The sequence below is a fragment of the Rhinolophus ferrumequinum genome, chromosome 9 (genome assembly GCF_004115265.2).
Source record: "Rhinolophus ferrumequinum isolate MPI-CBG mRhiFer1 chromosome 9, mRhiFer1_v1.p, whole genome shotgun sequence".
NCBI lineage: Eukaryota > Metazoa > Chordata > Mammalia > Chiroptera > Rhinolophidae > Rhinolophus > Rhinolophus ferrumequinum.
Genome location: NC_046292.1, coordinates 90,800,240 through 90,872,027, shown reverse-complemented (window position 1 = coordinate 90,872,027; position 71,788 = coordinate 90,800,240). Strand labels below are relative to the sequence as shown.

General features: G+C 42.0%; 2 protein-coding genes and 2 pseudogenes across 3 annotated transcripts; 2 read left to right on the top strand and 2 right to left on the bottom strand.

The window, feature by feature from the left end:
- Nucleotides 1-13,091: 13,091 nt before the first annotated feature.
- LOC117026646 (serpin B9) lies at nt 13,092-21,272 on the bottom strand. The gene is made up of 7 exons (XM_033113541.1): nt 21,117-21,272; nt 19,837-20,014; nt 18,651-18,788; nt 18,181-18,298; nt 16,509-16,651; nt 15,053-15,208; nt 13,092-13,900 (listed from the first exon to the last, which is right to left on the bottom strand). The coding sequence occupies exons 2-7, from the start codon at nt 20,002-20,004 to the stop codon at nt 13,499-13,501; spliced, it is 1,125 nt and encodes a 374-aa protein (XP_032969432.1). The 5' UTR covers nt 20,005-20,014; nt 21,117-21,272; the 3' UTR covers nt 13,092-13,498.
- A 10,748-nt stretch (nt 21,273-32,020) lies between these two features.
- On the top strand, nt 32,021-51,260 carry NQO2 (N-ribosyldihydronicotinamide:quinone reductase 2). Of its 2 annotated transcripts, none has more exons than XM_033115785.1 (7): nt 32,021-32,409; nt 35,738-35,875; nt 37,419-37,587; nt 45,478-45,608; nt 48,208-48,321; nt 49,217-49,318; nt 50,954-51,260. In XM_033115785.1, the coding sequence occupies exons 3-7, from the start codon at nt 37,548-37,550 to the stop codon at nt 51,128-51,130; spliced, it is 564 nt and encodes a 187-aa protein (XP_032971676.1). In that variant the 5' UTR covers nt 32,021-32,409; nt 35,738-35,875; nt 37,419-37,547; the 3' UTR covers nt 51,131-51,260. The 2 variants fall into 2 exon arrangements, with proteins under 2 accessions (XP_032971676.1, XP_032971675.1); XM_033115784.1 differs by having other exon boundaries at nt 32,035-32,409; nt 37,423-37,587; nt 50,954-51,250.
- A 202-nt stretch (nt 51,261-51,462) lies between these two features.
- LOC117027135 (HIV Tat-specific factor 1-like) lies at nt 51,463-65,249 on the bottom strand (annotated as a pseudogene).
- Nucleotides 65,250-66,565: 1,316 nt separating this feature from the next.
- Nucleotides 66,566-71,180, top strand: LOC117027134 (protein FAM162A-like; annotated as a pseudogene).
- The last annotated feature ends 608 nt before the right edge of the window (nt 71,181-71,788 follow it).

Here is a 71,788-nt window from a genome sequence, read left to right as displayed (position 1 = left end):
CTAGTGTCTGGGCCAAGGTCAGCATTCATATGTGTTTGTTAAACTCAGATGAACTGGAGGAAACCGCCTCAAATACCAGGAGATCCTTTGGCTTCTCAGAACATATTCCCGAGCTGTGAGGCATATTACTGATCCATTGACAAGTGCAGAGATAACGAAAGGAAAATTCATTTGCTGATGACCATTATTGCAAAGCTTTATTTAAATCTCTCAGAATTAAGAATAGAGCACTTTTCCTTATGTAATAATCTTACCAATTTATATGTATCAGAAATATTCATGAGAATCCTATTGACAACAAAAAAATTAAAGCTCTCATGTAAATGCCACCCAGGCATTCATGTGTTGCATCAACATGTCTGCAGCCTCCACAAAGGACAGCCCTTCTGGCTTGGCCTGATAAAATTTCTCGCCAGATTCTTTAAAGTCCAGGGGGAAAGCCCAGTATTAAAACAATCCTTCTGATTCCTAAACAGTCAATAACTTTTCTGAGAAATAAACATTCTAAAAATAGTGCTGACGTGACAGTTAGCTTTCTACCAATAACCGCAGGTTGTCTTGCATACAGGACTATATTATAAAGAGGGTGGAGATTGACAGGAGTCACTGACTATGCACATGCAAATGGAGAAAAAAGCAGCCTGTTGTGTTTGGGAGGATCACACATTTGAGGGAAGATCACATGATAAAATTAAAAACAGACCAAGCAGTAGTGTTATTATTTTTTTTTTTAAAGATTTTATTGGGGAAGGGGAACAGGACTTTATTGGGGAACAATGTGTACTTCCAGGCCTTTTTTCCAAATCAAGTTGTTGTCCTTTCAATCTTAGTTGTGGAGGGCGCAGCTCAGCTCCAGGTCCAGTTGCCGTTGCTAGTTGCAGGAGGCACAGCCCACCATCCCTTGCGGGAGTCGAGGAATCGAACTGGCAACCTTGTGGTTGAGAGGACACATTCCAACCAACTGAGCCATCAGGGAGCTCAGCAGCAGCTCAGCTCAAGGTGCTGTGTTCAATTTTAGTTGCAGGGGGCACTACCCACCATCCATCCGTGGCAGGACTTGAGGCGTTGAACCAGCAACCTTGTGGTTGAGAGCCTGTGCTCCAACCAACTGAGCCATCTGGGAGGCAGCTCAGCTCAAGGTGTCGTGTTCAATCTTAGTTGCAGGGGGCAGAGCCCACCATCCCTTGCGGGACTTGAGGAGTTGAACCAGCAACCTTGTGGTTGGGAGTTCACTGGCCCATGTGGGAATCGAACCGGCAGCCTTTGGAGTTATGAGCATGAAGCTCTAACCGCCTGAGCCACCGGTCGGCCTCAGAGTGTTAATTTTTGATAGACTAAAACTTACTCTGTTCATAAGTTATCAACAGTAGAGCAAAACCTCAATTAGCACATCTGATCTAAATGCGTACAGAAGTGCCACTAGCACAGTTAAAGCTGTTATGTTCACAAATTTGTGTTGATCATTTGTAGTTAGTTAATAAAAGGACATTTGGAACTCTTCGTGCTCTCCCTGCTCTAGTCATGCAAGTTGACTTGTTCCTCAAAACAGAGCTACATATGCAGAGTTTTGGTGGAAAACCTACCATGTCTGTCTAATAAAACTGAATTAACTAAATTGTCTCTATTTTTAATAAACACAAAAAACTTATTACCTTAAAGACTTGGTTTTTCATATGTCAGTCTGAAATAAATTCCAAAATAGATTAACAGAAAAAAAGAATTCTAGAAACTTTAAAGAAAAATATAGGTAAGTATTTATATAACCTTAATGCCAAGAGGACTTTGTATATATAACTCAAAAGCAAAATGACATAAAAAAGATGATAAAGTTGACTATTAAAATAAAAAGATGACATAGCTACTATGGAAGGTAGTGTGGAGCTTCCTCAAAAGATTAAGAATAGAATTACCATATGACCCAGCAATCCCTCTCCTGGGTATCTACCCAAAAAATCTGAAAACATTTATTCATAAAGACATATGTGCTGCAATGTTCATTGTAGTGTTATTTACGGTGGCCAAGACATGGAAACAACCAAAGTGTCCTTCGATAGATGAATGGATAAAGATGTTGTGGTATATATACACAATGGAATACTATTCTGCCATAAGAAAAGATGAAATAGTACCATTTGCGACAACATGGATGGATCTTGAGATTATTATGCTGAGCGAAATAAATCAGAGAGAAAAAGTTGAGAACCATATGATTTCACTGATATATGGTATGTAAAACTGAAAACAACAAAAGAACAAGACAAACAAATGAAGAAACAAAAACTCATAGGCACAGACAATAGTTTAGTGGTTACCAGGAGGGGCGGGGGGAGGGAGGTGGGAGATGAGGGTAAGGGGGATCCAATATATGGCGATGGAAAGAGAACTGACTCTGGGTGGTGAACACACAGTAGGATTTATAGATGATGTAATACAGAATTGTACACCTGAAATCTATGTAACTTTACTAAAAAATGTCACCCCAATAAACTTTAATTAAAAAAATAAATAAAAAGGTGGCATAGAAATGTAATTATGGATATTGACAATGTCCATGTGATGTTTTGTGAAGTGAATAATTTATAGGTAGAACATTTTTAGCTTATTTAGTAGCTAAAATAATAAAGATTCAGAAATAGTTGATTTTGTGCATCTTTTCTTCTCCTAACCCAGTTTTAGCTGAAATCAACTAAAATGAGTACCAATAGCAGTCTTGCTTAATGGACATTGTACAACAATGATCTCTTCTGTGTCAGTGTCTCAGAAAATGAAGAGAACTGCATGCTCAGAAACACTGTCCTGGTAAAAGAGTTTTAATAGACATGACAATGAAATACGATGCATAAACTTTGAATGGATTCTCACTTGAAGAAAGAAGCTATAAACAGTATTTACAAGACTACAGGAAAATTTGAATATGGATTGAGTATGAGGAAATAAATGTTTTTTTACTTGGTAAGTGTGAAGATGGTATTTTGTTTATGTGGGAAAATGTTCTTTTTAAAAATAAGAAATAGAAAACAATGGTAGAAGAGACTCAAGATGGTGGAGTAGATAAACAATGTACTTGTGTCCTTCCGTGAACACATTAAAATTACAACTAAATTATAGAAAAGTCAACCTGGAGAACCATCTGAAGTCTAGCTGGACAGAAGTTTTATAACTAAGGATATAAAGAAGAAACCACATTGAGATTTATAGGCGAGGCAGATGAGCAAAACCTCCGTGTGGTGGTTTAGAATCAGGAAGGATATTTCAGCCATAGAAGTTCTCCCAGGAGGAGTGAGGGACCCCAGCTCCACACCAGAGTCCCCAGCCCAGAGTACTGACGCCAGGAAGAGGAGCTCCTATAACATCTGTCTGTGAAAAAGAGTGGAGATTCTGACCACGTGGATGGAATGGAAGTCTGTGTGAAACCCAGACATCCTATTAAAGGGCTCACAGGCTCCCTTACTTGCAGGCAATGCACCTGCGTTCCAGCTTAGGGACAGTGACTCAAGGGGCATCAGAGGCATACAGGGGGCAGACTGAGATGTTTGGCTTGAGGCAAGGGCTGGAAGACAGTCACCATTTTTCCTTGTGTGCTGTCCTTCTCCTAGGCAGCTGAGATGTGGACATCATCTTTCCTGTGTTGAGCCCTCCTTATGACCAAATCCTTTTTTTTTCAAATTGGGGAATATTAGGGAACAGTGTGTTTTTCCAGGACCCATCAGTTGTTGTTTTAAATCTAATTGTGGGGGGCACAGCTCAGCTCTAAGTCAAGTCGTTGTTTTTTCAATCTAGGTGTGGAGGGCGCAGCTCGGCTCCAGGTCAAGGCATTGTTTTCAATCTAGTTCTGGAGGGCACAGCTCACTGACCCATGTGGGAATCAAACTGGTGACCTTGGTGTGTTATGAGCACTGCACTCTAACCACTGAGCCAACCGGCTGCCCACCTGCAGCTCAGCTCCAAACTCAAGCCATTGTTTCTCACTGGCCCATGTGTGAATTGAACAGGTGACCTTAGTGTTATGAGCACTGCACTCTAACCACTGAGCCAACCGGCTACCCACCTGCAGCTCAGCTCCAAACTCAAGCCATTGTTTCTCACTGGCCCATGTGTGAATTGAACAGGTGACCTTAGTGTTATGAGCACTGCACTCTAACCACTGAGCCAACCGGCTACCCACCTGCAGCTCAGCTCCAAACTCAAGCCATTGTTTCTCATTGGCCCATGTGTGAATTGAACAGGTGACCTTAGTGTTATGAGCACTGTGCTCTAACCACTGAGCTAACCAGCCGCCCATCCCTATGACCAAATCTTAATCTGAATTGGTCTGTTGAGCTCCCCTAGGACACCACCCCACCAAACTTGCCCAACGCTGGAGGCCCTTTTTCCGCAAGCATCCAGCCCCATCCACATTGCACACTTTCTTGGAAAACTATCAGAGTCTGAGGGCCCAGGTAGGTGGTAACTGGCCTCAGTGTACTCTGAGACTTTTGCTGAGTAGCTTTAGGCTCAGCACTGGCATCAAACTAAAATCTACATTAACCCAGTGACCACAACTCTTCCCACTCCAGTGACTCCCTGAGATCCTTCCTCACCCAACTTGCACACTACACAAGGCTTTATCAGTAGCTGAATCTTAAGGGAACTGGCAGGTGACAGCAGGCCTCAGGGTGTCCTGGATTTTTGCAGAGCTACCCCAGACCCAGTACTGGTGGAAGCAGTCCTCAGTTCGAAATGTGACCTCTCTCACATGCCTCCTGGTTTAGGACAGGCAGCAAACAACTGCAAATCACTTTGTAGCTCCTACCACGTAGTCCCTGGATGGTCACATGCAGCGAGTGACCTGGACTTGCACTGAAGCCACTTCCAAGAGTACCCAGAACCAAATACTTGGAGACTGGCTTCACACCATAGCAAAGCACCATCCAATTAGCTTCACAACGGGCACACACAAAGGACAGTCTCAACAGGCACCAGAACCCACTGGGATGAATCCTACTCAGTGGGGTAAGCCACCCACACAGCAGCCCATAAGCTGTGGATGTGACCAAACCCCACAACAAATCACCGTAAAGGCCAATCCCACCCACTGATGTGCCAATAGCAATTAAGGCTCAACTATAACAAGATGGGACACACACAACTCACTTAAGGCACACTCCTGGAGCAGCAGGAGCAGGTGGCCACAGAGACAGTGCCAGGGCCCCACAAGGCACCTACTATATAAGACCACCCGGCCAAGACTGGGTGACATAGCAAATCTGCCTAACACATGAAAACAAACACAGAGAGGAAGCTTAAATCAGGAAATGAAGAAATACATCCTAAATGAAAGAACAGGAGAAAACTCCAGAAAAAGAACTAAATGAAATGGAGACAAGCAACCTATCATACACAGAGTTCAAAACAATGGTTATGAGAATGCTCAAGGAACTTAGTGGGAACTTCAGTAAAAAGATAACAAGCATAAAAAGGGACATAGAATCTATAAAAAAGAATCAGTCAGAAGTGAAGAATATAATAAGTGAAATTAAGAATGCACTAGAAGGAATCACCAGCAGATCAGATGAAGCAAAGGATCGAATCAGCTATTGGAAGACAAAGTAGCAGAAAACACCAAATCAGAACAGCAAAAAGAAAAAGGAATCCAAAAAAATGAGGATAGTTTAAGTGACCTCTGGGACAACATCACGCATACCAACATTCATACCTTAGCGGTGCCAGAAAGGGAAGTGAGAAATCAAAGGACTGAGAACCTATTTGAAGAGATAATGATCAAAACTTTCCTAACCTGGTGAAGGAAATAGACACACAAGTCCAGGAAGCACAGAGAGTCACAAACAAGATAAACCAACACAGGCCCACACCAAGACACATCATCATTAAAATGGCAAAGATTAAAGATAAAGAGATAATCCTAAAAGCAACAAGAGAAAGACTCAAGAAGTTACTTACAAGGGAGCTCCCATAAGAAAATTAGCTGATTTTTCAACAGAAACTTTGCAGGCCAGAGGGATTGGCACAAAATAGTCAATGTGATGATAAACATGGATCTACAACCAAGAGTACTCTACCCAGCAAGGCTATCATTTAGAATCAAAGGACAGACAAAAAGCTTCCCAGACAAGAAAACGCTAAAGGAGTTCATCACCACTAAACAAGGAATCTTAGAGGGACTTCTTTACAATGGAAAAAAAAATCAAAATTATTAATAACAAAATGGCAATAGCTACATATCTATCAACAATTACTCTAAATGTAAATGGATTAAATGCTCCAATCAATAGATAGGTTGGCTCAATGGATAACAAAATAAAACCTTTTCTTATGCTGTCTATAGGAGACTCAGTTCACATCAAAAGACACAACACAAACTGAAAGTAAAGGGATGGGAAAAAATATTTCATGAAAATGGAAAGAAACAAACAAAAATCTGGTGTAACAATACTTATACCAGAAAAAATAGACTTTAAAACAAAGACTATAACATGAGACAAAGACGGACTGACTAATCCAACTTCTGGGTATTTATCTGAAGAAACCCAAAATGCTATTTTGAGGGGACATGTGCATCCATGTGTTCATTGCAGCATTGTTTACCACAGCCAAGATGTGTAGGCAACCTGGGTGTCCACTGCTGGATGAATGGATAAAAAGGGGGTGGTACATATATCCAATGGAATATTGCTCAGCCATGGAAGGGAAGGCTTTCTTGACATTTCCAACAGCATGGATGGACGTGGATTGTATGGTGCTGAGTAGAGTATGTCAGACCGAGAAAGACAGATGCAATGTGTTTTTGCTTATATGTGGAATCCAAAGACCAAAATAAACAGACAAAACAGAAACAAATTAATAGATACAGGGAACATTTTGATGGTTGCCAGACGGGAGGGGATTTGGGAGCGGGTGAAAAAGGAGAAGTACAAATTGGTTGTTACAAAGTCGTCATGGGGATGTAGGGTACAGCATAAGGAATATAGTCAATAACATTGTAATAACTACGTATGGTGTCAAATTGGTACTAGATTTCTTGGGGTGACAGATGGGAGAGTGTTTGGGGGCATGGTGAAAAAGGGGAAGGATTAAGAAGTACAAATTGGCAGTTACAAAATAGTCATGGGGATGTAAAGTAAAGCATAGAGAATACAGTCAATAATATTGTAATAACTATGTATAGTACCAGGTGGGTACTAGACTAGTCACGGGGATCACTTCTTAAATTATATAAATATCTAACCACTATGCTGTACACCTGAAATTAATATAAAATAATATTGAATGTCAACGGTAATTGAAAATTTTTAAAGGGGCAGGAGGTGAAGTGGAATTAAAGGTTCAAATTTCCAGATATGAAACAAAAAAGTCATGGGGATGTAATGTACTACATGGGGAATATAGTCAATAATATTGTGATAGCGTGGTACAGAATCAGATGGTTGCTGGACTTATCATGGTGAACACTTCTTTTTTTTCTTTTTTCTTTTAAAACATATCATTTTCCCCCCCTCACTCCGGTTCAAGCCATTTTTCTCAGTCTAGTTGTGCAGGACACAGCTCCCTGGCCCATGCTGGTGCTATGGTATTATGAGCCTTGCGCTCCCCCCTCCCCCAGGCAGTCGGTCGCCAGTCAATGGTCGGCTGCTCACAGCAGCTCACGGCAGCTCTCGCCAGCTGCCGGCCGCTCACACTGGCCACCGGCTGCTCATGGTGGCATATGGTAGCCCGCAGCAGCCCACGGCATCTCATGGCAGCCCTTGGCAGCTGTAGAGGGTGCAGCTCACTAGCCCATGTGGAAATGGAACCGGCGCTCCAACCACCTGAGTCATCGGGCCAGCCCAAATAACTCTTTATGTATATAACTGTTGAATAAATATAGTGTAAACCTGAAAATGACATAATGTTGTATGTTAAAATATTTTTATATTTTAATAAAAATATTTTTAATTGGGTAATTTCTTTAATATATAAAACTTACCCACACAACCATAGGGAAAATATGGGCAAAGTATATGAAGTCAGTTCACAGAAGAGGAAATAAAAATGGAACATTAAACATAAGGAAAGATGGAAATAAACCAAAATCATGAAGACAAAAAGGTAAATCTTCAAAGTCATTCTCATTAAAAACGTTTACAATATACAATGTCAGAGGGACAATAGATTGGGGGAGGGGAGTTATCACTTTGTGAGGGGTGAAATGTCCAACTATTGCATTGTTATGTTCACCTGAAATTAATAAAAAAAAAAAGGCTTACAAAAATCGATAATTAAAACTCTTTATGTGGATTTTATCATCATTTTGACCATGTCCCTCAGATTGCACACATGGCTGTGTCCTAGAGTCTTTCTTTCATTAAATTATGTGCAGAGTACAGGATTAGATTTTCCTACTTAAAATTGTAAATAATGGGGAAACATAGAGAGAAAAATATGGTAGTTCTCCTCCTGAACCCCCTTACTCAAACCTATCCCAGGGATAACCTTGTTAGCAGTGAAGGTACATCATTTTAAACCTTTTCCCACGGATTCACATACATATGTTTACATATACACATGGAGAGTTTTGTTTACATGAGTGACATCATATTATCGCAATGTATTGCAAATTACCTTCTTCAATTAATTTGTTTTCATGATCTTTTTCAGGAAGTTTATATGTAGACCCACAATTTAAATTATTTTCTACGCAGTATTCGATCATACAAATGAATTTAATTCTTGTCCAAATTGAGGGAAAAATTAAAATTAGATTGCTTCCACTTCATTCATTACCTTTGTGTCCTCTCTTTTTCTCTCGTCCTCCTTCCCCCTTCTTCTCTTTTTTTTATTCTTTCTTTCTCTTTCCTTTTTTGCTATAAAAAAATAATACTAACTGCATACTTAACAATTAAGATGATATATTTTATGTTATGTGTGCTGTTTACCACAATTATAAATAATAATTAAAACCCCTGTATATCTGAATTATTATTATTTTTAAAATAATGCCGAAAAGAAAAACCTGGAACATACCTGAGCATGTATACAAATATTTCTGTTGAACAGGCACCTAAAGTGAATATGCAGGACGAAAGACAATATTTATTTAAAATTAAAAGATTTTGTTAAATTCCCTGCAAAAACCCTTAACTCGCACACACAATGTGTAGGAGTGCTCGTTTTCTCATATTCTCACCAATACTGGGCATCATAACAAAGATCAGCACAGAGATTGTCTTGACAATTGGGTAATGCAAAAAAGACAAAGACAGAAAAAAAATTAAAAAACAAAAACGGGATGTAACAGTTAAAAAGATGTGCTCCCTCTTAAGATAATATGCCTATTGTATAATCATATAGCAGAAAATCCAAGAGAATGTATTGAAAACTCTTAAATTACTAAGAGTTCACCAAATGGGCCATATACATGATAAATGCAGTGACATGAGGAGTATGTCTACATTTGGTCTCTGCCCCACTTCCTGACTCTGCCCCATTACCAGCTCTGAAAACTCTGGTAATTTCCTGAATGGTAGCAGAGGTAGGAGCATGTTTTGTCCTAATATTTGGTCTTTGACCCGGGTTCCCTAACACAGGGCTCCCAAATTCCTTGGTATTTCCTGAGTGATTTGCAAGAGCGTCTTTTGTCCTAATGAGGCCACTGTTGGTGGGCTTCTAGATAGTTTCAGGATGGGGGCTGGTCACCAGAAAGGCCCAACCATGATTAGGAGCTTGGACCTTTCAGTCCCAGCCCATCCTCCAGGAAGGGGAGAGGAGCTAGTGATTGAGGTAATAATCAATCGTGCCTACGTGATGAAGCCTCCATAAAAACTCCTCCGTGATGGAGTTCGGACAGCTTCCAGATTGGGGCCACAGCGAGGTGTTGGGAGCATGGTTCACCTGGAGGGAGTGAAGCTCTGTACAACCTTCCCCTTTGCTCTGTGTGTCTTTCATCTGGCTGTTTCTGAGTTTATCCTTTATGGTAAACCAATAATAGAAAGTACTTTTCTGAGTTCTGTGAGTCATTCTAGCAAATTATTGAACCTTCAGAGGGGGTGTGGGAATCCCATTTACAGCTGGTCAGTCAGGAGCACATGTGACAACCTGGAACTTGCAATTGGCCTCTGAAGAGTGGGCAGTGTCATGGGACTGAATCCCTAACTTGTGGGGTCTGAGCTAACTCCAGGAAATTAAACGTTGTAAACAGATTAAATGATCCAAATAATTTATATGCTTCATGTTAAATTAATTCCTCCTCCCCAAATCCCAAACTTAAAAAAATTATTTTACAGGGGCAACCGGTTAGCTCAGTTGGTTAGAACACGGTGCTCTGAACAACAAGGTTGCAGGTTCCATACCCACATGGGCCACTGTGAGCTGCACCCGCCACAACTAGATTGAAACAACTACTTGACTTGCAGCTGATGGGTCCTGGAAAAGCACACTTAAATAAATAAAAGTTTTTAAAAAATTATTTTACATGTTGAAAAATTATTCTAAAGTTCACCTGCAAGAACAAAAATGAGAAAATTGGTATGAACACTAGGGAAACACAGATTATTCTACAAATAATGAGGAGAAATTGGCTATTTGTAAGTAAATCAAATTATAATTTCTCCTGAATGTCAACAAAACAAAAAAAAAATTCCAGTTGAATTAAACAGTTAAGTTGATTAAAAAATAAAATCTTAGAAGAAAAAAACTAGGTGACTAATGGATTTCTCAATAGAAAACGACTTTTAAAAATAAAAGCAGTGTTAGAAATCATTAAGAAAATAACTAGATTTGAGTCTAGGGGGAAAAACCCTCATTAATAAAATATCACAAAACTTCATGGAAAAGTTCTCACTGATAATAAAGGAAATGCATTAGATATGTATCCTTGTATACTATATAATGTTGCAGTTGATTTTAATGTACATAAAAGATATTGGACTATATTCCTCTTTCTATCTCTTTTGTTGTTGGTGGTGGTGTCTCATAATATTTTTTTCCAGTATGGTCATGGTATTCTGCATGGAATGGATTTTATATAAGCAGATTAATTTTTCACCTCATCACTTGTTTAGATATTATCTTTCCTTGTTGTCTACTATCAACACATTTTTCAATTCAAAAACAGCACAGATGCTGGGACAACTGCATATCTCAAATATAAAATAATTAATTTGGACACCCTACTTCATATTGCACACATGGAAATGTATTAACATTCTAAATATAAGAGCTATAGCCATGAAAGTCTAATTAAAAAACCAGCTGTAAATCTTCATAACTTTGGATTTGGCAATGGATTCTTAGATATGACACCAAAAATATGAGCAACAACAAAAATTAGATAAACTGGGCTTCGTTGACATGAAAAATATTTTTAGGTCAAAGGCATCACCAAGAAAGTGAAAAGGCAACTTAAAGAATGAGAGAGAATACCTGCAAACCATATCTCTGATGAGAGTCTAGTATCCAGAATATATAAAGAACTCTTACAACTTGACACCAAAAAAAAAAGAACCCAATGAAAAAATGGACAAATGACTTGAAAGACTTTTCTCCAAAGAAGCTATACAAATGGCCAATACGCACATGAAAAGATGTTCAACATTATTAGTCATTAGGGAAATGCAAATAAAAGGCATAGTGAGATATCACTTCCCATCCACTAGGAAGGCCATAGAGCAAAAAAAGAAAACAAAACAAAACAAAACAAAACAAAAAAAAGTTAAACAAGTACTGGCAATGTTGTGGAGATATTGGAACCCTCATATGTTGCCACAGGGATGTAAAATGGGTCAGCCGCTGTGGAAATAAGTTTGGTTGTTCCTCAAAAAGTTAAATCTAGAATTACTGTATGGCACAGCAATTCTCTCCTAGGTTTACACCGAAAAAATGGAAAACAGGTATTTAAAAAAATACATGTACATATACCTGTTCATAGCAGGATTACTAACAAGTAGACAAAAGGTAAGAACGAACTAAATGTCCATCAATGGATGAGTGGATGAACAAATTGTGCTGTATCTACAGAGTGGAATATTATTCAGTCATAAAAAGGAAGGAGTACTGACACACGCTATAACACAAATGAATCTTCAACACATTATGCTAAGCAAAAGAAGCCAGACACGAAAGGTCACATATGATTCAATTTATATGACATATCCAGAATACTTAAATCCATAGAAACAGAAATTAATTTGGAAAGCAGTAGAGGGAAGAGGGAAAGGAGAGTAACTGCTTAGTGAGTACAGGGTTTCCTTTGGGGTGATGAAAATTTTTTTGGAACTAGAAAAAGGTGGTAGTTGCACAATATGAATATACTAAGGGCCAGTGAATCGTTCTTTAAAATGGTTAGTTTTAAAACGGTTAGCTAAGGGGTGACCCATTAGCTCCGTTGGTTAGAGCGTGGTGCTAATAACACCAAGGTTGCCGGTTCAATCCCCGTATGGGCCACTGTGAGCTGCACCTTCCTTACAATGAGAAAAAATTAAAAAAATAAATTAAATGGTTAGTTTTATGTTCTCTGAATTTCACCTCAAAACAAAATTTTTAAAAAAAATTTAAATAAGGTCACTGATACCTAACCATTTAAAAATTTACAGAGCTCATCTATGATCAGATTACTTATCACTACACTATAAGTAGTACATAGATATGTAAAATATAGTCCCAACCCTGATGAACTTCAGGTCTAGTTAGAGAACAGATAATTAATAAATAGAGCAACTACCATAAGAGAAATGTCCTTTCTCAGTGTCAATGAGAGTTCCAAAATGCATATGTGGTGATGCTGAAAAGGAAGAATTTCTCAGCGATGACATTGGAAATGAGCCTTAAGGCTTGAATGGAATTTTTACTGTTAGAGGTGGCAGTGGACAAATACAATAATGTAAAGAAAGGTGTTCACATACAAAGGCATCACGTGATAAGTTACACAACATGGTTGATGTAAAAGTGACATCATTCAAGCACGGGTATTAAAGACCAGGTGTCAAAAGATCCCCAGAGCCTGATACAGTGTTTAGCATATACTTGGTGATGAGTGAATGTTGCAAAAATGATAAAATAAAAATGTGCACTAAAGAAACTTCCTAGGAACTCCAAGCACCAGAAAAACGATAAACCAGTCCAATAGCTAGCAGCTTTTATTACAATCGAAACAGTCCAGGCTAAGGGAAGTATGTGACAAGACTTGAGGTACAAGGCAGAGCACAGTGTAACTAGAATGAATTGCATGAGGAATACATGGGAAATACCTAGGGCCACATAGGAAAACTCGGCATGCCCTCCTACGGGATTTGGACTGTATCTTAGATACCACAGGGACTCATTGAGGTATTTGTCCCATGGTCTTGGTTAAGTGGTGTAAATGAGTGGTCAGTATGGGGGCAGCTGAGTGAGGAGAACACGGCAAATCATTCATCCAGATGAGGAATCTGTCCTCACCTTTGTACTGGGCTGGGATCCAGCTGCAGAGTGACAGTTGGGGACACAGAAAGAGGGAACGGCTCACAGGCACAGTAAGTGCACCCCCTTATGGAGAGCAAATTCTGCCACAGAACAGAATGCAGTCGGCTTTGTTGTGCCTAATGAAGAAGAGGAAGGGGTGGTCTGCACAGAACCATGGCTCAACTACACAGGTAATTCCCACCAAAAGGGCTGAAGCAGCCGCGGCCTCCGTGCCCTCCTCGTTCACCTCCACAAAAGCCTTGTGCAAAAACTTGGACAGACACAGGTCTCTCTTGGCTGACATTGCTGAAAAATCAGCCCTGCGCTCTTGAAAGGCATCAATTAGTCCCAAAGGTTGAAGCACAGATTCCATGTCATAATCCTCTTCCAGTTTAAATCTTGGGAGGAGAACTTTAACTTTAGTACACTTCATACAGTCTGGCTTGGTCCACGCTATGAATTTCTCAAAAGTGAGATTTTTTTCCACCTGAAAGACCAGAGTTAGACTTCAGGATTCATCCTTTACCCGTATAAATATGCACACAGACATACTCAAGTATGCTTTCCTCTGCTATAGATGATGGGTATTGATGGTCACACAGGACCAGCGGCAACTGTGAGACCTTGCACTTGTGCTGTTACACACACGGCTTCCTAGCCAAGAGGGGTGACCTCAGACCGCCTAGAGGCACAAAGGCCTTGGCGGCTCCTCTCCTGACCCAGCAACTTCTGAGAGAAGTTTACCCTGACAATAGTCAATGCCCAGCTGTGTGTGCTTTTTTCCTTTTAACTATTTTTCTCTTGAAGACAACAAGACATGGCTGCTAAGAAAAAAGACTGGAAAAGATATGGTGCCCGTATAGCCCCCCGTGAAGGGAACGCTGCCCAAGGGGGCATCCAGCATGCTTTCTGGACAAGAGATGTCACTGGGAGATGGACTGAGGGAGAGCAAACACTGTAGCTTCCCTCACATAGGCCCCTTGGGACATGGGAGCACTGCCTGCACCCAACGCTAGTGTGGGGCCTAGAACCTCCTGGGCAATGGTTGATCCCCTCACCCCAAGAACCCATGCGGAAAGAAAACTGGGGGGGTGGGGGTGGCGAGTGCCATTTTGGGTTGTTCCTGGCTCTGTGCCCGGAGTGCTGCCCGCACCCTCATCCACTCCCCCCTTGCTAAGTCAATGTGTAAGATTTTCTCATTCCCTGTTTCGGGTTCTGGATAGACACAGCGGTTCTCAGTTTTTAAAATAGAATGCTAATAGCAATGATTATGAAAAGAATAGTGGATCCCATTTACACAGGGCTTATATGTACCAGACAATGTGCTAAGCTTGTTCCCTGAATCCCTTCCATTTTGTCTTCCTTACAACCCTACCAGAGAGATAGCATCATTATCCCCAGTTTAGAGATGAGAAAACAGAGGCCGAGGTGCGGTAAAGAGCTTGGTGAGGTCACATAGGTAACAATGGGAGAAGTGGGTCCTGAGTGACAGTTTGAGCCAGCGCCCACCTTCTGAGCACTGCACTCCACAGCCCGGCCGCCCGCATCCCTAACTGGAAAGGCAACCACAACAGGTGAAAGCAGTGCTGCAGTCTACCAGCTAAGGAAGGATACGAAGGGGTCACCCGGCCCATCTCACCGAGCTCAGGTCCACGCCGACGTCCGGGAGCACAATGAGCATGCTCAGCTCCTTGCCCGCGTAGGGCAGCTCCAGGACCTGGGCCTGCACCTCTTGGATGTAGGCGAGGTTGAACTCTGCTTCCTGAATCATCATCTGCACCGGCCTTTGCTCTTTCTGACAGGAAAAGACACATGCGCATCGACGTCAAAACAGACTGTGGAAAGGGCAGTGAGCATTTCCAAAAGAGCGCAGTTGACTCCAGGAGCGTTTTTAGCACCCGCGATGGAAACAATATTTGGACTCTAGCTGACACCCACTCCTCCATCATCATTACAAGGTATCGATTGTGAGTGGACCTGGTGCTTGCCATGGCACCTTAAGAAGATGATTTATTCAGCTGAGTGAATGTGCTACTCTGAATTTTCCAGAGGGGCAACACAGACTCTCCTCATTTAAAACATGCCCCACAAATAAATTTAGGAAATAATATAATCAAATGATTTCTATTTAATTAGAAAAAGGTTTTATGGTAAAGTGGGATGAAACTTATAGTTTCACAGCTATGTGATTGGCGTGTGGATGGATATGCCTTCTTAGAAAGCAGTGTGGCAGCAAGTATACAGAACCACACATACCTTCATGCATTTACATTGTCCGAATTGTGATACTCTAATCCAGGAAATAGTATGCAAATTATTAAAAGGTATATGCATGCAGAAGTTACTTGAAGTAGTGTACTTATTACATTAACTTTTAAAAGTTGATACGCACTACCGACTATAACATTTAAAATAGTTTCTAAAATTAATGCTGGAACAGTTCTCCCCCTCCCCACTTTGCAACAAGAGAGCAGATTATATAAACTACACCTTATACCAAACAAAAGGGAGTCAGGTGCTACCTGTGTAAGTTTCCTAATTTTATTAAAATGGTGTATTTTAGGGCCTGGGGGATTTGGCTATTTTAATGACTGCCTGAATTGAAGTTATACTTCAACGTCAAGACTGAGGTCTTAGTTTTCATGTTACAAATTTATAAATAATTTATGAATGATGATACATTAATTAACAGAAATTCAGCCTAGATTTATTTTAATTTTTAGAATACCTGATTAAAAATTATGTTTTCACATTCTCTGTCTCTATCTCCCTAAGACACACATATGTCACACTTCCTTAACACCTAATTATTTTTTGTTTTCCATCTGAACAACTTGGGCTTAAAGTTGGCAGAACTAGGTGTCAGCAATGACTGTATGAGAAATTATTGGAGGCAACAAGAGCAGTGATAAAATGCAAACAATTACAGGCAACAACTACTTTTAATTCCTTTAGTTCTTTTCTAGACTTTAAAATTTCATTCAGAAACGTGTTGTTTCAATTACTTTTAAACAATCATTTATGCTTCTACAAAGTTAAATTTTTCCATTCAATTCTTTCATCAAACTAGCTGGACTTTTGAAAGCTTCCCCCACCTGGTTTATTTGAAAAGGCATTTCCCTTGTACGTGTTTTGTCAAACTCTTCAGCCCATCTTCCTTTGAAGTAGATGGCGTTGACAAGAACCAACCTGGTCTGTTCGTTGATCGAGTTAACTGGCAACAAGTCCTGAATTTTACCTTTTGGGAAAAGGAGAGAAGATATTCAGTTGATTGTTATAAAAGCATGATTAGTAAACCATGGTAAGGTTTATTGGCAGCTCCTTGATCATTAGTCAAGAACCGAACATACGTTTTTCAAATTTGCTAAGTCTGGTTTGCGACATACAGAGGTCGAAAACAACACATACAAGTGGCATTCGTGATCACCAATACTTCAGGAACATCTACAAAGTTAATGGTGTTGAAACACTTCTAGATCACTTAGGGAAAACACTACACCAGGTTGGAGAACAAAAGAAGCAGGAAATGAGAGACGGGCTGGAGGGGCCATGGCTATTTCATGTGGTTACGTGGAGGGTTGTATCTAATGCTCCAAAGTTACGTGCAATGATAACATTCCACAGCCACGTGTGTAAACGCCTCAGGAAGCCAGAATGAATGGCTCAAAGGAGAAATAGCTGGCAATGACAGCAGGTGCGTTGAGGAGCTTCTGGAAGCCTCTAGAAGAGATTTCACTATTTGATCCTCCAAACACAACACAAGACATTCCTGGAAAGGTAAGGTGGAAAAGAGAAGGATAATCCCTCTTCCCCTGGATATCAAGGTGTACCTTTTCAATGTAGTAAGAACATCCCTGCTAATTCACTGCCTCCAGATGGCATAAGCGGTAAATATTTCAAGTAGTAACAGGGGAAATAACTGCTGAGTCTTTAAGGCAAGACAACCTCTTGTTCATTACTGACTTGTTTATTAACAGCAATAGGAACGTTCCCAGTGGTACTAAGTATGCTTGGTACAGAGGGGCCTGAATGGTTAAAACATCACACTGCCATGGAGCGAGGGGTCCGAGATCCGAACATGCCTCTCTGAAATGAAAACGTATAAGGCTCAACCCTACACAAAGGGTGATTTCAGTCTGAAGAACCGAACAGTCCTCACCCAGGGTTTGCGCTGGGCCTGTCACGCCACGGTCTATCTATCAAGTCTAACTCAGGGAGTGCAAGTGCAAGACATGAAAGAAGCAGTAGAATAAGTAAGCTTAACGTGTAGAGTGAAGACGGTGGTGATGGAGGGCCACAGAGAATCTGGAAAGAGGAGGCCCTAGTGTATGACTCAGGGAAGATTTGACCACGAGTCTCCTTCCTACAGAGATGATGGATTCACCCAGCATGTGAGCCTTACAGCCCAAGTAAAAGCATGTTCCACTTGCAGTTACTAAACTGGAAATTTGGCCTATGAGTTTCTTTCGACATCTGTATCAGTCTCTCTGGTCCTGGGAGAATGGACAAAAGTAAGTCTCAGTTGTTGACCTGCTGAGCATCTGTGAGTAGATTAAGGGTCAGCTGTTCCATGACGTCCAGACTATCACCTTACTCTGACCCTCTGAAACACTAGTGAAACCAGAGAAGCAGCAAGAGGAGGGGCAGAGAAGGGAGAGGAGCAGGGAGCAGAGCAGGAGTGGGAAGATGAGAGAGAGAAGGCAGGGGAGAGAGAGGGAGAGGAGCAGGGAGAGGGGGTGACGAAGGGGGATAACATGCGATTCTGACCTTCAGTCTTTTTTGAGACCCAAGTGTTGATATGTTCCCTGGACGGCTCTGCAGCTTTGGCAAAGGAAAGCTGCTCCAGCTCAGCATGATAGAACCGAAGACAGGATTCCTTAAAGGTCTTTGGAGACAAAAGTGTTCAATGAGGCTACGTTCCGAAATAAAGTATCAGCAAGTTGCCAGAAATCCTGAAAATTACATGGTTTTTATAAAAAGGAGCATACATCTCTTCAAAGTGACCAGATCTTAGTCAACTAGATCTTAAACTATAATAAATAAGCAAGTACTAAGCCATGAATACCAGAAAGGGATAAATGAATATTCGAAGTAGTCACATTTTAAATATTCAAGTTATGGGTATAGAAGTATGATTTTTTAAAACAATGTTTATCATAAGCTTCAGATCTCTAGTGTCTTTCGCTTTGACTCTATATTTTAAATACAACTTTTATTGTTCTGTTGATTCAACTTACTGAAAGGAATTCATACGTCTTTTCTCCAAAGAGCCTGCTGGCCACTCTGAGCAAGTACTTAGTGCCAGGTTTGTTCACTTCAGCCAGAAGTGACTGGAAACCCCCATGAATGTCCTTCTCCGTGTTTAAAAAAAGCACCTGTGGAGAAAAATAATTTAAAATTGTCAACATTGTTCTTGGGTCTCAAAAAAAAAATTCTATGCAAATTTTTTTCTTAAATGCACCTCCCAATTTTCCTTTAAAAGGACATTGTTTTTTATTTAAAGTGGGTATATAGTATGTACTAGAGAACAGCACCTTGAGGGGGGTGGAGGGAAGATGCAGAGGGAAAATAACAGGGAAAGAGGGAAGGAGGGAGGAAGGGAGGGAAGGAGGCAGGAAGAGAAAGAAGGAAGGAGAATAAGGAATAAAGAGGAGCAAAAGAGTTGCTTTCTGCCTAAATAGATCTTTTTCATATAAAGAAGAGTAACAGGGAAAAATGAAAAGGACAAGAGGGCATCAGAAAAGAAGTTATTTAAAAATCTTGCATCCCAATGAAAGCTTGAGTATGTACTAACTAGAGGAAAGTTACCCCAAAAAATGTAGTTAAATGCTTTAAAAATTCAAACAAAATGGACAGAAATACAGAAATAGAGGGAAACACATCACTGTGAATCTCTGACAACTTAGAAACCAAGAGCTAGTTCTGGAGTGCCCGTTATTGTCTAGTCTAACAATGGGGTATAAGGAACTCTCAATGTCACACCTCCTAAAGTCACCAGACAATTTGGGGGCACTCAGAAATCACTCCTTTAAGGGTTCACAAGCTGGCTGGCCTAAAACAGAGAAAACTTCATCAAGTATGAAGAACCGTCACACACACACACACACACACACACAGGACCAGTGAATATTTATAGTTACAAAGTCTTTTATTCCAAGAATCAGATAGATCTTAGCTACTTAGATTTAAACTAATTTCAGTATTATTTTCTAAACAAAGATGAAGTGCTAGGATAAAGTTTTGATAGTTTTATCCAGGTTAGTCATTGGAGAAACGTTTCCCAAAAAAATTCGGGGAAGGAGTCCCCGAGCCCTGTCCTCTGCATCTTCTTTATGAGGTCTGAGGTATGAAGCTGGGAGACAGAACAGAATAACCAAAAAGGCAGTCCCCTCTTTCTCCCAGGGGACACAGAGGCAGGTTTACCTGGGCAATCTCGGCAGCGGTATTTCCTTTTGCCCCCAGGAAGACCATGGCCAGGGCAGAGGAGATGCTCACAGGAGAATAAAACACGTTGTGAGAAGGATCGTCTTGACATAGTACCTTTAGAAGGTGGAGGGCAAAGGTGCCATTTGCTTCAGAAAGAGCATCCATGATGCAGGAGCTGGAACCAGAATAAAGAGAATAAGAGAGAGGCTGCTCGAGTAATATCTCTGGCTGTTACTGACCTAATACATGGTAAGTTTGAAACTACTGTTTTTTAATCTTAAAACTCATAAATATTTTAAGCGAGGAACATCCATTTACTGTTGCTCTCTGTGTAAAACATCGTTCAAGTCCAAATTTTCAGGTAATTAGCTAAGTGTGGTAGTGGCAGTAGATCAAACTGACAAGCTCAAAGCTCCCTTGATTTAACTGGCACATCCTCCTCCACCTGGCACCCCTTCCTGATTCAGCTTCCACCTCTAGCCACCCAGAAAACTCTCCCATCCCCAGAGCCACCTCTAAGCCTTTGAAAACACTTTAGCTGACTCCCATCCCTTTCAGCAGGGTAATGGCCCAAACATCACATCCTCAGGAGGCTTCAGATTCATCCTCTAGACAAAGTTTCCATGTACTCCTCCCAGCCTCTCTCTCCCCAGCATCAAGCCCCAGTCTTTATTGTAATTCCTTCTTCAGTTGGTGCTGGTCCCACTAGATGGAAGCTCTGAAGGCCAAGGGCTGTCTGGCAGGTCTGAGCGCTCAGGAAAAAGGAAGGGCTCAATACATTTTACTGAATTAATGAAAGAATTAGGATGGATCAGAAGTGTTTGGGTTTGCAACTGGGGACTGGTGATTTCAGCAGGACAGAGAAGAGGGAGGGCAGATGTCCTGTGAATCCGAAACAGAGAGGAGCGGTGAGAAATTAGGGCGGGCAGGTGGGAATGGGGCTGCAGGGTGAGGATCCCGCAGAGGGGAAGGGGGCGACGCTCTAGCTCCGGAAGAGGCATCAGAGAGCAGAGAGGAGACACTGAGGGGGGCCCGTATCGGAGGCTTCCTTGAAACCACCAGGCACAGGCCCTGGGACCAGACACAGCCAAACCCCAACTGTGCTGCTCACAAGCTGCGATCCACAGAGCTCGGATTTCTGTAAACAAGAAGGCTCCGCCCTCTGGGCTTCGCTTTCAACAGAGACAGCCCTGGCGTCCTCGCGCCGGGTCTCTAAATGCCAGCCTGGGAGTTCTTCTCCTCCCTCCGACCCCCGACCTGCCCCGAGATGCCCCCACCTTCAGCACCTCCGCACTCCTGCTGTCGCGGCCCTCGGAGCCTAGACCCTCACCACGGGAACCGCAGACCTGGCCCCCTGCAGTCCTGCTCCTCCGGTTCCCCCTGGCGCTCTGCCTCCCACCGATCTGAAGCCCAGGCCAGCTGGCCCTGGGGGGAGTTGCACACGTACTTCCCTGGGCGCGAGGGCGGGGTACCGGGGCGGAGCCCTTGGTGGTTAGTGGCAGGGTCACCACAGTCCCGTCACCACAGTCCCCTCCCCACAGGCCTGGGTTGGAGAAACGCCCTCAAACATCAGGGGTGAGAGTAGAGTTTAAAATGAAAGTAAGTTTGTTTCGCAGAGTGTAAGCAAGAAAAGGCTCCTCCACAGATGGAGTGCTGGTCTCTAATCCCTAGTGGAAGAGAGACCCCTCTGCCCATTTGTGTAGGGTTTATAGGTGTTTCTTGTTCCCATGGAAAAGTTCTCCTTGTGAGGGAAAGGAGGAAAGAAGCAAGATACAAACAGAATAGGGGCAGGCTTATCCTTAGTGTTTGTAAGGTACAGCCTGTGGCTAGTTTGTAGTAGGTGTAATTACCGGAATGGCCGTTAGAATGGAATGTCTTTGCTCCACAGGCTTCAGATGGTCTGTTCTGTGTGATTGATTACTGTGTGCCTGAGATCTGTGTCTGGTAGCAGGCAGGTAGCAGGCTTGGAATCCAACCTCCTACTTCCTTCTTCTGTCAAAATAGTCCACATGCCCCTTCCCTCTATTATTTCCCCCCTCAGCGATTTTATTCCCTTAATCTTAAACGGCTGTTGAAGGATGAAAAATCTGTCTTCTGTTACTTCTTCTAGGCTGAGACAGGGTGGTAGTCCTCTCTGTTGGGAATAAAAATCTTTGGAAGCATCTTCTAGGGACCCCAAGGATTGAGAACATGAGTTCTGGTTTGTGACTGGAACCGACTGGAAGTCCTGTGAGACCATCATATTCACATGAAATTGTTGTAGCCTGGAAGATATGAATTTGATAAGAAGAATAAAAATACAAGGTCCAAAGATTAACAGTAAAACTAAGGATACTAGTGGTCCTAAAAAATGCGATAGCCAGGTAAAACCAGGAAACTATCCCTTAAGTGTTTTGTAAATCTTTATTTTCTGTGTTATACTGATGCAAGCATTAAGCTTGATTATATATATTTTTTGGCGTTGGTTTCTACAGTTCCAGAACTGTTTATGTAAGTGATACAGGCCACTGAGTAGCCCATCCCCACTGAAAAACTTTTAAGTTTTCTTTCATATAGAAATTTTAAGTTTCCCTCTCAAGTTTCCTTTTCCCAAGTTTTTTAGCTCCTACTCCTGCTTTAGATAATGACCCTAAAACTTGTGATTCATACTTGATTGTAATCATTGAAGCCTAATGTTCTCTCCTACCCATTCCCGGCCTAACTCCTGGACAATTAACAACACCTGAATGACTTGTTGAATGGCCACAGGCTCTATAGAGCGAACAGATTTATTAATTAAAATCCATTTCTCCTCATTCAGGGGCCTTGGGGATACAGAGGATACCCCAGCAAAATTGCCAGGAGCAACCAAAGAAGCCAACACGGTCTTCCAGGTGAATCTCAAGACCCCTTCCTCTCGTCTAAGATCGGATAGGGAGAGAGTTCCATGAATCCCCTAATAGGTAGGGACAGCTCTGTGCCCCCGTCATGCGGGGTCTCTGGTCCTGCTACCCACACAAGAATGCAGGATATGGTGAGCCCAGAAAGGAACACCAATGGAGCCATGGATAGGGGGTTCACACCACTATATCCTCGCTGGCGGCTGGGTTGGAGACACAGGAAGCAGGGGTCACACGATCCGCAATCTGACATTTGCTTCTCTGCCAACCCACCAACCCCCTAGCATAGCCACGGCAGTTATATTAGTGGCTAATGGCTAACTGGTTACAACTGATGACCAACTAGTCACAGCTGATGGCCATCTACTACCCAAGCCAGCACCTTTCCACATGTGGCCGAGAGCATGGAAACTGCTCTCCTGGCTCTGTCCCCACAGCCGCTGTCCCCCAGGAGGCAGATATGGAAGAAAAGACCTTCTGTCCCTCAACTTCCCATAGAAATTTTATGGGGATCATGTCTCTCAAGGGGAAAACAAGGCGGGCAGTTAGAACTAGGTATCGGGTCTCTGCATTCCTGCACAACCCATAGAATGTGACTACCCAAAAGACCTTCCTTGTCAGCCCAAAACTTCCCATTTTCATTGTAATTATCTATCCCTATGAGGAACAAATGGGTACAAAATACCCAACTAGATTAAACCAGCCACTCACACCTTCGCAGTAAAGACCATAACAACCTTCATTTCACCTGGGCCTCATTATACCATCATTAGAGTATCATACATATGCCTGGAAGTTCATTATAACAGACTGAATTCTGGGAAAGAACATAGGCAGTCTGAAAAGATGAGGTAATAGCCTTTTGTCAATCGCAGGTGTCAATCAAGTGGTCCCATGACCGGAAAGGAACAGCCCATTCTAGAGAAGAAAGGATAAAAACTCCAAGTCCTCACCAATCTGAGCTCTTTGAGTCTCTTGAGCCTTGCCTTTGCTCAGGGCCCGCTGCAAACACTTTGGAGTGTTCTTTTTCTTTTAATAATGAACCCTTGAGCCATTCTCTGCTGCTTGGGTCCACTCCTATTTTTTTGGAGTGTACTATCTCTTCTAATTGTGGGGACAGAGGCTCAGAGGCAGTTTCCAGGCTCTCAGCCTCACGTGGAAAGGTGCTGGCTTGGTGATTAGATGGCCATCAGCTGTAATCAGATGGCCATCCGCTGTGGCTGGGTGGTCATCAACTGTTACTGGTTAGCCATTAGCCACTAATATAACTACTGTGGCTACGCTAGGGGCTTGGTTGGTTGACAGAGAAGTGGACAGTGGATTGTGGATCGTGTGAAGCCTGCTTCCTGTGTCTCCAACCCAGCCGCCAGAAAGACTATAGTGGTATGAACCCCCATCCATGGCTTCGTTGGTGTTCCTTTTTGACCTCACCATATCCTGCGTTCTTGTGTGGGGAGCAGGACCAGAGACCCCGCATGACACTAATAAAGTATTCTTTCACCACTTTATTTCTGTGTCTCGTTCAGTTCTTTGCTTGAGGTGCCAAGAACCTGGACACCGTGCCGAGAAGAGCCTACTCTTCAGTAACATAAGTGCAACAGGTTTTATTGATAACAGCATCTACACCCCCTTGTTTGGCTAGTCGGTTATCATCGACTACATTTGCTCATCAATTTAGAGAGGTTTGTTGTAGGGACGGAGTCCCAGAGAGCAGTTTCCAGGATCTTGACCTCACGTGGAAAGGTGCTGGCTCAGGTAGTAGATGGCCCTCAGCTGTGACTAGTTGGCCATCAGCTGTAACCAGTTAGCCACTAGCCACTAATAAAACTGCCGTGGCTACAATAGCAAGCGCGGATTGCAGCTAGCAAGTGTGGTTAGCAAGTGGATTATGGATTGCAGATCATGTTGATCCCACTTGCTGTGTCTCATCCGGCCACCAGTGAGATTGGGGTGCAGAAAGACCCCTTGTTGGGGTACTTGCAGATGTTTGCTTTTGTGTCTCAACCAGCTGCCATCGAGAATATAGTGGTATGACTCCCCTATCAATGGCTCCGTTGTTGTTCCTTTTTGGCCTCACCTTATTCTGTGTCCCCCAGCTGAGAGCGGGACCAGAGACCCTGCATCACATGCCCTAATGTGTGGGCAGTGTCCGTAAAGCCCTCTTCGTGTAGTTATTTTTCTAAGGGTGATTTCATGATAGGTAAATCCCCCATGGGACCAAGGCCCAAGGCCCAAAAGGCTCCAATAGCCTCTGTAAGAATTAAGCTGTGTGTCTTTGTTATATTAAGAATGGTAATGCCGACCACATCAAAATTACAACTAATCTACCAAACAACCATTATGAGAATGGCCTAAAATCAACCTGAACTGAAGCCTTTCAACTAAGGATGCGCAGAAGAAGCCAAATTGTAGGGAGGGCAGAGATGTGGGTGGAGCTGGTCCCATACCCCTGTGTGACCACTAAAGATCGGGAGGGATATTTCAGCTGTGGAGATCCCCCCCCCGAGAGGACTGAGAGGTCCCAGCCCCACTCCTGCCCAGTGCCAGGGAGAGAAGTCCCCATAATTTCTGGTTGTGAAAACCAGCGGAGATTGTGACTGAATGTGACTGAGTACAGCTGCACTCACAGGCACTCCTCTTAAAGGGACTGCACACAGACTTACCCATCAACAGACTCACTTGCTCTGAGCTCCAGCACTGGGGCAGCAGCTAGAAAGGCGGCAGGGACATATGGTGGGGAACGGGGTTGTCCAGCTTGGATGGGGGCTGGAGAGGTGGCTTTCTCCTGGACGGGGGTTGCTGGTGGAGGCCATTGTTTCTTTGCTGAGCTCTTCCCTTCTCCACTTACAGATGCAGGCAGCCGCCATATCTGAGTCTCCGCCATTAGTTTGCCATATCCTGGTGATTTGAGACCTGGCCCCACCCAACATTTGGGCACAACCCAGGCTGCTTGCAGTCGTTTTTCTTTTTTTTGGTGCAGATCGCCAAGCTTGGCTCAAGCTGCAGACTTTCTTAGGGTTGCTCAAATGTTCGCAGAACCCAGACAAGCAGCATCTGGCTTGAATGTGTCCTGTAACTCTGGCTGAGCAGCCCTAAACCATCACTAGTGGCAGCCAGCTTTGGTTTGCCACTTGGACTCTCAAGGTGCTTCCAAGCACAGCACAGACAGCAGCCACCTACGGATTTCTTTCTGGCTCCCACTGGGTGGCCCTGGGTGGGGCACGGGCTGTGGCTGAACTTGACCTACAGCGGGTCCCCTCCAAGGTGGTCCCCCAGTGGCCAGCTTCAAAATGAACTGGAGCATCACCCAGCTGCCTCCAAGTACAACACACCCAAGGGGCAGATTGGGCAGGCACCAGAACCCTGCTGAGGCAGATCCTGCTCTGTAGGATCAGCCCCTGCACAACAACTCTTCCACTGTAGTCAAGGCCAGTCCTCATAACCAGTGAGCCCAAGGGTCAGTCCTTCCCAGTGATGTGCAATTATCAACCAAGCCTCAACTACAACAGGACGGCACACACAACCCACACAATGACACACCTGGAGTGCGTGACTCAGGGGGCCAGAAAAACTGTTCTACTGAACCCCATAGCACACCTACTACATAAGGCCACTATACTAAAACTGAAGACATAGCAGCTAATACATAGAAACAAACACAGGGAGGCAGCCAAATGGGGAGACAAAGAAACATGTCCCAAATAAAAGAACAGAACAACGCTCCAGACAAAGAACTAAGCGAAATGGAAATAAGCAATCTATCAGATGCTAAGTTCCAAACACTGGTTATGAGAATGCTCAATGATCTCAGGGAGAACTTCAACAGAGAGGTAGAAAGCATAAAAATGGAGATTAAAACCATGACAAAGAACAAGTCAGAAATAAAGAGTACAATAATGGAAATGAAGAATATATTACAGGGAATCAACAGTAGATTAGATGAAGTAGAGGATCCAACCAGTGATGTAGAAGATAAGGTAGCAGAAAACACCCAACCAGAACAGCAAAAAGAAAAAGGAGTACAAAAAATGGAGGAGAGTTTAAGAGGCCTCTGAGACAATATCAAACTTACCAACATTCGCATTATAGGGATACCAGAAGAAGACAGAGAGAGAGCAAGGAATTGAAAACCTATTTGAAGAAATAATGACAGAACACTTCCCTAACCTGGTGAAGGAAATAGACATACAAGCCCAGAAAGCACAGAGAGTGCCAAACAAGATGAACTCAAAGAGACCAACACCAACCATAATTAAAATGTCAAAGGTTAAAGAAAAAGAGAGAATCATAAAAGCAGCAAGAGGGGGGTGGCCTGATGGCTCAGTTGGTTAGAACACGAGCTGTTAACAACAAGTTTGCCAGTTCAACTCCCACATGGGATGGTGGGCTGCACCCCCTGCAACTAAAGTCTGAAAACGGCAACTGGACTTGGAGCTGAGCTGCGCCCTCCACAACTAGATTGAAGGACAACAACTTGACTTGGAGCTGATGGTCCCTGGAAAAACACACTGTTCTCCAACATTCCCCAATAAAAAATTAAAAAAAAAAAAAAAGTAAGAGAAAAACAGTTAGTTACCTACAAGGGAGCCCCCGTAAGATTGGCAGCTGATTTTTCAACAGAAACTCTGCAGGCAAGACGGGAGTGGCAGGAAATATTCCAACTGATGAAAAGCAACAACATACAACCAAGTTTGCTCCACCCAGCAAGGCTGTCATTTAGAGTTGAAGGACAGATAAGGAGCTTCCCAGAGAAGAAAAAGCTGAAGGAGTTCATCACCACCAAACCACTATTACAAGGAATCTTAGAGGGACTTCTTGAAGATGGGAGTGGGGTTAAGTATGGGTGAAAGGGGAAGGGATTAAGAAGTACAAATTTGTTGTTACATAGTAGTCATGGAGATGTAGGGTGTAGCATAAGGTCAATAATATTGTGATAACTAGGTACGGTGCCAGATAGGTACTAGATCTATCAGGGTGATAGAAGAGAATGGGGTTAGGGCCAAGGTGAAAAAGGTGAAGGTATTAAGAAATACAAATTGATAGTTAATACAGTATGGGGAATATAACCAACAATGTTGTAAAGATCATGTGAGGTGCCAGATGGACACTGAACTTCTCAGGGAGATTACTTCAGAGACTGTGCAATGTGCTGTACACCTGAAGCTGAAGTAGAATCATATTGAATGCCAACTATAACTAAATATATAGATATGTATAGGCATGGGATGTGGAGTTCAATATAGGGAAGATAGTCAATGGTATTATAGCAGTTATATAAGTTGTCAGAAGGGTAGTAGCTTGGGGGGTGGGTTATCACTTTATGAGGGGTTTAAATGTCTAACTATTATGTTGCTTTGTACACCTGAAACTTAAAAAAAAGAATGATAATACCTCCTGGCGCTATGGTTCGTAGAGTGCAATCCCACCTATGTTCAGAATTGTCTAATTGAGAGTGGCTCATGCCTCAAGGGGCTCTCTAGGTCCCTTAAGAAAATTGTTAGGGGTGCTGCAAAGCCAGTAAAGTCCCAAAGGAGCAGGGAAGGAAGTTTGATTTATTTGATTAAATCAGTATGGGAATGTCCTGGGCAGAGTTAGGCAATTGCATAAAGGCCCGAGAGAGGACTGGATACGAGGAGCCTTTTTTGCCAGAAGCCTATTAATGGAAGGTAATATTCCTTGAAGAATGGAATCTAATTTCCGTGAGGCACAACCAACCCCGCTAGACCCAGGAGCATGATTTAAATCAGTACACGGATGGGGATTCAATCCAATTTAAAATTGTGCTGTGTTACAATGTTGGACCAATTTAGAGGTTTAAATATAGGTCCCTCTAGGGGGAGGGTTACCCCTGACTTACATTAGTTATAACTTTGTAGATGTCTATGTCACTAGTATGAGTATCATTGTAAGGGTATGTACCCTATATTAATTTTACAATTTAAGGAGATGGTAGTATAATTAAATTTGTGAGTAAAGAAGTTGATTATGTGAAAACAAAGAGAGGGGAGAAGAAGCCCATTATAAGATTGGTTTTTGGCCTTGTAATATTTAAAGTGGTATTTAGAGTCTGGAATATTGTGCCATTAGTTATGAGACATGCTCTTAAGTTAGTTTGGGCATTTCCCAGACTCTCAGGCCTCAAATGGCAGACTTCCCAGACCCAACAGTTAGATATATTTTCTCCCTTAGTGATAATCCAAGAAGAATTGACAGTAAAGTTATTTTACTATGGTAGGCGTAGGCAGTCCATTAATATAGAGTAAAAGGATATAATGCTAAGTAAAACTTTCATGATGAGCAGAGATGGACTCCTGGGGAAGGCCCCTCGACAAGTCTAACTTATGTTTTCCTTTTGGAACAGAAGCTTGAAGTCTTCTATGGATTTACAAGAATTGGTCGCACTTTTTGTCTGGCTTTCTGGAGGGACCTGCAGAGACTCATAAGAAACAGGTTCAGTTCGAGACAGATGTACCCAATTGTTGATTCTTTGTAATTTGAAAGCATTTGGGGGTACCTAACAGAACTTGGTAGGGCCCCTTCCATTTGGTTTGAAGTTGACTCTCTGGTAACCCTTCCTTCCAAGTTTTTAATAAGACATGGTCTCCTGGTTGTAGTAGAGGGTCTAATTGAGTCTTAGGGGACTAGGCAGAATGCTATTGCCGTACTTTTGGAGTACCTTTTGTACTTGGCTTAATGATATGAGAAAGTATCTGTTGAATTTCTTTATTAAAATACAAATCTGAAGTTAAGAAGGACTTCTATAAGTCATTTCAAAAGGGCTTCAATTCAAGGTGTATGTGGGGGCTACCTGGACTAACAGTGTGACAGGTAAAAGAGTTACCCATGTTTCAGAAGTTTCTTGGCAGAATTTAGCTAGGGTTTCCTTAAGGATATGGTTAGCTTTCTCTACCTTCCCTGAAGAGTGGGGCCTCTAGGAAGGGTAAAGATGATACTTAATTCCTAAAGCAAAGGCTACTTGTTGGGTTACTTTAGCAGTGAAAGAGGGCCCGTTGTCACTCTGTAAGCTTCTTGGCAATCCAAATCTAGACAGAGTTTCCTTAAGTAAAAACGTAGAAACTTCTAAGGCCTTTTCAGTCCGGGTGGGGAAGGCTTCTATCCACCCAGTAAAAGTATCAATAAATACTAATAAGTACTTAAATTATTTGCATGATGGCATTTGGGTGGAATCCACTTGCCGATCTTCCCCAGGAAATGATCCCTTGTGTTGTACTGGCTTTAACAAAGGATGTGGGATTGGGTGGCTCCCTTGGTCATTGGAACACAAAGTTCACATGCTCTGGTTACTTCTTTAGTGGTTTGAGATAATCCCTTCCTTACGAAAATATGGGAGATCAACTTGTATAAGGAATCTTCACCTAACTGGGAAGTCATATAAATATTTAATAACCTTCCATTGTTCAGACTTTGGAACAATCATTCCTTATCTGTGAACCATCCTGGGGGTGGGGGTGTGTGTGTGTGGGAGGGGAGGTGGAGTGAGGTCTGTTTTGCTCTTGTAATCTAAGGTGAAATTGTGTGTAATTGGGAAGCTGGGCATCTGGTATGAGGGCTGCCTGGATAAGGGGTTGGCTTTTGTGCAATTTTGGCTGCTATGTCTGCTTGATTGTTTCCTTTGATTATATCTGAATCTCCCTGGCAATGAATGAGCGCCATCTCTTGAGGTTCATTTACAGCTTCTAAGAGCTGTAAAATTTCAATCTTATGTAGGATTGGGAGGCTGTTTGCAATAAAGAGATCTGTTTCTTTCCAGATGGCAGCATGTGCATGGAGCACCATAAGTCCGTATTTTGAATCAGTGTAAATATTTAGCCTGAGTCCTTTGCCCAATTGTAGTGCTCTAATGAGGGCAATAAGTTCTGCTTTTTGAGCAGAAGTATTAGCTGGTAAAGCATTAGCCTCAGTGGTATCTGATAAGCTCACAGTAGCATATCTAGCCTTCCTGAGTCCCTTATCCATAAAATTGCTTGCAAAACCATTCAGCATCAGGATTAGGTAAGGGCTCATCCTTTAGGTCAACCCTACTTGAATAAACTTGTTCTATAGACTCAACACAATAGTGGATGGGAGTTTCTAGATGAGGTATAAGCAAGGTATTAAAGTGGCAGGATTTAATGTTTGACAGACCTTGAGAATAATTTTAGCAGCCCCTGGCAAGAGGGCCTGACACTTTCATAAATGTCCTCCTGTTAATCACTGATGTCCCTTTTTTCTAAAACACTTTGTACTTGGTGGGGGCATCAGTACCTCAAGATGCTGTCCTAAAGTGAGTTTGGAAACTTCTACCAAGAGGGTGGTGGCTGCTATGACTCATAAGCAGCTGAGCCAACTGAAAGTTGGTCCATAGTTAGGGGGGTCCTGAGGCCCCCTCCCTTCTCCACCTCTCAGCCCACTTGGTTATTTCCCCCCTATGCTGAGACTGCTGCTCCCTACACCCCAAAGCCCTCCTGTCTCTCCCCTTCCCAGCTCCCCCTGGGGTTCACCTGGCCCTGAAGGGAGACCCGGGGTACCAGCTGGAGTCCCCCCCAGAGGAGACCCCAGCCCCCTGAGGGGGAGAAAATGGAGCCAGAGAGAGAAAATTTTATTTTTCAATTACAGTTGACATGTATCATATTAGTTTCAGGTGTACATCATAGTGCTTAGACATTTTATATATCTTACAAAGTGATCACCACAGGAAGTCCAGTACCTACCTGGCACCATACATCATTATTACAATATTATTGACTATATTCCCTATGCTGTACTTTACGGCCCTGTGACTACTTTTATAACTGCTATCTTGTAGTTTTTAATACAGTTGAACATTAAAATGACAAACAATTGCATTGAAAAATGGCCAGAGGACCTGAACAGCCATTTCTCCAAAGAGGACATACAGATGGCCAACATGAAAGATGCTCAGCATCACTAATCATCAAGGAAATGCAAATCAAAAGCACAATATCCTCACACCTGTCAGAAGGAATGACTTATCAAAAAGTCAACAAACAAGTGTTGGCAAGGACATGGAATAAAGGAACCCTCATGCACTGTTGGTGGGAGTACAGATTGGTGGAACCACTGTGAAAAGCAACATGAAAGTTCTCAAAAAAATTAAAAATAGAACTACCATATGACCCATTCTTCTGGGTATTTATCAGAAGAAATCAAAAACACTATTCAAAAATATATAGGTACCCATATGTTCATTGCAGCATGATTTACAATAGCCAAGATGTGGACCTTCATCTGTTGACCTGGATACCCGACCTGCCGGGAGGGTTCCCGCTCTTCTACACATGGTGGTCCCGCCAGTCGCCGCAATGCAGTCAACCCAGGCCCGGCTTCACCGCAGGGAGGCGGGGCGGGCGCGGGGCGGGGGCCAGGGCCGGGCCGGTGGGCGCGTTCGAGGAGGGGCAGAGTTGCCGTGCAGCAGGCCGTGGCTGACGCGGGGCTCCTGGGAGGAGCTCCGAGCGGAGCGCTTCCGCCCTCCGGGACCAGGCCGCTGGCCTCTCAAACCCCGGGCAGCCCTGCGGCGCACACAGACTGCGACGCTCCTGCTACTGCCTGGCGTCTGCGCGTGCGCGTCTCCGCGCGGTCGGAACCTGCGCAGGCGTCGTCCAAAGCTTCCGATCCCGAGGCGCTGGGCCGAGTCCTGCCGCTGCGAACCGCGGGCGTGCGCTGGCGGAGGGTGAGTGCCTCCACGCGCCAGGTAGCCGGGGGTTTGGGAAGCACAGTTCCTGGAGTGCTGCTCTCTGTCTTTCTCTCGGCAGGGACTGCAGGGCGGGAGAAGTCTCTGCTGATTTTCACGTCCCAACCAGAATAGAGACACGTGGTCCCTGTTATTCTTCCTGTGGTGGACCACTGACCATTTCGAAACTAGGATTGTATTTATTAATACTTCTTCCTAAACCCTACTGCATGCTAGGCCCGGTTATAAGTGTTTAACAGAATCGTCCCATTTAATCTGCCCTGAACCGTATTATAAATGAGGAGACAAATCAGGAAATTTACAAATAAGGAAACAGGGCAGCCCAAGATCAGTTTGTATAGGGAGTGATAAAGGGAGCACACCACACTATTGGTCTTTGTCAGGTACGTTGTGGCAGTCTGTAACAGAACCTTAAAAAATCAGCTTCTTTAACCTTTAACCTCTCTGAAAATACCAGCCAAAAAATACATTAAAAGGAACGTGTATTAAATAATACATGCTTCTAACAGTCCTGTTTATAGTTCTGGAAAAAAATGGAAATAACCTAGTTGCCCAGGAATGGAGAAATGGTCACAAATGGGCACACAGACAGTGGTGTAGCTACATCGTGAAATGTTCTCTAGTTAGAATGACAGGCACAGAGCCTGTCATAAGTATGGAAAAGAGGCAAAGTGAAAACATAGCTTCTGGATGCTGATTAAAATGAAATAATGTACACCAAAAATATCAGAGCCCATTTGATACGTAGTTTAATAACCACCTGGTTCTTTTCTACTACTGACCAGGGTAAGTGCATAATTTCTAACAAAGGAGACAAGATTACTGCTGTGGAATGGGGTGCTAAGGAAGATGAATGAGGGGAAAGTGAAGAGCACTGAATAGCAAGTCAAGAGCCTGGTTTGAATATTTCCTCTTATTTTGGACAAGTAGCGTACTTCTTAAGCCTCAGTTTCTTATTCTGTACAACGGGGAGAATTGTATGAGATGGGGAGTCACAAACTCAAATGCTGCAAGTGCCGGGCCTGTGTTAACTGGGCCAAACAAAACCATAGGGAATGGTGAGGCCTGGGGATACAGAAGGATGCATGCCCTATTATAGGCATTAAAATTAAAGCATCTCCTCCAAACCAAAATGTCTTTGGGCCCTCACCCTAAGAATCTCAAGATAAGGTGTTATGTGAGTCTACAGTGACACTGATAACCTTTTAAAACATTTCACATTCCTAAAATCTTGTCTCTCTCCTACAGACACCACCCACCTCTGACTGTATCACCCTCCACCCAACTCTTTTTTTTCAACCATAGGCCAGTCAACAGGTTTTCTTGAACAATCCAGGCCAGTTCCCACATCATGCCTTACACTTGCTATTCCCCTAGATATTTGCATGACTAGGTACATATCATCATTCATCCCTGTTCAGAGGTCCCTTCTCGGACCATTCTATCCTAAAACAGCAAACACACTCCCGCCATTTTATCTGTTAAAGCACTTATTTTCTTATCACTATCACTATTAGCATTGCTATTAGTATTTGTCACTAGAATTCTATGGTTGCTTTGTTTGCCTGCTCGTTTTATCTGCCTCACCTCCCAGTATAAAGTTCCATTCTCACCTGTCTTGTTCACACTGTAGCCTCAACACCTGGTGCAGTGCCTGGCCAGAGGGGGAGTCCTCCTACAAGCCACAGACTGAACTGAATGAATGTGTAGATGGTTTAAGAATTGTGTCCCACTCACTGCTGATATTAGACAACGCCAACTCAACTTTAACAGCTTAAACACAATTTAGAGTTTGAGCTCTCATGTAAATAAGTTTGGAGGTTGGCAATCCAGAACCATCTCACAGTTCCAAGCATCAGGAATCCAGGTTCCTTTTATATTTCTGTCCTACCACCCTTAGTTTGTAGCCTCCAACCTCAGGATAACAAGATAACTCACTGAGCCCTAGCCATCATTCCTCAGTCCAGCTCGGAAAAAGGCCAGTGGCCAGGGTCCAAATGGTACCTCCCTTCCTTACTGGCTTCCCCCATCCCTCCGACGCATGAGTCAGTTCCTTTAAGGATATTTCTTAGGAGCCCCACCCAATGTCATCTGCTTACACCTCATTGGCCACCCCTAAGTATAAGGGAGGCTGTGAAATGTAGTCTTTAGTTGGGCACATTGACACCTGAATAAATTCAGGGACTGTTAAAGAGAGGGGATATTGGGTAGCCAAAGAGGCAGGTTCCTAACTGTTCGATCAATAGTCAATTTAAGGGAATGGGAAAGGACTTTAAATCACCTTTGGGATATGAGGGCATTTGAAGTTCCTATCCTCTGACAGATAAGAACTGTTTGCTCCCTCTCCAATTCAAGTGTCCTGCCTTCCCCAAACTCAGCTGCAGCCATAATTATTTAAGCCTCTTTTCCTTTCTCTCCCCAGGACACCCAGCCTGGGGTAGAACCCATTCCCCTGCACCCCACCTTCACTTCTTGGCAGTATTCTTCATACCTCAGTCCTTTACCTCTTGGACAGCTGGAGTTATGGAGCACCCTGGATGTCGGGCTCTGCTCCAGATTCCAGTGGTGGCCGTGGATAAGCCTGATTTCTGTCTCTCTGTTCTATTCGTTGTCCTGTAAAGATGCACTCATACATTAAAATTGTCATTTGGGCAGCAACTCCACACTGGCCCTGAGTCACAGGCTCTGAGCTGTTTTTTTCTGACAGAGGGAACAGGTTTGTTGGAGTCATTTGTCTCTCCCAGAATGAGGCCAGTTAGTGAGGATTCAGGCCTCCCTCATGTCTGTGAGGCTGTCTAGGGAGAGCTAACATTTTTCCAGAGCCTTATTATGTGCCAGCCACTATGTGTATGTACTATCTCTCTTGCTCTTCTCAGTCATTCTGGTACTTTGTAGACGACAGTAGACATGGTAGCTATGAATTTCTTACCAGTATCCTGGCCCTCTGTCTGTTCCTCTACATTGATTGCGTGGAGAGAAAACTTGGGAGGGGGAGGAAAGACAGGCACGACTCCTGCTTCTTATCAGATGTCTCATTTCCCAGGATCTTTTCTGTATGGCTGCCCTCACAGAAGGTTCTGAGTCCTCTCAAAAAAAACAAAACAAAAAAAATACTGGTTTTGACATCCTGTGTGATTTGTCCTCTAATGCCTAAATCTCCAGAGGACTTCTTGCCTCTTTTGAAAAGCCTTTTTCGTCTGATAAGTTTGCATGCCCTTCACGAAGTGGTGGTGAGGCCTAGAGGCCATACATCGACCTCACCACCTTGTCTCCTCACCTCCCTCAAGTGTTTGTTTTTCTCTTATAGTTGGGGCGACTGAGGAAAGTGACTACATCTGAAAGCCTGGGGCTTGCTACACCAAATACTTCTTTGCCCAGGATTAACAGCAGACCTTCCTCTTGACAGGATTCAGAAAAAAAAAATCACCTTCCAAAAACATGGCAGGTAACTATTAACTATGGGGAAGTTAATTTTTTTTAAATTAAAATTTGTTATGAAAAAAATCCAAATAACACTGAAGTGTATAAAATTTGTTTAGTTTATAATGTGGATTACTACCTGGAATTACCTTGTTTTTTTTTTTTTTTTTTTTTACTTCTTTGATTGTCTATTTCAACTCTACCGAAATATAAGTTCCTCGAAAGTAAGGGTCATGCTTATACAGTCTCTGGAATGACCCCCAGGACATAGTAGGTGCTCAATAAATAGTTGTTGAGTGATTGAGACCCAGGAGTAACCATGGTTAAAAATTCAGTATGACTCCATCTTTACTTGTATGTCTGCTCATGACACACATCCAATTCTGCAACATCTTTTTCTCTCTCAACAATATAACGTGAAAATTCATTTCAGAACATAAAAACCCACCTTATTTTACACATTGTATTGTATATTAGGGTTTCTCTGCCTTAGCACTACTGACATTTTGGGGGCTGTCCTGTGCTTTGTAGGCTGTTTAGCAGCATCCTTAAGGCTCTGTCTACCAGATGCCAGAAGTGCCCCTATCCCCGTTGTGACAACCAAAAATGTCTCCAGATATTGTGAAATATCTCCTGGTAGGCAAGACTGCCCCTAGTTGAGAACTATTGGTGTGGATATTTTATTTGTATCTATTTTCCTATTAAGCTCCCAAGTGGAGTTCATTTATAATAAATCAATCTGAGAAGTTAAAGTTAAAAATGTTAATCATTAATTTAACTTATGGAATCCAACCTTTATACTCAGTTAAATGCTCCCAAATTGTTTGCTTCATATAAGCTTTGTATTTTCTCTGTAAGGGCCTAAACTGAAAATTTTAAATCAAGAGTTTAAACATTTTGGTCTTAGACATTACCTGGGAAGATTTAACCAGATAACCATAGCTGCCTCCCAGAAGAAATCAGTACATAATCTCACAGAATCTTCTGAACAAGGAAAATACTACTTCAGAACCTATTGGTAAAATAACACAGCCAGGACCCATAAGACCTGACTTTTCTTAGGATTCTTGTCATCCTCACCACCAAAAGCAGGGTGCCTTGTGGCCTTGCCTCCCCGGAGGGACTAGGGGTCTGATTTTTCACATCTTGTTTAAGTTTGAAATTTTGATGGGGCTGGAGGAGAGAAAGCAGAACTGTAGGTAAGTAGCTGACGCCTGCCAATGTAGGCTTAGCACAAAAGATTAATTACAGTACTTTTTCATTTTGATTTTCGGGAACAGGGCTACAACTTCTCATAGAGGATAACCAAAATAGATTGGGCTTTTAAAGAACTTGGATGTGTTATTTTTGAGGAATCATAATTTGATCCATTGTATATTTGTGTATTAGTAAACTCAAGTAATAATGATCTGTGATATAACTGGATTAAAAACTGTCACCCACTAAAAAGGTTGGTATTTCTTAGCTTCAACTGCTATGATGCGCCTACACATTTCATTTTCGTCTTAGTCCTCATTGAATTTTGACGGAGGAATTGATCTTTAAGAGAAATCATTTCTTCTCTGGAGTTAGGTAAGAAAGTGCTGATTGTCTATGCGCACCAAGAACCCAGGTCTTTCAATGGATCCTTGAAGAAAGTGGCTGTGGATGAACTGAGCAAGCAGGGCTGCACTGTCATCGTTTCTGATCTATACGCCATGGACTTTGAACCGAGAGCCACAAGGAAAGACATCACTGGTGAGTCATGGGACGTGAGCTCTGGGTTTTTAAAAACTTCCTTCGTTGTATGTGTGCATTTTTTAAATTGAGGTATAACTGACATACTAGTTTCAGATTTACAATGTACTCATTCAATATTTGTATTGAATATTGCAAAATGGTGCCTACAATAAGTCCAGTTCATACTTAACCACCTCACATAGTTACACATTTTTTTTTCCTAATAACTTTCAAGATCTACTCTTCTAGCTACTTTCAAATATGCAATACAGGGTTATTTACTATAGTTATCATACTGTACATTACATCCCCATGATTAACTCATTTTATAATTAGAAATTTGTACCTTTTGACCATGTTCACCTGTATTGCTCCCCCCCGCCCCGCCTTAGACAACCACCAATCTGTTCTCTATATTCATGAATTCAGTTATTTTTTATTTTGTTTTGGGGTTTTGTTTGTTCTTGTTTTTTAGATTACACATATAAGTAAGAGCATACAGTATTTATTCTTTTCTGTTTGACTTATTTTACTTAGCATAATGCCCTTAATGTCCATCCATGTTGTTGCCTATAACATGCCTATGCCTCTCTTTTTATGGTTGGATAATCCTGTGTGTGTGTGTGTGTGTGTGTGTGTGTGTGTGTGATATTTTCTTTATCCATTCATCCACTGATGGATATTTAGGTTGTTTCCATGTCTTTATCTTTTCAAATTCATGTTTTCATATTCAGAGAAATACCCAGAAGTAGAATTGCTATATCATATGGTAGTTCTATTTTTAAGTTTTTGAGGAACCTCCATACTGTTTTCCATAATGGTTCTACCAATTTATATTCCCAGCAACAGTGCACAAGGATTCCCTTTTCTCCACATCCTTGCTAACACTTGTTATTTCTTGTCTTTTTGATAATAGCCATTCTAACAGGTGTGAGGTGGTATCTCATTGTGGTTTTGATCTGCATTTCACTGATAATTAGTGATGTTGAACATCTTTTCATGTAACTGTTGGCCATTTGTATGTCTTCTTTGGATAAACGTCTATTCAGGTCCTCTGCCCATTTTTAAATCAGATAGTTCGTTTCCTTGCTTTGTTTGTGTTTTTTTAATTAAAAAAAGTTTTGAGAAAAAAAGCTAATCATTGCACATAATGTACAATTCTCAATCGAGTCGAAATTGCCACAGTGCAAGTTTGTTTCCCATCCCCCAGACACCCTGTTCTCTGCCCCTGAAGTAACCAGTGTTACCTGTTTTCCTATATCCTTCCAGAGATAATCTGTGCTATATACATAAAGCATTTACAGGTATATTCTCCATTCTCCCTCCACTTTTTAAAAAAAGGTAGCATATTATACACATTGTTTTGCACATTGCTTTCTTTTTTACTGCTGCAAATGATTCCATTGTATAGAGATCATAGTTTAAGTAGCCCCCTAAAGGCATTTTAGGTCTTTCTCATCTTTTGCTATTATAAACAGTGCTGCAGTGAATAATCATGGTCATACGTGTTTTCCTACATATACTAGTATATCTAGAAGTGGAATCGCTGGTGTGCGGGAACATGCAGTCTTAATTTTCATAGATAATATCAAAATGCTTTCCATAAATGTCGTACCAGTTTACATTCCTACCAGCAATGTCTGCAAGTGCTCATTTCCTCACTGTTACTAACAGTGTTACCAATTTTTTGATAATTACCAATCTGTCAGGTGAAAAAATGGTCTCCTGGTATAGTTCTAATTTGCACTTCTCTTATTATAAGTGAGCTTTATTATTGTAGGGGAGGAAGAAACTCCTCTAGGTTCTTCCAGCTGATCTAATAATCAAATAGACATGAGACAGATCAACAAGAGAAAATAACCAAATTTAATTACATACGTATATATATACAGGAGCCCCACATACATGAGAAGTTAAGAGAAAGGTTAAATGAGGGGTATATGGCACCTGAGTAAGGATGAGGTGAGGTGCCTTGGGGCTTCAGAGGGGAAGAAGGTCCTTTACAGGAAGGTAAGAAGAGCAGATGTTCAGTAATTAGAAGTTTGCCTGCCCTATCGATGGGTCATAAAAGGTTATTTCTGCTGATAACACTTATTATGGGCAAGGCTCTTAATGTAAATTCTTTACAGGAGAGGTAAAAGTTTCCCCGTGAGGCCGCAGGGTCTCAATAGCCTTCAGCTCAAAATAATTCACGTGCCAAAGTGGCACATCTTAGGGAGACCTGTTCTGAACCCCTTCAAGTTTGCTTTTGAAACTTCCCGAGAAGGTTCATATTCCAGAAGTTAGGTTGATAGATTGTTCCAGGTCTCATTAAACCAGTCTCAAGAGTTGAGAAAAGTTCAGTTCAGTTAACCAGTTGTCTCATTTCTGTACTCAGTGATGCATACGGGATCCCAAAGTTAGGGCTATGATCCAGGCAATCAGCGATAACGTAACTTACTGACTAATAAAGCCAAATGGAATAAAAAGTATTATGTTTAATGCTAATAATTCTAAAGACATGTCTGTTTAACCAAACCAAACTCAAACCAGCTTTAATATTGATGTAGGTGATGTTGGATCTGCCTACGGTTTCTGGGTGCGGGCCGGGATCGTGTCTCGTGTAGCCGAAGGATGTAAACACGGACCAGGGAGAGGCAAACAGTTTTAAAAAGAGGATAGTTTATTAGAGGCAGGAGAAGAGGTTGCAGCTCCCGAGTGGGAGGGGTCCCGAATGGGGGGTGCCCCATGACTGAGGCAAAAGCTCCTACTTTTATACTTTCCCTTTGCCTGTCTGGGGAAGGGGAGCTGTGTGAAGAAGGGAACTTGTTTGAAGAAGGGAACTGGCGCCTTCTAATGAAATTCGCCTACCAGGTTTGTTCTGCTTGCCCATCCTAAAGGAATTAGCAAAGTAATCCACTCTTATCTATCAGATCTGCTCAGTTTGTCAGGCCAAAAGGAATTTTATGATTAACCTCAAGGCTTTGTTACATTATGTGCTGGAGCGAAGGAGTGATTTCAAAACCTGGAGTTTTAGAATATGGCTGTCTTGTCTTTATTCCACTGGGGACCTACCTATCTACCAAGCAATTATACTAACTAAGCTGTATCATTACCGCCTGAGCCCAGTGAGAGAGGGAAATAAAATTTCACATTGTACTCTCCTTCCCAAATCTGGACCAATCGGTTGTTGATCCTTCTTCTCCCTAGAAGTCCCCCTCCTGCATACATCAGTGCTATTAGCCTCAGGAGTATCCATCAGCTGAGCCCACCACAGCTTAATAGAAGGTAACTGCAACCATATACTTCGAGCCTTATTTATTACCATTTTCCTCGGACTGTACTTCACCCTGCTACAAGCTTCAGAGTACCACGAAACCTCCTTTACAATCGCAGACAGAGTGTACGGCTCAACATTCTTCATAGCCACCAGATTTCACGGCGTACACGTCATTATTGGTTCAACTTTCCTTATCGTATGCTTTCTACGTCAACTAAAATTTCACTTCACATGTAAACACTACTTCGGATTTGTGTCCTAAGGGCAAGGTTTGTGAGTTCAGTGTTTGTGAGTTCAGTTGATTCCCCGGGGCTTTTCCAATATACAGTTAAATCATTTGCACATAATGATAATTTCACTTCTACTTTTCCAATATTTAATACCTTTAATTTCCTTCTGTTCATAATTGTGTTAACGAGATCCCCAGATTTAATATTTAGTACTGATGGTAATAGCTGACATCCTTGTCTCTTCTTGTCTTTCTTCACTTTTAATAAATCAGTTATTTTCACTTAATGAAAACAGAGCAAGGACTGGGAAAATAGAGAATATTATGTTAAGGAGCCACTGTTCTTTAAGTGAATAAAGTAACAGCTTATTGTAAAAAATATTTTAAAATATAGGTGAACCAGGTGAACGTAAGATAAAAAGTACAAGCCCGTTTCACATACACACCATAGTCCTACACTGCACCTGGAGGCAAATAAGCTTGATTTTCTGATGTGGATCATTATAGATCTCACTCGAAAGATCAACAAAAGTTCATATCCATGTGTAGGTCAATGGGGCCGTTGTTATGGTATTTGCTTTATTCACTTAGAGCTTTCAGAAGTCTTTTTAAATATTATGTATGTAGCACTCCGTGGTATATATTATAACTTACCAGTTCCCCCATTGATTTATATTTATGTTGTTTCCAACTTTTATTTCAAGCCATGTGTCAGTCTTTCTTTTATGGCTCTGGATTTCCTATCTTGCTTAGAAAGGCCTCTCCACACCCACACTTATAAAAATATACTTATTTTCCTGTGATACTTGGAAAACTTTGCTTCGATATTGTCAGGGAGGAAAATTTTTCCTTTACCCTTCTATCTAGGTTCTTCTGGCTGGTGTAATAATCAAATTGACATGAGACAAATTATCAGGAGAAACACCAATTAAACTTCAGTAATATGTATACCTCCTATATACATGAGATATGCTCAGGAAAACTGAGTAACTCTCCAAAATGGCAGAAGTCATCACCTCCAATACCACCTTCAGCTAAAGAGCAAAGGTGACGTTGGGGATGGGGAGTCAGTTATGGGAGGTGACCAGGAAAAGCACAGGAAACAAGGGTAGGATTGTGCAGACTTAAGTTCAAGCCTTCTCCAGTGATGACAGTTTTTAGAGATTTAGAAATCTTCCTCTTCTTGCTGCAATGAGGGAAGCACCCTTCCAAAGGGAGATTTCCCTTACAAATGTAAGGGGGGGCAAACTTCCGTCTGTTAAACAGCTTTTCTTATCATCCAGCAATGACCATTTGAGGCCCGCAAGGCACCTTATTTCATCCCCAGCTCAGAATGTCTTATATACTGTCAATGTAAGAACGTCGAGACATTTAGAGAATCTTTATGAGTTTATCTGAGCCAAAACTGATGACATTGCCGGAAAGCAAGATCTCAAATGCTCCGGAGAATGATAGTTTTGCAGTTTCTTTTATGCATTTGGAATTAAGGAGGGAATATAAGGAAGATTACCTGAAGCTGGGAGAAAGTAAGATAGAGGATAGTTAACAAGATTATGTGCTCCCTGGAGGGTGGTTCCATCTTCCAGGGGTCTGGAAAAGAGGGTTAACCTGTCATTTCAAAGCTGTGAACCTGGATGCCACGAACAATAGGCAGGGCTTGCTTGAGGCAAAGATAACCTTTTACCAGAGAAGTTTATAGGCCTGAGGCGTGACTACCCAGCTAGGAATTTATGATCAGATTAGCCTGTGAGGATATTTTCAGTTAGATTTATTACACTGCCCCCCTTTTTTAATCTGCATTACAAAGGTTACCGTCTACTTGGTTTTCAGAGCTTCTGCCCTGTTTGCTGTTTCTTAAAATTAACCAACCTAAAATAAAATAATCAATATCCCCAAAGATGCAAATTTTTGGGTGGCAAACTCTGCTCCCCTTGAATATTTTTTAATTCATCTAGAATACATTTGGCTCATGCACATTTTATTGTCTCTGTTTACCATTGTGGGGGTTCAGAATAAGTCACCCCAAGTTGTGTCTCTGTGGTATGCAGATTGTTTTGAGCTAACGGCCAAGGGCTCAAGAAAAACTTCTGCCCCTCCCTTAACTACCTAGAAGAACGTGAAATAGGAGCCTTGCTCATAATAAAAGATTAGAGATAAGCTCTTTTGCCTATCTATAAGGTGGGGCAAACTTCCGTCTATTAAACATCTTTTCTTATCATCTTGCAATGACCCTTTGAAGCCCCTAAGGCATCTTATTTAATGCCTAGCTCAGAAAGTCTTATATATCCACCTTCCCTTTCTGTCTCTGAATCTCTCATGCATGTCAGGTCTCTGAGTCTCTCATGTACAAAGGGCTTGCATGTGTATTTTTGTATTAAATTTGATTATTTTCTCTTACTAATCTGTCTCATGTCTATTTGATTATTAAACCACCCCCAGTGTCTGCTACAGGTCCCACATACTGTGGGTGGCCAAAATATCACCTGGTGACCTCCCTGTGAAAACACAACCTCTTAGGGTTTCCTGTCAATACTGAACCTTACATATACAAGGCACTCAATATGTGCTTTTTGAGTGAAAATGAAATATAGCTAAGTTAAAAGAAGAAGCAAAGAACACTGAAATGTTTTCAAATTATGACTATTATAGCACTGCGTGTCCAGTTCTCCTTTGGCTCTTCTCCATGCAGCCTGGGGTTTCCCTGCTCCTCCCCAAACCCTGAGTCTGGAGTGGTTCGCACTTGGGCCTCGATCCTCCCACCTTTGCTGCCACTTAGGACCCTGTGACATTGACCTAGTCACTCAGTATCTTAAGTCTCAGTATCCTCTTTGGTAGATTGGTGTCATGTCGATGTCCAAGTAGGTGGTGTCCCGGGAGTAAGGTGCCTGCGACTCAGGGAGCTGGAAGAAGATACATGGAGCCAGAGGCAGAGCAGACGTGCTTTATTCATAGGCTTCCTGTGAAGAGTTCAGAGTTCCTCACTGCTTCACACAGCTGGACATTCTCAAGTTATAACCTGCAGCCAGCACCTGCCTCATAACTTACAATAGCCTGTTTCTCAGCAGCCCACAGCAGCCGCCCTGGGGTAGGGCCCCTATAGGCCCGTTTCTCAGCAGCTCTGTACAATACAGCCCACTGTCTCCACTGTGTCTCCACTGTCTCCGCCCTAGCCGTGTCTCTGCCTCAGCCAGTTCCTAAAATGGCCGGACCCCGTTATACCACACAGAGGTAAAAGAGGCACATAGCCAAGGTGCTTACATAAGTGTATTCACAAACAACATCTTTAGGATGAACGGCGCGGCATTTTATTGGACAGGCAGGCCAGTCAGGGTCAACAGCTGGCCCGGGGAGGGAGCCTAACTCCTTTGTCCCTACAATTGGGAATTACATCCTTCTCATCAATTGTTGTGAAGATAGAGAAGGTAATGTGAGTAGAGCGTAGTACCTGATACGTAGGAAGTTCTCAGTAAATGATAACCTGTTGTTAATACTGAGTAATGCCTTCTGATGAATCATTTTGGTTGACAAGAACTTGATTAAAGGCATAGGCAAGATAACTTATCTTTCATTTTAGTTGCTATGGGTAGTGCTATAAGTTCTAACCCTGAAACACCTCCTCCCACCCACGGCTGTCACCTGGGTTCACCCTCCCACCACCAGGTTTGCTCTTGAATCACTGCTTCAACAGTGAGCTTTTCCCAACCCAGATCAGAGAATTTATTTCTTTTTCATTCTGAAACCATATGGCTCCCCAAGTGAGAAGTTCAAACTCCCTAGCAAGGCTTGCCAGACATGGCCAATTTCTGCAGCCACATCACCTGCATCCCTCCAAACTTTTCACCCCAACTCCTCAGATGTGCTCCTGGTGGCCCTTTTCTGGGTTGGCCAGGTTGTCAGACATGCTGCCCTGTCTTTTGTCCAGAACATCCTTCCTTTCCCCTTCAGTGTTCCCGGCTGCCTGGTGAACTCCTGCTCTGTCTTCAAAACCCAGGTCACAAAGCTCATCCCCAGGGATGCATTTGCTAAACCAACCCAAACAGAGCTGGTCATTGCCTGTTTGGGCCACGTCTGTACTTAATACACACCCCAGAGTTAGACCACATGCATCTTGATTGTGGGACATGAGGCTGATCTGGCCTGAACATTAGACTGAGCCAGCTGACCAATCTTGTTTTGTATATTAGCCATTGGTTGTTTTATCTTTTTCTACTGGACTTTGAGTCCCTTGAAGGTAAGTACAGTAGCTTCCTCTCTTTTTATTTCCCTAGCGTGACCCCAGGGCCCATCACCTGGTCAGGTGTCAGTGAATGTCTGGTGACTTGCTTTGGGGAGTCCACATAATAATGACGCTGGTGGGATTGGCCGGATGAGCTGTGGATGCTCCCCTAAGAGTGAGAACATTTGGCCTCTTCATCTCCAGGTGCTCTCTCTAATCCCGAGGTCTTCAGTTATGGGGTGGAAGCGTATGAAGCCTTCAAAAAGAGGTCTCTGACCAGTGACATAATTGACGAGCAGAAAAAGGTTCAGGAAGCTGATCTAGTGATATTTCAGGTTTGTTTTTCCTCTAATTATTATAATAAATTAGATTCATTCTATATACAAACTCTTTCCAAATACTGAGCTTCATGCTCCTAGAAGTGGTATTGATGTTTTTAGCACATTTGCACAATTACTTATGTTTTGTTGGGTAAGGAGATCCAGGTAGCCAATATCACTCATTCAAAATCCTGACCCCCAAGTAAGAATGATTTCCCCTTTAGCCCAGTGGTCCAAGAAACATCTGAATCATGCATAGTGTGTTGCTTTCATTCCCCTCTGATTCCCACCCCTAGTCCAGTAGGGGCTGCGGGGAAACCAGATGTGTCTACACTAGTGTTTATCTAGGTAATTTGCGTCAATTGCAGCTCCTGTTTAAATATCCTGATCATTAAGAGGAAAACCTTTTGTTTCCTGCCACTCAGTGGTTGCCTTACCTGGCCACCATCCCTGTATTCATTCACAAGTGCCCGAGGGCAGTGATCACTGCAGAAAGAACACTGCTTCTAAGGGCTCTAACTCCCCGCCACTCCTAGAGAGGCTTGCAGTCGTGGATGTGACCGAAAGCCTGGCAGCAAAATATACACATGCTTTTTGGGAGTTGCTGGGTTGATGGAAATCCAAGTCAAACTAGAAAAAAATGGGAATTTATTCTAAGGGCCCTGGTCACTTGGGTCTCCTGACACCCAAGGACAGACTATGGCAAGGGACAGTGGGAACAGAGGCTTAGACACCTCTGCTCTTGCTTCCTCTGAGTGTCATCTGCTTTTTTCCACATTCTGGCTCTGTTCTCTGTCACTGCACACCAAGGACTGGAGTCTCTAGATCCAGCATCTCCAAGATGCATCTGATTGGTCCAGATTGCCTGTTTCCCAGCCCTGCGTGAGGTCCGGGAGTGGGCAGGAGAACCCCTTCCTGGCACCAGGACTGTCACGACTGGCCTCAGAACCATGCTCAGCTCTCTCACTCTCTCACTCTTGTCTCCCTAGGATCAGCTGACCACTCATGTACCGGGGTGGCTAAGCCTGTTCTTTTTATAATGGCTTTTCTTCTTTTTTTTTTTTTTTTTTAAAGATTTTATTGGGGAAGGGGAATGGGACTTTATTGGGGAACAGTGTGTACTTCCAGGACTTTTTTCCAAGTCAAGTTGTTGTCCTGTCAATCTTAGTTGTGGAGGGTGCCATTCAGCTTCAAGTTGTTGTCCTTTCAGTCTTAGTTGTGGAGGGCGCAGCTCAGCTCCAGGTCTAGTTGCTGTTGCTAGTTGCAGGGGGCGCAGCCCACCATCCCTTGCGGGAGTCGAGGAATTGAACTGACAACCTTGTAGTTAAGAGCCCACTGGCCCATGTGGGAATCGAACCGGCAGCTTTCGGAGTTAGGAGCACGGAGCTCTAACCTCCTGAGCCACCAGGCCAGCCTCTGGCTTTCCTTTTTTACTACCCCATTTCACATCTCTTGCCTTCACCCTTCTTCCTGATACTTTGCCCAGAGGGTCTGCACTGTTAGTTTATTTTTTTCATTGAGCATTACCCTGTTTCCCCGAAAATAAGACCTCGCTGGACCATCAGCTCTAATGTGTCTTTTGGAGCAAAAATTAATATGAAACCCGGTCTTACTTTACTATAATATAAGACCCGGTCTTAAATAATATAATATAAGACATGGTCTTATATTAATTTTTGCTCCAAAAGACGCTTTAGAGCTGATGGTCCGGCGAGGTCTGATTTTCGGGGAAACACGGAACTACTGTTATAGCTCACTATTCACTGAGCAATTACCACAGTAATGTGGGCACAGTAATGAATCCTCACCACAATTCTGTGAGCTAGGAACTGGTAGTAACCCCATTTGCAAATCAGGAAAAGGAGGCATATGGAGGTTAAGTAACCTGCCAGTATCACACAGCAGTAGGTTGTGGAGTTTGGAGCTTGGATTTCAACGCCAAGTCCTGAGTTAGATTTATAGTGAGAGCACATGCAACAGGTGCTTCCTTCTCCCCTTGGTAACAGATTACTGTCTGTGTCTATCTCTTTTCCTTAATGACATTATTGGATATAGTCTTAGGACTTCCATGTCACCGAGGGCACGTCAGGGACATCTTACTACTGATGTGAGGAATCTGAGGATAAGGCTTTCGTTTGTGTCAAAATCTGAAGCTTCTCAATACCTAACTCAGTCTGACTGCCAGATGCCAGCAACTCACCCCCAGGCACGCAAAGGGGCAGACACTTTTCCATACCTTCCTCTTGTCCCCTTGATCAGGTTGGTCACAGAGACAGCTGCCACAGAGCCGGTGTCCAGCAGAGCTTCCTAGTGCCTTCCTGCCTGCTTGGGGGCCAGCATAAGGGGACTATGCCTGGGGGACACAGAGCCACCTGTAACAGCTACGAGGACCGCTGTCAGCTCTGCCCCACCCCTCCCCACCGTCACTGCACTGCATACTGCATGCTTCAGAGTAAAAGGGAAGAAATGTCTTTACTCGTGCTGCCCCATGGATTACACTCACCTGCCCAGTCACCTGGGAAGAGGACAGCAGGGTTCCTTCTGAGTCCCCAGATAGACTAAAATAGAAATCTGAGACAACGCAGTATTTATTTGTCCTTGGTGTTGTCCCCAGTTCCCGCTCTACTGGTTCAGCACGCCGGCCATCCTGAAGGGCTGGATGGACAGGGTGCTGTGCCAGGGCTTTGCCTTCGACCTCCCAGGATTCTATGATTCCGGTTTTCTCAAGGTATGTGCTCTGGGAGAGTCTCACTGTAGACAGCGAGGAGTGGGGGGAAGGCACCTCACTACCTTATATTCTAGTTTGCTTTTTTAAAAACAAATGTTGATTGAGCAGCAACTATGTGCAAAGAAAGGCCTGTGTGTTCTACAGGAGTGTGAGAAGCATTGTTTCTGGAGTCACAGAGCTTTGTGTAGTGAGGGATACAGACACATACACAACCTACCAGGGCCTGACCAAGAGGGCCTGGGGCTAGTGTCGGGGAGGGTGGCGTGGGCCACACGGTGGCCAGTCCTGGCTCTGAGAGGGCATCTGCTTACACCAGGCCTTACACCAGTTCACTTCTCAGAGCTTCCCTGTCTACGTTCAGAAAATAGGATGATACCTACGTAGCACGGTGAGGATTGCATGGAACCTGGTACCCAATACACGATAGCTATGAATTTCTTACAAAAATACATGATTTTTTAAATTCTAAAAGCCTCATAAAATAGTGCAAATAAGGAAAACACTGGGTCACAAAGATCCGCTTGGACCATAAGTAACACTTCCATTTACTGGGCGGTGCCATGTGTCAGGCACCGCCCACCACCTCATCCAGCCTCACAGCCTCCTCTGGTCAGTGCCTCTGCCTTACCCACTGCTCACGCCACAGCCCTGAAGCCCGCACCTACCAGAAGTCAATGCATTTCCTCTGATCGTTCCCTCCCTTCCTCCCGTTAGATGTAGTTGTCACCTGTAGCTGGGCTTGCTAGAGATCTGAATGTTATATATTTTCCCCCCTGGAGGGAACTGACCTCACATTTCCCTCCTGGTCATTGTAAGGTTTTGTGTTTGGAATCACAATAGCATTTATTTGTCTCCTCCTCTGGAGTCCACACAAATGCATTTGCTTTCTCTGCAGGATAAATTGGCCCTCCTTTCGATAACCACCGGGGGCACGGCTGAAATGTACTCGAAAACTGGAATCAGTGGAGATTTTAGATACTTCCTGTGGCCCCTCCAGGTACCCATTGCCCTCCTCCCCCACAGCTCCCCAGGTGTGAAATGAGATGCAACAGAAGCCTGAACCCAGACCATTTTGACTCCCCCTGGATACAGGAAATTATAAAACATTTTATTTTACCCTTTTTAATTTTTTACTTAGCACTGCAGAGGTTGGCCAATAGGGACAACACGTATTATAATGATAGGCTTTGATATTGTGTGGGCAGATGCTAAGCCAAAGCTGGTTAGCTGAAGTCTGCGCTGTGGTCAATGAATTGCCCCAGAGGCCCTGTGTGGGTACTGAGCACTGGCAGAGGTGTAGAGTCCTCCACAGGCCGTGTTTCTTGAAGACAGCCTGACCCTAAAACCCTGGTGAGAGATGCCCCAGGACAGGCATACCCGACAGCCTCCCGCCCCCCATAGGTGAGGCCATGGAGCCCAGGCTGCGCCTCCTCAGAGGGCCCTACTCCAGGTTCCCAGGACTCAGAGCTCAGGGTCCACTCTCCCAGGCAGATGCCATGCTGCCTGTGTGCACACCCCTGGGCCCAAGTGGGAAAGCAGTGGGCAAAGCGTGTTCAAGCAGGCTAGGGGAGGGAGGAAAGGGGCTGGAGGTCGGGCCACCACACCCTGGTACAGAAGTCCTGGGAGATCCCGAAACCGTGATGGGAACTTTCTTCTAAGTTGTTATAAAGGGATGTTTGTCCAGGGAGGAGGACATCACATATTTAACAGTTTGTGAACTTGCTTTCAAAATGTAGACAGTGATGTGTGGGCCTCTTGCCCTCCAACCAACTCCTGATAGGACAGGTCTGGACAAGGGTGTGGGTTTTAAGGGAAGGAATGCAGAGGGTGGAGAGTGATACAAAACTAGTCTTTGAAAGGAGACTACTGAGACAATGATTCCATTTAGTGATGCTCTACTGAAGGAAATGATAATTTACAAGCCTGAACTTTGTTTTCCAAAGGCCAACTGGTCTCTTACATGCCATTAACCAAGCTTAAATTCTTCTTGGTTTTAAAAAATCTTTATATTTTTTCAGTTTGCTGAAGTACATATTGTAGAAAAAAATGAGACTGTAGAATATTAAAATAGTCCTCTTAATCCCACCTTAAAAATAATCACTTTTAGTAATTTGATGTATTTCCTTATGGCCCATATATATTCTTGCATATATATTTTTTATTAGGTTTATTATGGGTTTTTTTTGCATAATAGTATAACCATAAATATTGCTTCAAATTTCTGGTTGTTGTTTTCATTTAACATATATGTTGAACAACCTTCCATGGTGGCACAATGTAGCTAGAATAATCTCATTCTAAAATAATCCATCATGTGAATGTACCATAACGTGCCAAATCAATAGAAACCATAAAGTTTAGCATGTGAATCAGTAGCAGAGATTACAGATTAATGTGTTATCAGAATAGTTTGGAATTTACAGCTGCTCAGCGTTCTTCACTCACTTGGAAAGGCCAGCATCCTAAGGTTACCCCGGGGGCCTTCAGCTGTTCTCAGTTACCAAGTTGCATTAAAGTTGTTCAGTTATTTTGTGAAGGTTTGTTTCATACCATTTCCCCTTTCATTCTTTAACTGAATGACATGTAAAGGGTGTGGCTTCTAACCAGTTCTTTTCTTTCTTTGTGGCTGTAGCATGGTGCATTGCACTTCTGTGGGTTTAAAGTCCTCGCCCCTCAGATCAGTTTTGCTCCTGAGTTGGCATCAGAAGAAGAAAGAAAAGGGATGGTGGCATCCTGGGCGCAGAGGCTGAAAACCATCTGGACAGAAGAGCCCATCCACTGCACACCTCCTTGGTACTTCGGGCAGTAACACTTTGTTCCATGTGCACATCACATGAGCAATACACTAGGAGATGAAGCTGTAATAAAATGGAAATACAACAGAGTTAACTGGATTTATTTAATGATGCATTTCACTTCAGGGTTTTATACAGCCAGATCCAATATTTCAGTAACCAGCTGGTTGTACTGAATTCTGTTCTGACTAATGCTATTCACTCAGGCTTTCTTTTCTAATATCTTTCCATCTCCCTCTGTGGAGTCTTCATTGATTGCTTTCAGCTAGTTCTCTTCACCTGAGTTAGTTTTGTGTTTTGTTTTAATTCATAACTTGAGAGTTTGTGATTCTTCATAGGAAAGTTTAATCTGTTCATAGCTAGTGTTTTACTGCTATATTTGGACTTATTTCTTCCAATTTTTTTAACTTACATTATGACTATGAAGTTTTAATTGAACAGCCATTTACACTATATTTAAATTAAATATTACAATGAAAATTTCCAGACAGTAGTCTGAAGGCGTCCTATCACTATGCATGTGTTCATGTAACACTACTAATAATTACCCCCCAGCACAGGCATGTGTAGACAGAGGTATCTCCCTCACACAAGTTTAAGAGATTAAATCTCCTCATCATCACTGCTGAGGACACAGCCACTGCCAGTGGGCAGGGGCCCTTCCTCCCTGTTCGCAGCACCCCCACAGTCCCCTTCACGTCTGTGGCACACACTTCTCACTGGATCTTCCTCATCAAACACCGTCTTGTTGGAATCCTTATCTTCAAACAGATTTTCACCTGCATCATCATCTTCCTTCCTCAGCATTGGCACACCCTTCTCCATGTGCATTTTCTTGCTCTTTTCCATCTGATGCATCATTAGGTTCTTTTCCATATGCATCTTCTTTCTTATCTGAATCTTCACACACTCAGAGCCTTCCTCATCACCTCTCAGAGCTATCATCTTCAAATTCTAATTTTTCAGTGTCATTGTCTCCTAACTCTTCTTCAACACCATTTTCTTCTAATTATTTTTTTGAGCCATCTTCAAACTTTCTCAGAGCAATCTCGGATTCTCTTTCCAAGACATCTTCCTCAGACCCTTTTTGGGGCCATCCTCCTCTTCAGATTGTTTTTCAGGGCCACCTTCAGAACTTTTGCAAAGCCATTATCATCATAAACTTTTGTTTTTTAAAAAGAGTTTTATTTAAAATATAGCTAACATACAATATTATATTAGTTTCAGTTGTACATCATAGTTATTCAATAGTACCAACCTGGCACTATACAGAGTTATTACCACATTGATTATATTCCCTATGTTAAGTGATCACCATGGTAAGTCCAGCAACCATCTGACATCGTACCACGCTATCACAATATTATTGACTATATTCCCCACGCTGTACATTACATCCCCACGAGTTATTGTTTTATATATGGAATGTTGAACCTCTTATTCTTTTTTATCTATTATACCCATTTTTAATTTTTCAATTAGAGTTGACATTCAATGTTAGTTTCAGGTGTACAGCATAGTGCTTAGACATTTCTATAATTTAGGAAGTGATCCCTGTGACTGGTACCCACCTGGCACTATACATAGTTATTACCATATTATTGATTATATTCCCTATGCTTTACATCCCCATGACTACAAATTTGTACTTCTTAATCCTTTCTTCCTTTCACCCACCCCTCAACTCCCCTTCCATCTGACAACCATCAAAATATTCCCTGTATCTATGAGTTTCTTTCTGTTTCATTTGTTTATTTTGTTCTTTAGATTTCACTTATGAGTGAAATCATATGACATTTGTCTTTCACTGTCTGACTTACAACACTCAGCACAATACCCTCTAGGTCCATCCATGTTGTTGCAGATAGCAACAAAAACAAGATTTTGTTCTTTTTTACGGCTGAGTAATATTCCGTTGTATATATGTACCACATCTTATTTATCCATTCATCCATTTGGGGATACCCAGGTTGCCTTCGTATCTTGGCTTCTGTAAATAATGCTGCAATGAACATATGAATGAGCACGTCCCCTTGAAGTAACATTTTCGATTTATTTAGATAAATACTGAGAAGTGAGATTACTAGGACCTTCTTTATCTTTTTGTTATAGTCTTTCTTTTAAAGTCTATTTTCTCTGGTATAAGTATTGCCACTCCAATTTTGTTTGTGTTTTTGTTTCTCTTTTCATGAAATATCTTTTTTCACCCCTTTACTTTCAGTCTGTGTGTGTCTTTTGAAATGAAGTGAGTCTCTTGTAGGCAGCATATGTAAGGGTCTTGTTTTCTTATCCATTCAGCACCCACATCTTTTGATTGGGGCATTTAATCCATTTATGTTGGTAGGTATGTAGTTATTGCTATTTTATTCATATTTTTTATTTATTTTTTTTTTATCTTAAAGAAGTCCCTCTAAGATTCCTTTTAACACTGGTTTGATGGTGATGAACTCTTTCAGCTTTGTCTTGTCTGGGAAGCTCTTTATCTGCCCTTCAATTCTAAATGATACCCTTGCTGGGTAGAACAATCTTGGTTATAGGTCCTTGGTTTTCATCACTGGGAATATTCCTGCCAGTCCCTTCTGGCCTGCCAAGTTTCTGTTGAGAAATCAGCTGCAAGTCTTATGGGAGTTCCCTTGTAGGTAACTAACTGATTTTCTCTTCCTGCTTTTACGAACTCTTGTCTTTAACTATTGGCATTTTAATTACGATATGTCTTGGTATGGTCTTGTTTGGGGTCATCTTGCTTGGGATTCTCTGAGCTTCCTGGGCTTATATATCTAGTCCCTTCTCCAGGTTAGGGAAGTTTTCTGTCATTAGTTCTTCAAATAGGTTTTCAATTCCTTGTTCTCTCTCTTTTCCTTCTGGTACCCTTATAATATGAATGTTGGTATGCTTGATGTTGTCCCAGAGGCCCCTTAAACTGTCCTCAAATTTTTGTATTCTTTTTAGTTTTTGCTGTTCTGATTGGGTATTTTCTGCTACCTTATCTATTTTTTTTTTTATGTATTGGGGTGACAATTGTTAGTAAAATTACATAGATTTCAGGTGTACAATTCTGTATCACATCATCTATAAATCCCATTGTGTGTTCACCACCCAGAGATAGTTCTCCTTCCATCACCATATATTTCATCCCCCTTACTCTCATCTCCCACCCCCCACCCCCCTTACCCTCTGGTAACCACTAAACTATTGTCTGTGTCTATGAGTTTTTGTTTCTCATTTGTTTGACTTGTCCTTTGTTGTTTTTGGTTTATATACCACGTATCAGTGAAATAATATGGTTCTCTGCTTTTTCTGTCTGATTTATTTCGCTTAGCATTATACTCTCAAGATCCATCCATGTTGTCACAAATGTTCCTATATCATCTTTTCTTACCGCCGAATAGTATTCCATTGTGTATATGTACCTCAACTTCTTTATCCATTCATCTATCGAAGGACATTTTTGTTTCCATGTCTTGGCCACCGTAAACAAAGCTGCAATGAACATTGGAGCACACGTGTCTTTATGTGTAGATGTTTTCAGATTTTTTGGGTAGATACCCAGGAGAGGGATTGCTGGGTCATATGGTCATATTCTATTTGTAATTTTTTTGAGGAACCTCCACACTGCCTTCCATAATGGCTGCACCAGTCTGCATTCCCACCAACAGTGTATGAGGGTTCCTTTTTCTCCACAGCCTCTCCAACACTTGTTACTATTTGTCTTGTTGATGACAGCCATTCTTACTGGGGTGAGGTGATATCTCATTGTGGTTTTTATTTGCATTTCGCTGATGATTAGTGATGTTGAGCATTTTTTCACGTCTATTTGCCATTTGTATGTCCTCTTTGGAGAAATGTCTCTTCAGGTCCTCTGCCCATTTTTCAATTGGGTTGTTTGTTTTTTTGTTGTTGAGTTTCATGAGTTCCTTGTATATTTTGGATATTAGCCCCTTATTGGATTAGGCACTGTTTACAAAAATCTTCTCCCATTCAGTTGGTTGCCTCTTTATTTTGTTGATGGTTTCTTTCACTGTGCAGAAGCTTTTAAGTTTCATATATTCCCATTCGTTTATTTTAGCTTTTACTTCCATTGCCTTTGGAGTCAAATTCATAAAATGCTCTTTGAACCCAAGGTCCATAAGTTTAGTACCTATGTTTTCTTCTATGCAGTTTATTGTGTCAGGTCTTATGGTTAAGTCTTTGATCCATTTTGAATTAATTTTGGTACATGGTGACAGATAGCAGTCCAGTTTCATTCTTTTGCACGTGGCTATCCAATTCTCCCAGCACCATTTATTGAAGAGGCTGTCTTTCCTCCATTGTATGTTTTTAGCTTCTTTGTCAAAAATTATCTGTCCATATTTATATGGTTTTATTTCTGGGTTCTCAATTCTATTCCATTGGTCTATGTGTCTGTTTTTCTGCCAATACCATGCTGTTTTGATTATTGTAGCCCTGTAGTACAAGCTAAAGTCAGGGAGTGTGATACCTCCAGTATTGTTCTTTTTTCTTAAGATTGCTTTGGCTTTTCGGGGTCTTTTGAGGTTCCAAACAAATCTGATGATTTTTTGTTCTATTTCTTTAAAAAATGCCACTGGGATTTTGATGAGGATTGCATTAAATGTGTATATTGCTTTGGGTAATATGGCCATTTTAACTATGTTGATTCTTCCAATCCATGAGCACGGAATGTCTTTCCATTTCTTTGTGTCTTCTTCAATTTCTTTCAAAAATGTCTTATAGTTTTCTGCATATAGGTCCTTCACATCCTTGGTTAAGTTTATTCCTAGGTATTTTATTCTTTTTGCTGCAATTGGAAAAGGAATTGTTTTTTTGGATTTCTTTTTCTGAGATTTCATTGTTAGTATATAGGTATGCAATGGACTTTTGTACATTGATTTTGTAGCTGGCAACTTGACTGTATTCGTTTATTGTTTCTAATAGCTTTTTGGTGGCGCCTTTAGGGTTTTCTATATATAGCATCATGTGATCTGCAAAAAGTGACAATTTAATTTCTTCATTCCCAATTTGGATGCCTTTTATTTCTTTCTCTTGCCTGATTGCTCTGGTGAGGACTTCCACCACTATGTTGAAAAGCAGAGGTGATAGGGGACAGCCCTGTCGTGTTCCTGAACGTAGAGCAAAGGGCTTCAGTTTTTCACCATTAATTATGAGATTAGCTGAGGGTTTGTCATATGTGGCCTTTATTATGTTAAGGTACTTTCCTTCTATACCTATTTTATTAAGTGTTTTAATCACAAATGGATGCTGTAGCTTGTCAAATGGTTTTCTGCATCAATTGATATAATCATATGATTTTTGTCCTTTATTTTGTTTATGTGATGTATCACATTGATGGATTTGAGGATGTTGAACCATCCTTGTGCCACGAGGATGAACCCCACTTGGACGTGATGAATAATCTTTTTAATGCATTGTTGTATTCGATTTGCTAGAATTTTGTTTAGGATTTTTGCATCTGTATTCATCAGAGATTTTGGTCTGTAGTTTTCTGTTTTTGTGTTGTCCTTACCAGGTTTTGGTATCAGGCTAATGTTGGCCTCATAAAATGAGTTAGGGAGTACTGTCTCTTCTTCAATTTTTTGGAAGAGTTTGAGCAGGATTGGTATTAGATCCTCTTTGAAGGTTTGGTAGAATTCACTAGTGAAGCCATCTGATCCCGGACTTTTGCTTTTGGGAAGGTTTAGGATCACTGATTCAATTTCGTTACTGGTGATCGGTCTGTTTAGATTTTCCAGTTCTTCATGGTTCAGCCTTGGAAGGCTACATGTTTCTAAGAACTTGTCCATTTCTTCTAGGTTATTGAATTTGGTGGCATGTAGTCCTTCATAATATTCTTGGATGATCCTTTGTATTTCTGTGGTGTCCGTGATAACTTCCCCTTTTTCATTTCTGATTTTGTTAATTAGTGTATTCTCTCTTTTTATCTTAGTGAGTCTAGACAACGGTTTGTCAATTTTGTTAATCTTTTCAAAGAACCAGCTCTTTGTCACATTAATTTTTTCTATTGTCTTTTTGTTCTCTATTTCATTTAGTTCTGCTCTGACTTTTGTTATTTCCTTTCTTTTGCTGACCTTGGGTTTCACTTGTTCTTCTTTTTCTAATTCTTTAAGGTGTAACATGAGGTTATTTATTTGGGATTTTTCTTGTTCCTTGAGATAGGCCTGTAATGATATAAATTTCCCTCTTAAAACTGCTTTCGCTGCATCTCCAAAATTTGGGTAGGATGTATTTTCATTGTCATTTGTTTCTATGTATCTTTTGATCTCTCCTCTAATTTCTTCTTTGACCCAGTCGTTCTTTAAAAGTATGTTGTTTAATCTCCATGTATTTGTGTTTTTTCCTGCTTGCTTTTTGCAGTTGACATCCAATTTCAAAGCCTTGATCAGAGAATATGCTTGGTATGATTTCAGTCTTCTTAAATTTGCTGAGGCTGATTTTATGTCCCAATATATGGTCTATCCTTGAGAATGTTCCATGTACACTAGAAAAGAATGTATAGTCTGATGTTTTAGAATGAAGTGCTCTATATATGTCAATTATGTCCATTTCATCTACTGTGTCATTTAGGGCTGCTATTTCGTTATTTGTTTTCTGTTTGGATGATGTATCCATAGCTGTCCATGATGTATGTAAGTCCCCTAGTGTAATTGTGTTTTGGTCAATTTCTCCCTTTAGTTCTGTTAGTAGTTGCTTGGTGTATTTCAGTGCTCCCTGATTGGTGGTATAAATATTGATGACTGTTATGTCTTCTTGTTGTATAGTCCCCTTTACCATTATGAAATGTCCATGTTTGTCTCTTGTTATCTTTTTCACCCTGAAGTCTGTTTCATCTGATATCATTATGGCTACACCTGATTTTCTCTTGGTACCATTTGCTTAGAGTGTCAATTTCCACCCTTTCACTTTGAGTCTATGTTTGTCCTTGTAGCTGAGATGTGTCTCTTGGAGACAGCATATGGTTGGGTTTAGTTTCTTGATCCAATCTGCTACTCTGTGCCTTTTTGGTGGTGAGTTCAGTCCATTTACATTTAGGGTGATTATTGATATGTGAGGATTTCCTGTCATTCTATCTTTAATTTTCTGGTAAGGCTGTGTCTCCATTGTTTCTTTGCCTTTTTGTTGTTGTCTATTATTTCTGTGTGGTGGTATTCTATGATGTTTCCCTCTGTTTCTTCTTTTATTACAGTATATATTTCAGTTCTGGATTTTTTTTGAGTGGTTACCCTTAAGTTTATGTAAAAGAAAGTTTGATATTTAGAGTATTCCATTTTCTTCAGCATGCTTACTTTCTCCATTCCCGTATTCCGGTTCAGGCCTTTACTCTCCCCCTTTTTATGTTTTGATTGCCACAAATTGTCCCTGTTGATGGTGGTCGAATAACCTCCTTTAGTATTTCTTGTAGTGCAGGTCGTATATTAGAAAATTCCCTCAGCTTCTGTATGTCTGGAAAGGTCTTTATTCCTCCTTCATATCTAAAGGATATCTTAGCTGGATATATTATTCTTGGCTCATAATTTCTCTCTTTCAATAGTTTGAATATTTGGTTCCACTCCCTCCTGGCTTGTAGAGTTTCTGCTGAAAAATCTGATGATAACCTAATGGGCCTTCCTTTGTAGGTTACCATCTTCTTTTTCCTGGCTGCCTTGAGGATTCTTTCTTTGTTGTTGATTTTAGACAGCTTCAATACAATGTGCCTTGGAGAAGGCCTGTTGGGATTGAGGTAATTAGGTGTTCTATTTGCTTCTTGGATTCGAGGATCCAGTTCTGTCCACAAGTTTGGGAAGTTCTCATCCACAATTTGTTTGAATATATTCTCTGTTCCCTTCTCTGTTTCTTCTCCTTCTGGTATGCCCATTATTCTTATATTGCTCTTTCTGATGGAGTCAGAAAGTTCTTGTAGAATTCTTTCATTTCTTTTAAGTCTCAAGTCTCTTTCTTCTTCCATCCGTGTAACTTCCAGGTTTCTATCTTCGATGTCACTGATTCTTTCCTCCATCTGGTCAACTGTACTACCTAAACTGGTAATTTCGTTCTTAATTTCTTCTACTAAGTTCTTAATCTCTAGAAATTCTATTTGGTTCTTTTTTAAAATTTCAATCTTTTTCGTAAAATGCTCATGTTGTTCTTTGATTGTGTTTCTGAGTTCATTAAACTGCCTTTTTGTGTTTTCTTGCATCTTGTTGAGTTTTTTCAGAACTGCAATCTTGAATTCTCTGTCATTTAAGTCACATATTTCCATATCTTTAAGTTCCTTTTCTGGAGAGTTTTCACTTTCTTTCTGAGCTGTCTTGTTGCCTTGGTTATTCATGGCAGTTACTGATTTATTATTTCTCTTCCTAGACATCTACAGGAGTGGCTTCTGCAACAGATTGATAGGTCTTTCTTTTGTTTTCTAGTACTTGTTGGTAGAATGTTTTATTTTCTCTCCGACTGCAGCTTTTTTTTCTCTCTCACACGGTAGTGCTATGTTTTCTCTGCACGATTCCAGCTTCTCACACAATGGGGGGATTCCCTGGGAGACGGGCTTCTCTTCTGTTAATAGTTCACCTGGGTCACAGGGTGCAGTGTCCATGTGGATATGCGGAGAGCTTTTGAAGTTCCAAAGCTCTTCCTGCACCAGATTCAGAGGCCGTATGTTTCAGCAGTTCTGTTTACTCCTGCAGGGATCCGCCCAGATAGGTGCGGCCAGGGGCGGGGTGAGTTGTGAGAGGTGGCCCAGAGCAATGGCAGCGACCACCACCACAGCTGGTCCTGCTTCCATAGCTCCCTCCCCTTTGCCGGAACTAGTTGGGCTGTGATCTGTGTCTGCGGTCTACAGTTCTCAGAACAGCAAATATTCTGTTCTTTTGATCTGACTCTGCTACTGTTCTGCTTCTAGCACCAGGCAGGTGGGGGCGGGGAGAGCTCTGGGAGGGTAGGGGGGACGGCTAGTCTCAGTGCCTGAGGCTTCCATTCTGTGCTCGGCAGTGAGGGCTTAAATCACCGTTTTCAGCCTTCTTTCCTCAGTCTTTTCTCCGATGTCTCTGCCGTGAGCTTTGGGTTCAGCCGTGTTATATGCTGCCCCCTCAGCCCTGTGGGCCATAAGTGGAGACCTAGCAGTCCGAGTTCTTCCCTCTCCCGCAGCTGCAGTAGTCCCAGGATGCAGCGAGCTTGGAGCACTGAGCTAGGTCTGCGTCCTGCGCCCACGCAGCTCTGTCTCCGCACTTCTCCATTCCTCCTCCCCCGCTTGCGCAATTTGCCCACCTTTAGGTGAATTCAGTAGTGGGCCTCTTCATCTTGCCTGTCTGCTGTGTAGGGAGTCCCTTGTGGAGTTATTGTTGTTCGATTAGTTGTAAATTCCAGGGGAGCTTTACAGAGGCTCACCTCACGCCGCCATTTTGATGACGTCTCCTGCTACCTTATCTTCTAAATTGCTGATTCAGTTCCCTACTTTATCTAATGCACTGTTGATTTCCTCTAATATTCGTCACTTCTGTTATTATATTCTTTATTTCTGACTGGTTCTTTTTTATGTTTTCTATCTCCACTTTTATGTTTCCTATCTCTGTGGAAGTTCTCCCTGAGATCACTGACCATCCTTATATCCAGTGTTTGGAACTCTGCATCTGATAGATTGCTTTTCTCCATTTTATTTACTTCTTTTTCTGGACCTTTGTTCTGTTCTTTTATTTGGGACATGTTTCTTTGTCTTCCCATTTTGGCTGTCTCTCCGTGTTTGTTTCCAAGTATTAGGTAGGGCTGCTATGTCTCCTGGTCTTAGTAGAGTGGCCTTATGTAGTAGGTATGCTGTGGGGTTCAGTGGCGCTGCCTTCCTGGTCACTTGAGATGCACAATCCAGGTATGTGCCATGTGTGGGTTGTGTGTGCCCTCCTGTTGTACGTGAGTTTGGTTGCTATTTGCACATCAATGGGAAGGATTGACCCTTGGGCTTATTGGTTGTGAGGACTAGCCGTAAGGAGTTGGAGGAGTTGTGATGCAGAGGGTGACCCTACAGAACAGGATCTGCCTCATCAGGACTCTGGTGCCTGCCTAATCCACCCCTGTGTGTGTCATCCATGGAGGCGGCTAGGTGATGCTCAAACTTGTTTCAAAGCTGGCCACTGGGGCTCCAGCCCCAGGACCACCTTGACCCTCTGTAGGTCAAGTTCAGCTGCAGGCCATGCCCCACCCAGGGCCACCCATCAGGATCCACAAATCAATCTGCAGATGACCACTGCCCATGCTGTGCTAAGAAGTGCCTCGAGAGGCCAAGCTGCAAACCAAGGCTGGCTGCCCTAGTGCTGGGCTTAGGGATGCTCAGCCAGAGGTACAGGACACACTCAAGCCTGGTGCTGCTTGTCTGGGTTCCACAAACCTTTGAGAGACCCTAGGAAAGTCTGCAGCATGAGCCAAGGCAGACAGTTTGTATGAAAAAGTCACTGGAAGCAGCTTGGGTGTGCCCCAAAGTTGGGTGGGGCAGGGTCTCAAATCACCAGGGCATGGCGAATGAACTGCATTAGACAACTTGATGGAAATGCAGATATGGCAGTCACTGGTGTCTGCACACCGGGAAGGGGGAGGGCTCAACAATGAAATAATGGCTTCTGCCAGCTCCAACATCCAGGAGAAAGCTGCCCCTCTGTCCGGAAGCTTGACAACTCAGTTCCTCACTGTGTATCCCTGCTGCCTCTCCAGCTGCTGCCCCAGTCCTGGAGCTCAGAGCCAATGATTCTTTTGGTGAGGAAGTCCATGAGTGGTCCCTTTAAAAGGAGCACCTGAGACTACAACTGCCCTTGGTCTCACTCAGTCACAATGTCTGCTGGTTTTCACAACCAGAAATTATGGGGTCTTCTCTTCCGAGCGCTGTAACCCTGGGCTGGGGAGGAGCTGGAACCCCTTGTTCCTTCAGGGGAAGACCTCCGCTACTGAACTATCCCTCCAGATTTTTATTGGTCACACGTGGGTGTGGGACCAGCCTGTTATGCATCTCTGTCTTTCCTACAAGTCTCGAGGTGGCTTCTTTTACATGTCCTTAGTTGTAGGGCTTTCGTTCAGCAAGATTTTTAGGTGATTCTCAATGATGGTTGTTTTGTAGTTTCTTTGTAATTTTGAGGTGAGAGAAGATAAGCACAGCATTTACCTACTGCCCCATCTTGACTGGAACTCCCATCATAATCTTTTTTGAGGTTCTTCTTTTTAGGTTCTCTTTTAAGACCAGTTTTTTTCAGACTTCTGGGGCCATGTCCTTTAGCATCTTTTTCAGAAGCATTTCTTCAAAATCTCCCCCACCTTCTGTTTTTTCATATATCTTTTCTTCTTTCTTTCTTTTTAAGGATTTAATCCAGTCTTTATTCCACACTCGTGATTGTTCTCTTGTAATTAGAATACAAGTCATAAGAACAATCTATCAAATAATTTGCCAAAAATCTTAAATAATGCAGCATAGCATTACTTTTAATACATCTCTATTCTAGATTAAGTTTTAAAACTCAAACAGCAATATTCACGATCAACAAGTGTTTTAAATTTTTTAAAAGACACTATATCAAGCTATTTCATAATGTAAGTATTTTCCATTTATAAAAGTGCTTTGGAAGTTTGAGGCTTGAATATATTTCTCTACTCATCTGCCCCACCCTCTCCCAATTTCACGTTAGTATAGGGTTGCTGCAAGAATGCTAGTGAAGACATTAATTTTTTTCTTTAATATAGTACTTTAAAATCTGAGAAATTCAAGAAAAAAGATTGCATGTCATGTATTTTTTTCAAGGAAAACTAAGTGAATAAATTTAGGCACTCTAATAGTGTCCCTTTGAGGTAGAATGCTAAAAAGACGTTTGATCAAATCACAGCCTAATGTAAACCTCTGCACCGGAAACTAACTTCTCATAAATTCTATCTAAAGTTAACTGTGGAGTACATTAAGTGTAACATATTAACAAGAGCTTTCCAAGATAATATACAGTGGACAAGAACGTTAATACTACAGCTGCTGCTTTCATGTACATTGAGAGCACATAATTCTCTTAAAACAGACATCCAAGATCCATTCTCAAAGTCTTTAGCATTTTATTATGAAAAGCATAGCCATGCTAACTTCAGTACACAAACCATAATCTCACACCTACAAAATAAAAATAGAATTAGTAGTAGTTTATTGTCTTATACAAATTTAACGAACATGGCAACCATGTCAAAGGAATTAAAACATTTTCAGGACATGTGTACAGACCATACATCTCAAAAACAATTAATAAAAATTCAGGAGGAATTTGTGCATTACATATCAAACTCAACAATTGGGTGAAAAGAGTGCAATAAATGGGATTGAAAGGCACTTCCCTACACAAAAGAAGAACTAAAACTGCAGCCTAAGGGAGCTTGAAGAGTGTGTAATTACTGCAACAATCTCAACTTGGGAGGCAAAAAAAAAGATTTAATCAAACATAGGATTCAGTGTGATCCACTTTCACAAAAAATTTTCACACAATCTCATCTGTTTTCATGTTGTTTTTCTTGGCTATCTGGTTCTATACTTTGGCTTCTTCGATGACCATGTTTGTCATACTGTTCCTTACTAACACTGTGACCTCATTTGTGGGAACGTTCTTTGCTTCTGCTTCAGGTATAGTTTCTTTAAATGCCATACTAGTTGCATCTTCTCAAACATTCATCCTGGATATGCAAGTGTGCTCTGGAAATGCCTTACTTGAGAAAACCCTGCTCTTTAAAGCAAACACAAAATTTGAACCCATAACACCTCTGTTGGCCTCGGGACATTGAAAAAAGCCTCCTATTCTCCCAGCCTTTCCTCCCTTTCTCATGGGGTCTCCTCAGCCTGGTCATCTATAATCCCACCCCATGCTTAGACAGAGATTTGATGGCCACCAAATCACTGCCATTGAGGATTTAAATATAATGATCAACTTCCTCTACATTTCTCAAAGACACAGACGTTACACCATCTGGGTGTCTGTCAAAGAGAAGTGGCTTCCTCATTTGCCTAAACGTTGAAAATTCGCCTTAAAGGTTTTCTCTGACCTTATTCAGCACTAATGGGCCATCCTCAAAATCTGTAGGATAAAACATCTTGATGATGACAACTCGTTCATGGTGCACTCTGGATGATCCACTAGTCTAGCTGCTTGTTTTGCAGAGAAAGCGACCTCCTGTGATGCTTGCACTGCTTTTCTGAAGCCTCAGATTCTCCTTCAGGGGAAACTTGGCTACCTCAACATTTTAACTTCTAGCTTCTAATTTCATCGTCATCCAAAAGTATTAATGTGAAACCCAGATTCCCTCTTCAAATAACTTCAAAGCCCATCCCCTTTAAGATTTCCTTGGTTATCCTTTAAAGCTTCATTTTAAATTCTGTCTGAAGATCTCTCATAATCATGCCAAATTAGATAGAGTGTGTATAAATGCCTCCACTATGTCTGGAGGCAAACCGGTGACATACAATTTGTATTTCTGTCTTCAACATGAAGCCTTTCTTTTTTTTTTCCCCTCTTCTTGAGACCTGTGGGTTTGGGCTTTTTTTTTTTTTTTTAATCTTTGTAGAAGTTTTTCAGCATTGCTAGTACCATCTTGTATGTTTGCAGTAGAGTCAGACATGCCATCATTGAGAAGCCATAATTAGCCTGATATTTAGCGATGAAATCCTCAGTGATCTTGGGAGCCAAGCCTTCTTGTCCAGAGTGTCAGCCAGCTGCTGCCCAAAGACTGGTTTCTCTGCTGGGCTTCTCCTGGGTGTCGTCTTCCTCAGTGCCTACATACAGTTCTTGCATTCATGACTGCTCATCAAACTCTTCGTTCTATCTGCGTAGTTGCCATGTTTCCTACCTCACCCAGGAGCAGGGCCCAGGCAAGCAAGAAGGTGCTGGCTCACTCTGTCCAGCCTCAGTGTTATCAATATGGGTCCCAGGCCTGCCATCTCTTTTGTATTGTCACTTTGCCTGCTTTCTTTTGTGGCAGTATTTCCTGGATGTGCCCTGGGTTGCTGTTTCTCAATCAGATTCCAACTCTGGAATCCCTCAAAATTTATGATCCCATTAGAATTCTATTCCACTGTCTTCCAGGCACCTCAAATTCAACAGGGATCAATTGAGTGCACCCTTCTCTTTCCCACACCTCCATCAACATCCCTAATGTCAGTAAGTGGCAGGAACATTCATCCAATGCTCAGGCCCAAAACCTGGGACTCACCGTGACTCACATCTAACCAAGCTTCACATCTTGCTCAATCTAATACCTCCTACCTATGGTTAACTCACCTAGTATTTCCATCTACAATTCTACCAGGCTAGTCCAAAATACCACCTTTTCTTGCCTGGATTATTGCTGCAATGTCCTAAATAATTTTCCCTCATGCTCTTTCACCCCTCACAACCCATTTTCTGCAAAATGCTTGGAGTAATCTTTAAGCACGCACACATGTGTGCACCCGCCCCCCCCACACACACACACAATCTCATTGCAGTCTTGAGGCTTATTGATTCTTTAAAGCCTTGTTGTGCTCTAAGGACACGTCCAGAATCCTTGAGGAGGTCTGAGGTGCAGCATGTGACCCTGCCTCCTATCCAGGCTCTGGCTTCTGTGTGTCCCCATCCCAGCCGTATCTGACTTCTTCCCAGTCCTGCCAAGGACCCACATCTGTCCTGGTGCAGCGCCTCCTCTAGGCTGCTCCCTCCAGCAGGAACACTCACCCCATTTCATCACCCTTTACATGTCACCTCCCTGACACTAGATGAAGGCAGCCCTCCACAGCTTCTCAGATGGAGTTAGATGATTTGTCCTGTGCCCTGTATTTCTCCTGGCTTTAAAAACATCTCTGTGGCATTTTATTTATACAAGAAACACATGAAGATATTCTTGTACACATTTCAAGCACTATGACTATCTGTCTCCCTCATTAGACTGTTGGCTCTGTAAAAGGAGGGAAAGACCAATCTTGTCCAAGTTGTGTCAGTGTGGGGTAGTGCCCATTTCAGGAAGGGTTCCCTTAATATTTTTTGGAGAAGTGAGGTCTGCACCCTTCTTGCACGCAGCCCAGGCCTGGGCCTGGATCTCGGGCAGTAGTTGGGCTCTCAGCAAGACTTCAGCATCCCTGTGAGCACCAGGAAAAAGGAAGACGTGGACATCTGAAAGACTAGACCTTATTGCCGCTCCCTGGTTTGTCCTCTGCTCCTGTGCTTGAAGAAACCAGACCCTGGCTCTTGATGGGGGATGGTTATTTGGGGAGGACAGCCAGGGACAGGAAATGCAGGAGAAATTCCCTGGACAGACATTTTCCTCTTTTTCTGATAACCAGGGATGGCTTTAGGCAACATGAATTCACTGTGTTCTCCCTTGTGCTCAGCAGCCTGCAGCCCCAGTGAGTGTGACAGGTGGAGAGGGAGCAGCACCAGCATTTAGAGCCTCATGCTGTATCCTTGTGGGGTAGCTGGACCTTAGAACCCATGGAGGAAGGAAACATAGGTAGGCTACACTGCACAGTCTCTAAAGGCACCAACTCTAAATGTCAGACAGGTGGATTCTCTAGCCAGCCAGGGGATGGCTCCACTTCCTGAGTGGAGTTGAGAGGACTGGCAGATTCAAGGAAAGACTCGTTGCTGCCCTCCCAGGTTTCTGAAGTCCGATTTCCCTGAGAAAACTGAATATGTCAAAGATGTTAATTGTGCCTTCTAAGCAAAATTGTTAGCACTTCAAATGCTGGGACCATATTATATTGCATTAGCTCCCATAGCACCTAGCACCCTATTACATTGACTGCTGATTTTAAAAATCTCATTGCTGAAAAACTTAAAATGAAATATATTCAGCATCAGCAGGGCAGTGGGGATTGCTATGAAAGGAAAAAACAGAAAAGAAAAGAAATGACAGCAGCCACATCTGTTTTAAGGCAGTGGCACCAATTTTCTTAAAAGCACAGGTCCTTTTTGGATTCAGAAAATTCTCTCTGGTTATGCAGTTAGGTCCCAGAGGCTAGTTGGGGTGAAGGTTGGTAGGGAAAAAAGAGAGAGAAAAGAGACTATGTTGCTCAATGTAAGAAAGGTGTCAGGAATTTTGGAGTAGTTTTTGGCAGCTCGAGAGTGTGAGAAAGTGAAATAGGCACAGTTCTCAAGAGGGGGAACATGAGCCCCAGAAAACAGTGGCAAGATGGGGGTGTAGGACAGAGATGGCACATGCCAGTTCACTGGTGGGGATGAGGTAGGAACCGTGGGATAGCCCAGACAATCCCAGGCAGTCCTCTGTCTGTCAGATGTGTGCTCAGTTATTTTGTTTTGCCCTTATAGGAAAGTATTACTGCAGACAAGACTAGAGGGCCAAAGATCACTTGTATTGGACCAGCACAAGAGCTCTTTGCCTGTGACACTATTAACTGACTCAGACTGCTGAGAGCTTTCTAGCAACAGATAACAAGAGCTATAAAAACAGCTAGACCTCTCACCAGGCAACACCACTTATCGGGATGTATTCAAAGGAAATACATAGACAGGAAAAGTACTTTTCTCAATTAAATCAGAGGTGCCCCCTACTTAATAAGGGCCTAACATTTTGAGGGTCAAGGACTCTTTTGTAAAGTGTCTGGTTAAGGTTGAAAACCCCACTGAAACTTTCATTCCCTGCTCTGTGGCAGATGATATTTCTGAAAAGCCCTCCCGCAGCAAAATTTCTAGAGGCAAGATACCGTATTTTGCCATGTTTAATGCTCATTTTTTTGCCCAAATTTGTGAGGGAAAAATACAGATGCACATTATACACAGGTAGTACTAATTCCATATCTATGTAAATATTTTAAATTCTTTTATTTATGCTTATGAGTTAAAAGTAACTCTAGAAATCAATAACAGTATCCAAAATATGCAAAATAATACCCTGAAATATGATAATCAGTTTTGTTGAACTTATAATGAACTTTCAACGACAAAGTTCTTGGCCTTCTACATGGGCAAAATATGGTAAATGGCAACAAACAGTTATAAATGCATTGCTGAGATTATAAGAAACTAAGGAAAATGTCCAAGTATATCCCCAAACTTTCTCTCCCCATCCCACCCACCAATCTTGCCCCACAACAACAAAAATCTAACTAGTTGCTGACAGCAGAATACTAAGCAAATGTGGAAACTTAGGCTGCCTCAGGGTCAAATGCTGATACCAATTCTCTAGCAGAAAGAAGAAAGAGAGCAGACGTTGGGTCTGTGGAATGTAGGCAACTGAATTGAGACCTTGTCTAAAGGGGCCATCTCTGTGAGTAGATGGATAGAAAACTACATCTGTCCTTAGAGACAGGAAGCTAACCTATCTATCTGCATCTCAACTCTGGGTAAAAACCATGTCTCTCTGGTATCATAGGATCTTAGAAGGGAATTTATTCTCTCCACATTTACAGAACAAATATCTGAACAAATAAGGAATGAAATGGCAAGGATAGAAGATAGACTAAGAGGCATAGAGAATTGAGTAAAACGACCTAATACATTTTTAATTGGATTTATAGAATGAGAAAATGAGGCAGTGAGTGCCATCTCACAAGAGGAAATCTAAAGAATTAAGTGCCCCCAAATGAACACAACCCTTAATATAGGGAAAAGCAAACATAAGTTTGCTCTGGAGAAAAACCTCATGTCATGGCTGTCAGGATTCCCCTTGATTATATCAGCCTAATATAAGCCCCCCAAATTACCAAACACATGAGAAAACATCATGACTGAGAATACGAGGTCTGACAATTAAGTTCGTAAACTCATCCTAGAAGAAGTACTATATACCTCATTGCTGAATATCACTAGGGTCACCTTTGAAGTACTCGTCTTGGAAAGCTATGTACCAATGCCAGCACCTAGTCCACCCTTTAAAGCAATTTTGGAACTCTTCTTCCAGAATGGCCATAAGAGCTCTTATATTACCCTTGATATCCTGAATGTCATCAAAATGCCTTCCTTTCAATATTTCTTTTATCTTTGGGTAAAGAAAGAAGGCATTGGGTGCTAGAGCAGATGAGTAGGGAGGGTGCTCCAATGCAGTTATATGTTTACTGGCTAAAACTCCCTCATAGACAGTGCCGTGTGAGCTGGTGCATTATCATGGTGCAAGAGCCATGAATTGCTGGTGAAAAGTTTAGGTCGTTTTCGTCTAACTTTTTCATGCATGGCTTCGTCTAGCCTTTTCAGCACTTCCAAATAGTAAACTTGGTTAACTGTCCAGTTGGTACAAATTCATAATGAATAATCCCTCTAATGTCAAAAAAAGGTTAGCAACATCATTGCAACAAGTTTGCAAACTTAATTGTCAGATCTTCATAAGCAGAAATACCAAGCAATATATTTTACCCTCATGAGCTTCAAATATTGTCATTATGAGATACATAACACAAAATAAATGATGTATAAAATGTTTAAAGAAATGAAAATTGAATCAAACACTGAGCAACATACAAGAGCCATTCAAAAGGAACCAGATGGATTTGAAAAATAACTCAGTGGATAGGTTAAACAGTATATTAGACACAGATAAAGAGAGGATTAGTGAACTGAAAGATAGATCTGAACAAATAAGGAATGAAATGGCAAGGATAGAAGATAGACTAAGAGGCATAGAGAATTGAGTAAAACAACCTAATACATTTTTAATTGGATTTCTAGAATGAGAAAATGAGGCAGTGAGTGCCATCTCACAAAAAATACAATAGCTGGGAATTTCTCAGAATTTATGAAAGATATTTGTACTCAGATTTAATAAAAACGACATAAGCAAGATAAACGAAAGAAAACCTACACCCCCACATAGCATAGTGAAACTGCTTGACACAAAAGAAAAATGGAAAGAATAGAGAGATCACCCATTAAGAAACAATAACTTAACTGACAACTGATTTCTCAATAGCAACAATGAAAATCAGAAAACAGTGGAATAGTACTATCAATGTGTTGCAAAAAGATAACCCTAAATCAAGAACTCTCTTTTAATTATTAAAGTAAAATAAAGACAGTTCATAAAATCAAAAAATACAGTTTGCTATGAACAGACATGATTAAAGGGATTTCTAGAAGTTGTATTTGTTTTAGAAGGGCAATGATTCCAGAAGGAAGAAAGATCTGAAATACATTAGGAAGTGGAGAGGAAGGAAAATGGTAAACATGGATGAATCTGAACAAAAAATGACCAAAGAATAAAACAATAACAATACAATCTGATTCATAGGGTTAGAAAGCAGTTAAACTAAAATGCTGGACAAAAATAGCATATGAAATAGAGAGTATAATCTAAATTAAAACAGCCGATTTTTATTTCTTTTCAAAGAAGACGATGAAGTTAATAATCGACATTAGCTTTTTAAATGAAATATGTCTATTCATGTTTCTAAGGTAAGTATTAAAATAATGGAAATTAAAGGTCAAATTAGTAGAATGAAATGAGAAAAATGCAACCATCCTAAACAAAATAAGACTGAATGGAAAACAATAAATAATAAAATCAGAATAAGTTGAAGGCACAAAATATGGTGGTGGAAAAAAATCCTAATATAGCTGTAATCACAGAAAATGTAAATGGACAAGGCATTCGGTGACATTGAGTGCCCCTGCGCCACTGCCTCCCCCGAGGTGGCCACGGAAGCCTCTGTGGCCTGCGCCTGGTGACAGGAAATCGGTTTAGGTTATGCAAAAGAGATGCTCCTCATCTCTAAGGCTTACCAGAAATTCTGATTTGAAGAGAATAAATGGATTTTGCACCAAACCACAGGAAAGTTCAAAAGCTCCATCTCAGACTACAGCCACAGAATGTCATTACACAAACCTACGGATTGGGAGAGGAAGATTCTGATATGGTCAGGTCGCTTCAAAAAGGAAGATGAAGTCCGGGAGACTCTCCTTTGAGAGCTCGATGATGCCAAGAACAAGATGTGCATGGAGATCAGCTGTGTGGTGATCGCCCTGATGGTGGCAGGGTACGTCCTGATGGCTATTGAGGGCAAGAAGGCTGCCAAAAGACGAGTCTTTAACAAGCCTGAACTTAGAAAAGAAAGCCTGTCTGAGAGAGGAAGCACCTATGAAGGCCAAAACAGAGTAGCAGTGGTATTCATGTTGGCTGGATTTTGAAAATCCAGGAATAATGTTGCAGCAACAAGCCTGTATTAAAAAGAATGCAGTATGAGGATCTATTTCATGAAAGTATGGTTTGTACAAACTTACAGCATTTCCCTATTTCTGCTCTAGAGGTACAAATAAATTTTCTTTGAGAAATGACTCGTCTATATTTTATGGCTTTGATCCAGGTTAAATTCAGCTTCTCAGAGTTTTTGGTAAAATGAAAGAATGCAAAATGAGAGAATTTCTTTCAATTTAAATATTAAGTCTTCTTTAGAGTCAGTTACCGTATCTTACTTTAATTCCCATTATCAAAGTAACTTCTCCCCAGAAGCCAAAATGGCTTCTAGTTCTGCATTTCTCTCTCTATTCTTTGCATTCATTTCTGGAGAGGTCAGGAAGACCATCTGAGTGCACTGCCAAGTGCATCTTGGAGAGCTAACCTCCCCAAGAGCCACCGTTCTTCTCAGAGCCCTGGAGAGCAGCCAGGCCACAATTTGCCATCTTTGGGTGTACGGGCAGACAGGCTTTTAGGGGAGCAGTCTTTGAAAATGTCCTGGCAAGGTGAGGACAGTGGTCTAGCCATGAGCT

Coding starts and splice junctions, on each gene's coding strand:
- LOC117026646 (XM_033113541.1), bottom strand. CDS start 20,004: ATGGATGCTCTTTCTGAAGCAAATGGCACCTTTGCCCTCCACCTTCTA. Junction 18,299..18,650: donor AGACGTATGAATTCCTTTCA/GTAAGTTGAATC, acceptor TTGTCTCCAAAG/ACCTTTAAGGAATCCTGTCT. Junction 15,209..16,508: donor TGCCTTTTCAAATAAACCAG/GTGGGGGAAGCT, acceptor TTTTCCTGTCAG/AAAGAGCAAAGGCCGGTGCA.
- NQO2 (XM_033115784.1), top strand. Junction 48,322..49,216: donor ATGATTCCGGTTTTCTCAAG/GTATGTGCTCTG, acceptor CTTTCTCTGCAG/GATAAATTGGCCCTCCTTTC. Junction 49,319..50,953: donor ACTTCCTGTGGCCCCTCCAG/GTACCCATTGCC, acceptor TTGTGGCTGTAG/CATGGTGCATTGCACTTCTG.